This window comes from Hyalella azteca, unplaced genomic scaffold (assembly GCF_000764305.2).
Source record: "Hyalella azteca isolate HAZT.00-mixed unplaced genomic scaffold, Hazt_2.0.2 contig7948, whole genome shotgun sequence".
Lineage (NCBI taxonomy): Eukaryota > Metazoa > Arthropoda > Malacostraca > Amphipoda > Hyalellidae > Hyalella > Hyalella azteca.
Genome location: NW_025938055.1, coordinates 63 through 72151, shown reverse-complemented (window position 1 = coordinate 72151; position 72089 = coordinate 63). Strand labels below are relative to the sequence as shown.

At 37.8% G+C, this 72089-nt stretch overlaps 3 protein-coding genes across 3 annotated transcripts; 1 reads left to right on the top strand and 2 right to left on the bottom strand.

The window, feature by feature from the left end:
• The first annotated feature begins 32581 nt into the window (after positions 1–32581).
• Positions 32582–43782, top strand: LOC108683410 (early growth response protein 1-B). The gene is made up of 2 exons (XM_018172722.2): positions 32582–33295; positions 41075–43782. The coding sequence occupies exon 2, from the start codon at positions 41081–41083 to the stop codon at positions 42866–42868; it is 1788 nt and encodes a 595-aa protein (XP_018028211.1). The 5' UTR covers positions 32582–33295; positions 41075–41080; the 3' UTR covers positions 42869–43782.
• A 6429-nt stretch (positions 43783–50211) lies between these two features.
• Positions 50212–65263, bottom strand: LOC108683405 (chromosome transmission fidelity protein 18 homolog). The gene is made up of 17 exons (XM_018172716.2): positions 65137–65263; positions 62297–62535; positions 61249–61365; positions 60753–60875; positions 59321–59519; positions 58745–58970; positions 58326–58484; positions 57739–57856; positions 57250–57448; positions 56705–56819; positions 56044–56243; positions 55566–55694; positions 55214–55333; positions 54759–55014; positions 53331–54263; positions 52842–52899; positions 50212–51216 (listed from the first exon to the last, which is right to left on the bottom strand). The coding sequence occupies exons 2-17, from the start codon at positions 62406–62408 to the stop codon at positions 51119–51121; spliced, it is 3162 nt and encodes a 1053-aa protein (XP_018028205.1). The 5' UTR covers positions 62409–62535; positions 65137–65263; the 3' UTR covers positions 50212–51118.
• Positions 65264–66853: 1590 nt separating this feature from the next.
• On the bottom strand, positions 66854–69727 carry LOC108683408 (probable DNA-directed RNA polymerase I subunit RPA43). Its single transcript, XM_018172720.2, has 6 exons — positions 69636–69727; positions 69170–69312; positions 68713–68980; positions 68273–68368; positions 67452–67915; positions 66854–67121 (listed from the first exon to the last, which is right to left on the bottom strand). The coding sequence occupies exons 1-5, from the start codon at positions 69710–69712 to the stop codon at positions 67474–67476; spliced, it is 1026 nt and encodes a 341-aa protein (XP_018028209.2). The 5' UTR covers positions 69713–69727; the 3' UTR covers positions 66854–67121; positions 67452–67473.
• Between the last annotated feature and the right edge of the window lie 2362 nt (positions 69728–72089).

Genomic DNA, 72089 nt, shown 5'->3' with positions numbered 1-72089 from the left:
AATTAATTTGAAAAAAGGCTGAAGGATCATTTTAGAGACTTCGAAATCGTAAAAATGAGCTACTTTAAGAAATTTAGTCAAGTGAACCACGACTTAAATAAAGAGATCGTTTCTACACCAGGTTTGTAGTCATGTCATTTAAGTGTGATGGTATAAATATAATAAAAATATAATGGGCATCTGCACACTCTCAGTAAAATAAATGTGCCGTATTATAAAAACAATTGTTACATACTTCTATTGTTGTTACATAAAAGTTGTTACGGCAGAGAGCGGATGTATCAGTGATACACATACTTTTGCAGGTTCAAAGTTACTTAAGATGACCCACACATCGACCAAAAGAGCACTACTTCATGGAAAATATCCCCCATCATTTCTCTGACTGCATCTGATATCAGATGAGACGGGTTGAGGCATAAAAGTCATACCTTGAATTTTTTCTTCCAATTAAAAAAGACGAAGCAGTGAGAATCTGCATTAATAGTTTACGATGCACCAGGCAAAATCAAATGCTCCAAATGATTTGCGGTTTATACATCGCAGTCTCGACTGTATATTGCAGCGGAAAATGATAGCAGCCATTCAAGAATTAACATTAATTTCGATTATTTATCCCATTCAAGAAAACATTATGAACATCTTACGACCAACCTGAAAAATAAAATTATTTAGCTCAATATAAGCAGCCATTTCGAGTTATCTGGTCGAACACAGTGACATAATCTCAAGAAATAAATTAGAAAGCAACATAACATAACATAACATATAACATAACATAGTGATGTCGGCTCTGAAGTGTAGGCCTGATGTGGCCTGTCGCCGATTCTTTTCCATTTCGTGCCTTGTTCATAGATCTAAACTCGTGTCATTTGACCGGATCTTTTCATGACTGGCGATAGTTTGAAGAAGCTACTAGACTTCTACCGGGTTCGATAAGGAGCTAGGCATTTCAAATCTGAACATATATTTTTCCATAGCTTTATCTAGTCTGTTCTTGAACGCGTTCATACTTGGAGCGCCAACGATGTCATCGGGAAGGCTGTTCCACATGTCGGTGATTCGAAGCAATTGTGATCATGGAAGAATTGTGTTGGAAGTTTCATGGAATTGTGTTTGGATTTCCCATTGTGATGCTTGAGGTTGAAGTGCAGCGGATCAGCTGACAATGTGAAGAAAGCCTCCCGGGAAGCATGTCTGATCAAGTTTATGTAGCCATGACAGCGAGAATGAGACATGCGTGCATATAGAGAGCATGAGGCATGCGCGAGACATGCGTGCATAGAAGTCATGAGACATGCGCGAGACATGCGTGCATATAGAGAGCATGAGGCATGCGCGAGACGTGTGTGCATAGAGAGCATGAGGCATGCGCGAGACATGCGTGCATAGAAGTCATGAGACATGCGCGAGACATGCGTGCATATAGAGAGCATGAGGCATGTGCGAGACGTGTGTGCATAGAGAGCATGAGGCATGCGCGAGACATGCGTGCATAGAAGTCATGAGACATGCGCGAGACATGCGNATCTAGATGTGTATAAGAGACAGCAAGACATGCGTGCATAGAGAGCATGAGACATGCGCGCATATAGAGAGCATGAGGCATGCGCGAGACATGCGTGCATATAGAGAGCATGAGACATGCGCGAGACTGGACAGCTGGAAGAGCGTGAAGAAAGCGTGCGCAGTTGTTCACTCGTGTGTAAAATGCTGTGAATATTCAGAGAACGCGTTAGGAAAAACGTTGGGTACGAACATTGTCACTTGGCACTGCAACTCTGAGCTGAAGAAGTAAAAGTAACGTGAAATGAGGGAAGCAATGTGTTATTTTACTGTCATTGTAACGTGAAATGAGGGAAGTAATGTGTTATTGTACTGTCATTGTGACGTGACATGAGGGAAGTAATGTGTTATTGTACTGTCATTGTAACGTGAAATGAGGGAAGTAGTGTGTTAATGTAACGTCACTGTAACGCGAAAAGAAAGTAATTGAGTGAAATTAATTTGATATTGTAATGTCATTGTAATGTCATTGACCTTTTCCATGGATACTGAAAGGGTCCGATGCAACTTGACTGTGCTGTGAACCCTTTAAATGCTACTGGGGGGGTTTGGTCCATAATAAATGTTTATCGGGCGCATCATGGCAGAGGAAACGAGAACATCTCTTTAGCAGGATAATGAACGAGCTCAGCCAAGCTCTCCCAGCGGGCTCAACAGGCTTCTAAGATGATGCAAGTTCCAGCTTTCTCCGGAGCAGACCCATAAAAATGCACCATGCAGTCTTTGGCGAATACAATACTAATGCAACTTAGTGTTGGTCTGGCATTTAGGCATAATTCAAGATTAGGCCTAAGGGAATTAGGCTTGTACATGCAGAGGCTCTTGGGGCGGCGCAGCGAACTAAACGGTGGGGTACGTTTAAGGCAATAGCGCCCGAAATGAATTGAATCAATTCGCGGGAGCATCATGTTGTTCAAACTCTTTTTCTCAGGCACCAACTGGTGCATGAATTCCAAATTTTCAATCCCATATGGATTCAGTCTAATATCAAACTTTTGAAAGTGACACTAGTTTCTACTTTTCCAATTGTTCATAACTTTGTAGAAAAAAATTAAGCATGTGAATTTAAATATATCAACTAAAGCGATCAAGTCTCTCGTGAACAATGTGGTCCAATCGCGGAGCAAATCAAATCAACCTACGGTACAATCGGTCGAAATTCTTGCAACGAAAATTACCTAGATGTCACTATTATTTTGAATTTCTCTTAATTCGATAATCGCAAGAGATATCCCCTTTAAACGAACTGCTCACATTATGATAATTTCTTTTCATGATGCTTACATCTAAATTATTACTAAACAAATATAATGATCAATAGCTCACCAGTAACGATAGTTTGCATAAACCATTGACTTCTACTGAAAGGAAATATTAAGAAAATTACTAATTTATTAAAAAAAATTACACCAATAACAGCATTTCATTGCATGAAATCTGAAAATTGTATTACCGAAGTTGGCATTTTTTCCGAGCCATCTTTGTAGCCCATGTGTCAATTTTCAAACTCATAACGGGGCCGACGTCCAAACTGGCCAATACCAGGTTCCAAGAGGATGGTCTTATTTTAATACAAATTTCTATCGTTACGGTGCTATATTTACTTCCAATCATGTGGCACAGTCTCAAGCTACTTATTCAGCTCCATCTAAAACGTTGTTAAGTCTTTAAGTATGTCTAAAATGACAGCCAAAATGTTTTTGTCAAGTCAATATACGAAGTGCCAACCTAGCGCCTTTCATTTAAAGCCAAAATGGAACTCCTAGTGGTGGAATTGGTAGGTATTAGGGGCGTTAAACACCTTTTATGTCCATTCACTCAACCATGTTCTGTCAGAGCATAACTTGCACTATACGGCGGACTTAGTCGAACAACCAAACTCGGGTCAATAGTTAACTGTATTGCAACTTCTTGCCGAATTTCAACATAGAATATGAGGCCTTAGATTATTTTAGCATTATAATCTCTTTTTATAATCTCAATCTCTCCCTGTATTCTCTCATGGCAGATATAGTTTCTTTTATCCTCGATTTTTAGCCTGGAAATAGAAAAAAAATTATTATGCGAGAGAAACAACAGATGAATTATTCATTAGTATTTTGGCCATCAGTTAATTTCACATTTAACTCAATCCCTTAACCCGAGTGAAACATCAAGTAAAAGATTCGAGACTCAAAAGGGAATTTAACGCTAAGATCATTCTTTCAAAACTACCAAATATCGTCACTGTATAGAATTTGTGACAGTATTTAAATTGTGTGGATCGTTGAAAAACTTTGCCCTATACAGGCACAAAATTTTAAATATTAAATAATTACAGCGGATTGAATTATTTGCGTTCCTGGCGTGTACAGTATCCAGGTCACATAATTAATCTATATTAATTTAAAAACATGTATAGTTTTTTAAAAAACTAACGCCCTGAAGAAAAGCCACTAAACCAATCAAAGTAATGTAAATGTTTTCTGTAAAATTTTTACTTCCATGGAAGCCCTTCTATCCGTTATATCAGAAAAAATTCTCAAGTCTCAAAAATGAATTACAAAACGTAATTTAAATCAAGAAAGCAGAAAAATAGAACAAAATGTTTCGAACTCAACCACGAATTGCTACAACTTTTAGCTTGCAATGAATGGAAGAGCTTTCGTTGAAAGCCTTCACTCGTATTTGTTATGTATCTGATCTGAACTTCATTAGTGCATTCGCTCTCTGCCGAAGACTTGACTCCTTATCTGGCTCTCTAAAAATTCTCCACAGGAAAAACTTCGAAAAAATAAATAAATGTCCACTCCCCTTTCCCTTTCCAGCTTTTTCCATTGAATGAAAATGACAAATTTTCGCAATTCTTGTGTTACTCATCTCTCTGTTATTACTAGTGTTTTTTTTAAACGATCGAACTGAGAAGAAAATTTTGAAAAAAAAATCCGAAAAGGAATCGTTGTGGCTTTTTTTGAGCTGCTTAAAAAAATAAAGGGACTATAAAAATCTAAGAGAAGAATCCTCTAACTCCGCAGGTGCTAGCGTAATGAACTGAGAAAGGAAAAAGTTTTCAGACCGCGCGGCGTAATATCCAGAGTGTCGGTCCGACGTCGTGAGTGAAGTGGCGCCCTCCTGTGGTGGTATTGCGGGGCTCCGGGCAACCTGACTACACGAGCCCCGCACGAGCCAGAGTGGACTGAAGGGCAGACGCTTCGCTGTAGCAAATGGGGCCTTGCCTGTATGTGGGGCCATCTCTGGAAGTAGGGCCCTGTCTGAAGTGAGGCCTTCTCTGAAAGTGGGGCCCTGCCCAAAGTGGGGCATTTCGATGGAGATGAGGTCATCCCTTGCAGTGAGGTCCTCTCTGGAAGAGAGGCCTTCTCTGGAAGAGGGACCTTGCCTGAAAGTAGAGCCCCGCCTAAAGTGGAGCTGTCCCTCGGAAAGAGAGGAGCCTCCACTGCCATGGAAGGCCCCTTCTAATTAAGGGACTGGAGCCTTCCCTCGAAGAAGGGCCTTCTATAGGAGTGGGACTTTAACTGGAAGTGGGGCCTTCTCTGGAAGTGGGGGCTTCATTGTAAGTTGGGCCTTCTCTGGGAGTTGGGCCTTTCCTGTAAGTGGGGCTCTGCCCGAAAGGGGACCTTTCCTGGAAGCGAGGCCTTCCCTAAAAGTGGACCGTCCGTGGAGGTGAAGCCCTGCCCGAAGTGGGGCCTCCCCTTGAAATGGGGCCCTGTGAAAATAGGGCCTCCTGCTTTTGAATTCCTGCCGATCTAGGTAACTCGGCTACACGTGCCCAGCCCGAGCCAGCGCCCGCCGGGGAGGGGACGCTTTCAGGGCTGAGATGGCGCAGAACAACAGGAGTTACCGTGACGAATGTAGGTAGCGTGAGGCTGTCAGGTGAAATTGTAGAGATCCTTAAAATTTGTAATCATACAATGTTTGAATTATATATCTATATTCTTAAAGCTTTCATTCACAGGAAAATATTATATTGGTCCTGAAATAGTTATGTATAGATAAGGCTTACATTTCATCAAGATTGTATAATGAACCAGTCTTATCATCACAGTAACGTCGCTTTTGGGAACTGTGTGGTCAACGTGGATGAAATCAATTGGACAATTTTAGTTTTCGAACCAACAAGTCCACATTTGCTGATACTTATATACATTTTTTGGGGTGTTGGCAAATAATCGATCTAGAGTAGGCAAAATTAGAGCACGGCATTCGTACGTATAACATTATACTTTGGTCCAAACTCCCATCTTTGTTCCAGCGCGCAGCCTTTTTTCTTAGCCACCCAAGCATCGCGCGTGCCCAAAGGGAAATAACGACGTCCTACCTTTCATTCGCTTCGAACATTTCATCGGGAATAGGATTTACCGCCCGGTCAGTTGGTACAAAGAGCAGCTTGTGCGCAACAATGCGTTATAAAATCGACTGACTGGTCAGAGGGCAGCTCGATACGTTCTTTTCCGCCTGCCTTCTTCTCCTAATTGTACTCGTCTCCGCCATCGACTTTCATAAGTCACGTGATTCTGATCACGAATCGCATTCAAAATTATGATGAAGGCACTGGGTATTACTCTCATAGAGATATGACCGTCGGGTAATGGCCGAGCTCGCCCCGACATTGCGCAAGATATTCCTCTAGATGGTCATGAAGGCAATGAGCTTTGACCAGAACACGACGCACCTCACGCGATGCATTGGGCGCGGTGGTGACACCAGACTATGTGCTATATTTCATCAGCCACCGTTGTGGCTAGTTAATAAATTTAAAAATAATATAATGAATATAAGATCTGAATTAGTATTTTACGAGGCTTAACAGGGCTTTTCATTCCTTCAAATCCCGGTGCAGCGTAAAATTTAGATTTAATAAAATAGCTTGTGAGGACATAGTCCGCATTTAACATAATTCTAGATCCGCGAAATATAGGGATTTAAACATAAATTTCCACTCTACATAATACAGAGGGTTTTAGGTTAATGGTGGAAAGAGATTATAGTGAGTTATTGTTATATTTCTCTCTTGAAGAGTTTCAGAAATAAATTAAATAACGCGATTTTCAAGCCTAAGCACCAAACTTTAGTAACAGAACTCGATTCACCTTCAGTAAATGTGAACCAATAACCCGCTCTGCATGAGCCAATCTTTGTGTTAGGTGGCAGAATGCATCCATTCCGAGTATACGAGTCTTGCTTCACTCAGTGAGTCCAAGCGAAAGTCAAATGAGTCTGGAGATGAAAGGAAAAGATAAACTCGATGTCATTAAAGATGACCAACATTGATCGCAGTTCTCGTGTATACCTGCAACCTCGTGCACAAACGAAATGGATTAATCGAGAGGAAGCCATAGCAGTGTATCTCTCTGATCTCATTACTGGGTCTCGCGTCTCATTACTCGATCCGTCACGCAGAACCCTGCGTGAAACTTTGTGGTCACGGGACTGGCCTGTGAAAGAATACACATACAGCAAGGTGATAATTACGCTGACTTGGATGCTACAATATTTTACGTATTGTAAAATTGCTACGATTCAGTTGACATCGTCGCTGGCATGGTTAGCCGAAGCAATCTAAAAAAAATCGTGAATGTCAAATGAATTTTTTTGTGTTCGCATCAGTCAACTTTAGAAGTAACGAAATTTAGCTCCGAGTTTTACAGAGATATGGTCTTCATGGCCATCACGATTGCATGAGTTCAGGAAAATATAGTCATATTTATTTGTAACATTTTTTGCCGATCTTTTCATCTGAGTATGAGTGGCGTGTAAAATATGGAAGTTTTTTACAATTTTTTTATTATTATTATTTAGTGCCGATTAGTTTATCACTGAAACAACGTATGTATTCTTTTATCAGAGGTAACAAGAGAGTGCAATTTAAAAGGCAATTATTTCCAACAGCAGATATATATAAAACACTATGTAGTTCATAAAATAATAAGGGGGTGGTAAATGATAGGTTGACATGCAAGCATTCTCGAATTTTACAAATATATTTATTATTCGCAGATTACTAGTTGCTTTTTCAGAAACTTCAGAGCTTACAAAAAAATTGGCAAAAAATGGCCAGATCGGACGCTGTTCAAGTGAACGATTCCATCAATTTTTTATATTTCAGCGCCAATCATAATGCCGTTCGAGCCCCTGAGCTGCGTTGATAACCATAACCGAAAATCCAACCTATAAATATTTTTATGCCCTATTTTTTTAGTTTAATTCGCGTAGAAATCGAGGCTTTGCTACAAAATGTGTAGACTTCAGTCAAAATTATGCCCTACGATTGCTTATCTACGCCGTCCACTTGTGGCCAGTCCAAGACTTAAAATCTCACTTATACAGTCGAGTTTTATCCTATGAACGCTGTATAGATGAGCCTGTAGGCGTCCTTTCGAAGCCATTATCTAAACTTCAGAGCTCACTATAAAGAGGCTCTTCTGAAAGAAATGCAGCCTAGAACCTTCGTTTCTTAAATGACCATAAAATATCAAACCTACGAGCCGCGCTATCGAATTCTCCCGTTCTGGAACAAACTTTATTGAAATGCAGTGGAGCATAGGACGATAATTTACTTTTTTTTAGATCGAAGTGTATCCGTCGCACCTTTAAAAGCAATCGCGGCTATCTTCATTCATCGGGAATTCGTAGGTTGGATCTTAATTTTAGGCCTACGAGGAGCCGTTCAATTCAATTCCGAATTCACAATTGTTTTTTAATGGCGCTGCACGGTGGTATATGGTATTATGGGGTGACCATAATGGGTTCTGCCTCACTTGAGGCCGTAAGTAAGGCTTCAAAAAATCGAACGACTGGTGGTGAATTAGTTGAAAATTGCCCTTAAAATATGTAATGGGGAAAACATCCTGTGGCAAAATCAAATATTCATCATCCAACATCATCATATATGGCTTTCAAACAAATCAACACAGAAATTGGTGGCTAAATACCAGTAATATGACTTCAATGCACTGATAATGAACCATTTGTAACCCCTACCACTACACTGATTATAACACTACATTAGGAAAAAGTAAAATCAAGCTTTTAATGAAGAATGGCTTGTAAAATGCTACTGTTAAACCAATCAGTTTTTCTTTCAGCATAAACTGCGATTTTTCGCTCAATTAGGTCGATCGCATTGGGCCAAAATAACTGTTAACACAGTTAATAATTTCAGGGAGCTCATTTTCGTTTGTCATTTAGCTGGGATTAAATCTTCTGAAAATCCAAGTGTACGCCTCCTTAATCAGTATGCAAAGCGAGCAGCTGCAATATGTCCTGCAGTCATGCGGCTGAAAGCGCTTTCATTAAGCTCTCCTAAGCCTCCATTCGTCTTTAAAATGCGCTTGTTTGCATGCTTGTCTATCGATCCAGTCATTATTTTCGACTAAGTTTCCATTTGCCTCGTGCTAAATTCAATGCAGGGTCCAGTCATTGAAAGAACAACGAAGACATCGTTATTCTCTGCACTAATAACTCGGTCCATTGTCCTGTCGATTTCCAGGCCCTAATAACACGCCCTGGTGATCAATGGACCTTCCTTGCGATCTGTGTTGCTTAAAACAATTCAGTTGAATAAGTCTTTTGATAAGGTTAAGGTCACCGTTAAAAAGCTTTCTAATTTTACACTTTATCATCTGTTTTACCAATAGAATGTACCGCTTTTAAAAAGAAACTACATAAACCTTATTTTAAATCTTCAACAATGATTGAACACTCTCGAACTAAACCTCCTGTAGTATATATTTTTCGATTTCAAAATTAGATGTAACGCAATAATAAAAAATGTAATATCATAAGACGCATTTCTTATTTCTCTGGAGGCAACTGTAATTTTTTTCCAACTCCATAAATTACAGTATAGCTTGAAAAATGTCATGTTCTTGCATTTTAGTTCGAATACCTCAGCCGTCCAACAGTCGTCAAATTATCGGGGCAAAATCCACACTGCATTCCGGTTGTCAAGGTTTAAAAAGTTGAGCAAGGTCCGCAAAACGCTAGCTTGCGCCCGAGGGCATAACTGAGGTTCCATTATATTTGTTCTTCATAGAGCAACACGCGTAAATCCTGCTTCTTGCCTCGAGGTCTACATCTGAGCCTTTGGTGTTGGCCACAACCAAGTATGGAAGCCGCAATTAGCCGCATGGTGCGGCCAAATCTATCGACTGATAATAGCCGTGTAATTTCATTTCAGCCTCAAACATTTCAGGACGAGTGCGACGTCGTAACATCTGTGCAAAACGACCAAACTTGACTATCAAAAGTTGCAAATAATTGCTCTGTCTTTACAGCCAAGGATTAAAACGGGCAGAGATATTTTTTAGAGTACAATTCTTCCATTCTTATTATTATTGGAAACCACTTCAATTTAAGCTCTATACAGCAAAATTTAACTCCCGTTTATAAGCCTTTTCCAAACAGAATATTATCTCAAAAAAATCTTATAGTTTTCCAAAGAAGTGCACTGCGGATAGTTATATCCAGTGGGAAATTTATTGATCATTATTGTATTTATCTTAGCGGGGTAATCTCCAGAACAATAATAATCCAAAAATATTCGACACTCCATAACTATTCTCGCAATTTTTGTGCCATTATTACTTCCGCCGCCAACTTTTTGCTGTAGTTAATAAACAATTTAAAGCTTATGCCGAATACGATTTTTACAACCACCTGTCCATGTCAAAACACAACCGATCGCTGCAACCATTACCTTGTGGTGTACGTCCATTAATATAAGGTTCAGTATTACTAACGGGCATCATGATTGATGAGTACGCAGTTTAATTGAGCTCCTGCGGCTTTTAAAATGTGGATAAGAGGGGGCTAGGAGGCTGTAGGGGTTCAATAAAGTGCCATGTAATGAAGACGCACCTGCTCCACATTTGGGTGTTCTCTCCGCCAAGTGTTTCCCTCGAGGCCAACAATGCGAGATCTTACCGAGGATCAGACCATGAGAATAGAGAGCTGCTTCCGTGGGAGTATATTCGGACAAGAAAATATCGAATTTTAATTTAAAAGTATGCTAGTTAGAGTCTGAGATCCGGAGTTACACTATTCGACAGCTCATATACCATCTTAGCCTGAGTATAGAGAGATGCTCCCGTGGGATTTTATTCATAAAATAAAAGATTTGTAATCTAAACTTTAAAAATGTAACTTTCGAAAATATGCTGAAAAATCCGGATGCTGTTTGATAAAATCGAACCTGCGAGTGGTTCTCGATGATGGAAATTGTCTGCAGCCTGAATTTACTGCAGGAAAATGTCTGAAGCAGAATCTGGGGAATTGTCTGCAGCAGAATCTGGGGAATTGTCTGCACCAGAATCTGGGGAATTGTTTGCACCAGAATCTGGGGAATTGTCTGCAGCAGAATCTGGGGAATTGTCTGCAGCAGAATCTGGATAATTGTCTGCAGCAGACTTTGCTGCAGCCTGACCGCATCATTTACAGTTCCTGATCGAAAAGAATGTTTAGAGGAGCACCCTGCAGTTATGATAATGTTCCCTGACCAGACTACCTAGGTAAGTCTTTCGGGAATTGGGAGCGCGTCGAAAGCCGCGTAGAAAAGAGATAACAAAAAATGGGGTCAAGAGAGTTCTGTGTAGGAGTAAGAGGATGTTTTTCGGAATATATAACCCAGCGGGAATAAAAACAAATACCATTTTAAAATAAAAATCAATAGAAAGGTGGGTACGATTTGGACTGTGTGTGATGAATTATGCCATCTATACTTCACGCGATAAACTAAAGTGAAATATGTTTATATAAACCTTTAATGAAAGAGGCTGCCTTACTATGGGGCTGGAATGAAAATTATTTTGATAGGAGAGCTACCTTAATTGCCATGTTCCAATGTGAGAACATCTTTCGATGCATGTTAGCTCATGCATGGCTAATGTGGTCCAGGTTCGTGTGTCGAATGAAATATAATGCAGAGTGGGGCAGCAATTGGGCAGCGCGGCTTATAAAGACAAAATGTGACAACAATTCATGGATGCTGAAAGTTCCATGCCACACCCGCAAGTCGCCGAAATATTTTGGGTCAAAAATTTTCTCAGTTCCATCGGAGCACCGCAACTTATGAAGCAAATTTCACCACTGCTGACTTATTAGAATATGAATACTTCGTTTGATATTTCATGAAACGGATACGTACGTAAATTTCTCGCTGGTATTGCTATGATTTCATCTCATAAGAAGTATATTAAACTCATAATATACATATATTTAATATCGTAAATTTTGGGTTATTCCAGCATATTCAAGTTAAAATGTTTCACATCCACTCCTTTAAAACAGAGTTTAAACTAATTCTAGTTCTCATTATCACGTACGCACATAGCGTCTTCCTGCAAGAAACTAAAAAATACGAGGTCATGATATGAATTTACGAGGTTGCAATCGCATTCTTAGTTCTGGTATTCCGTCACAAAAGGCAATGATCTCCATTAAAATTCATTTTTGATTTTTGTCAAAATTTTCCGAGCTAAAACAATAAATTCACTCACTAGGTGAATAAGCCTTAGCGTAGTTTTAAAATCTTCATTCATACTCATCGTCGCTGCTATGGTTATTGAGGTGAACTCGAAGACCCAATGAGAATCTTGTTGTACGGAGAGCTACTTTAATTTAGCCTGAGAGCGTAAGTCCGTGTTCAGCTGACACGTGGAGGTCGTAATTCTTAATTTCTGGCTATAACGTTGCCACCCTATCCTTAGAATAACATAATTTTCTCTCCACCTGCGCGCCATGAGGTTTGAGCAAACTGGTATCTGTTGCAGATCGGAACGCATGTTAAGCTCGAAGTTCTTTGGCATCTTGGACAAGCCCTTGAGCGAACGTCTTGAACACCCTTCGCTTTTTCGTCATCAGCCTAACAAGTTAAGACTGTGATGATACATAAGAAGTCTTACCTTCCGTAGGATGCCGCCACATCTGACTCAGCAGCCTAAAAAGTTACGACTGCTGCGTATGGCACAAATGGAGTCTTACCTTCCGTAGAATGCCAATATCATCGTAGAATCGTCAGCTATGGAAAGATCGGGATCCAAAGGCCGGATCCCTTGTGAATCAAGTCACGAAAAGTTCAAGAATCGGCAACAGGCCATGGGCCTATTTCTTCAACGCCGACACTTCTACTCTATTCTATTCTAATACATCATAGTTAGAAGCCCAAGAAGTTGGGACTGCTGCTTATGATAGAAGCGAAGTCTTAACTTCCGTAAGATACCACCACATCTTGGGCAGTAGTCTTAAGAAGTTTGGACTTCTGATCATGATAGGGACGGAGTCTCGCCTTCCGTGGGAATCTACCACATCTTAGCATTGCAAGAAGTGTGGACTGCTACTGATGATCGACGATAAGTTTCATCTTTCGTGCGCTGCGTCGCTTGAAGGCTTTATCATGGTAATAAATTTTGCTGCCTGTATTTCATTGATTTAGTAGAAAAATAATCGGATCGGTAACTCCGCGCATGCATGAGAAACGAGTTTCTTTGGGTAGCCAGAACCACTTTCCTGTTTATACAATCAGCCGAGTTTTCATCCCTTCCCATACTGAAATTCAGTTCGATTCAAACCATGGTTGAATTAATACAAATTAATTCAACCATGGATTCGAACCGTTTGAGTTTTCATGGCTTTAAAGTGTAAACATACTAGGCCAGGTCCAACATTAATTTTTCGATTATTTCCTGAACAATGTTCTGCGTTCAGAGTATTCGATAAAATATCAGATAGTCTCTGTGAATTTTATTGCCGGCGTAATCCTTTCGCAATTTAGTCTACAACCGCATCATTTTGAAAGATTAATTTCCTCACATGGCAAAAACATTCAGGAATCGAATAATTATCCTTCGGGTATGTGCTTTATATTTGGTGCATAACTTCATTTATTAAAAGGAATAAACATTGAACAAAATGTCAGTCAATTCGTTCAAAAAATATGCCTTTGATTTTGAGATTAAATCTATAAGCTTGGGATTATAAGCTTAAATGCATATATGAATCAACATGGTTAGGTACACGGATTTGTTGCACACTAATTAAAATTTCTCTAAAGTTTCTCAGGGCCTCAGAAAAGGTAACTGAGTTCGATTTAAAGTGCCGCAAGATAAAGTGTCATTATAAGAAGCCGTTTTGCGCCATCGCTTCGCCGTATTCAGGTTCCAGTATTTGCAGCAACTGTAGATGGCAACCGTTCTCCTGCAAACCTCTGATGTCTTCAGAAAAACTGGCATTCAATCTGACATACAAACCTCTACGTCGATGCTTCATTATCTGTAGAAATTGTTGCGGTTTGGGTAGAAACAAACTAGACGTAGTTTATGTGTCACACTTTTGGGCCAACGACCTTTTACTTATGAGCGACTTTTTGATTAGTTCCTCTAATTTATACTAAAATATCGTCAGTAAACTAGGAGTGCTGTAAAACTTCCAATTCGATCTTATTTCCTTGACAGATATTCTGATTATATTGCCATCTGATGATCTGTATTTCCTAAGATTCAATTCTCTTTATCCAGTTACTAGATTGGGTTATGACGAGCTCTGAAAATTTGGATGCCCTAAAATGGAGACATGCCTGCAGCTGTCGTTGTACGCATCTCCGGCCTGTCATTTTTGGCTACCACATCTTAATTTTGTTGCATGCTCGATGCTTTCTTGGTTGAGGCCTCTGAAAAATAATGTTAAGATGCTTATCTCAGAGTTTGTTCAGTAGGTCTAAGAGAAGTATGACCAAACTTTATTTTGTAAAAATTCTGAGTATTTAGCTCTCAAATAAAGGTTCCTATATTTTTTCATTTATCGTCATTGGCAACTTAATTATCAGCATTTTTGCCGCTTATAATAAATGTCAAGTCAACTTTCGGTACATGCAATAAGTATCGTTGCGAATTAAAGAACTCAAAATGCCAGTCGCTCTCTCACAAAAAATACGCTAGGGGACTACAAAAATGCTTGTAGTGTTCTGTTTACAGTTCATTTTAATTAAATGCAGCATCGAACCTTAACAAGTTACTGCAGACATGCGATAAAATGTGATCTCAGAACTGGCTGCATGGAACAGCGAACTCGGGACTGGTCGCTTCATCTTCAGCTGAAGGCGAGATACATAGTACGCAATTATCTAGGAAACATGCGTGCCTTCAACAGATGGTCCAGTCAGCCTCCAGCTATAATAAATTAGTTTGATTTGAGGTTATACAGTGAAACATATTATTATTGATACATATAAAGACAAATCATGAAAATTTGCTTATATGTATAGTTTGTGATTCTGGTATTTATTTATAGATACAGATAGATGTGTGATACAGGCCAAGAATTTCGTTATAAGCCTTCGAAGTTCATTTATTTTTTTAATGAAAGTAATAAGAACCTTGGACAATTCTCCCCTATAGGGACTGGTCGAAAATGCTTCCCATTAACATTCCCTTGGATGATAGCGTAATTTACAGAAATGTCTCACGTCAAAGTAATTCGTAAATGATATTATTATTAACAGACCTAATACGTAGTAGAGGTATAAGCTCAGAAGCGTAATAGTGAGATTTTCACGTAAAAATATTTATCCAGTTCCCAATGAGTAATAAAAATTTATTAAGAGAATACCTCTAAAATGTTGAGATTTGGGTAGAACTTAACATTTTTGAACTTGTGAGAATCATTGATAATTATACGAAAATTCTAATGATGTGAAGAATCACTTGAAAAATGACTTTTGCTTCTTAAAGCACTTCAGACTTCAGTTGAAATGGGACTAGATTACACTGTAACTTGGATGTATTGTAAATTGGGTGTCTTGTAACTCTATTGTTTTGCAACTTGATTGTTTTAATTGTAACTTGATTGTCTTGTAACCTGTTTGCATTATAACTTGATTGTTTTGTAAATTGATTGCTTTATAAATTGGTTGTTTTGTAAATTGATTGTTTTGTAAATTGGTTGTTATGTAACTCGATTGTTTTGTAACTTGATTGTTTGGTAACTTGATTGTTTTGTGTTTGTAACTTGATCGTTTTGTAACTTGATTGTTTTGTGTTTGTAACTTGATCGTTCTGTAACTTGACTGCTTTGTAACTTACTAATTTTTAACTTTTTTTGGTGATATTACTTTTAACTTTCAGCCGAACGGGCAGACATCGGTGAAAATAGTAGAAGTTCTAAGCATTTTTTGTTGTTCAATAATATTGCAGCAACGGTACGTAGACGAAAACCTATAATGAGGCTGAAATATCCCGTGTTCTGTACAAAAACTTTTGAAGTGCAGAGGCAAGTTTTTAGGGTAAATCATCATAGAAATTCTATGGCCCTAAGTTCACTAGCAAGTATTACCGGCAAGCACGTGTCTAGAACTAGTTCGTTTTTTCCAACACCTCAGTAGAGTAGCCAACTGTTGCTTAATAATTAACTCTGAATCACTTACAAGCTAATACAGTACCTAATAGTCGTAACCATATTTTCCGCCAAAATCAGTTATCTTGTTCATACGACCATCTTAATTTCAATAAAGAACAAGCATTTTCCCCATAAATAAAGTTTAATAAAGGTTTGCAGGGATGGACAGTGTAATTATCAAACGCATGAGGACCGAACACCTCGGGCTACGATTCCACGCTGCACTTGTCATGATATGCCAGGTTTTTTGGCTATAGCGATCTTGTCGAGATAAAACGTCGGGAGATTTCTTAAAAACATGCAACCAATCTACGCTCCGTAGTGGAATATTTAATAGAAAAACATTTTTAGATGAAATAAGAAATCTAAATGGTTAACTGCAATTAATTTCCTAAGAGAACCGTAGCCTAGTTTCAATTATAAATTGAGTGCTGTTTAAAGTTAAAATTTCGATGCTCATTATCAAGTTGGAGTAAGTATACTTCTAGCAGACTTAAGTTACATTTTTTAATCAATAAAATTATCAATTTTATTACGAATATTTTGTGTTATCTTTATTTATGAAATAAATAAAATCTCATTGTTGTTTTAAACACATGTGTATTATGTCCAACTACTGTCTTCATATATATAACGAATGTTGTGGGTCACAACCAATTTTTTGTATAAAGAAAAACTCTCCGTAACTCAATATAATCAATCGCTCCTTGAATCCTTAAAAAAACTTTTAATTTACCGTCTTATCATTCTTTGTTGTGCCTTTTGCTGTAGTTTAATCAAGTTTATTTTTGTCGGTTGTTATACCTTAGTGTTCGCTTTTTTTCCTCCTCAAAGTTTCGTTAGCGTTTGACCAGATCTTCGCTGCATTTAAAATGCAAAGAGTTTTTTCTACAGCGCATAAGCAGAATACTCCGAACGCCTCTCCGTGAACCTCATTGGAACATAAACTCGAAGCTACAAAAAAAAAACAATTTGCATAAAAATTATTTCCATCGTCCATTGCAATTCGTTTTTCGACAGCATTTATTCCGAAAGCAATGAAGATGAGAATGTGAAGCGCGTTCCTTCGCATGGCAAGTGTTCAGTTGGGCTGCAGGACGGTCCAAGAAATGACACGCATTCCAGTCCTACGTACGTTCCTTTCACTAATAGATTCTTGCGCTTTACCACTCGACTTTCTTAGCACCCTCAAGAGATTAAACCCTTAAGAGGTTTTAAACCTTAGGAGATTTTATCCCTTAAGTCGTTTTAACCCTTAAAAGGTTTAACCCATTAAGAGATTTGAACCCTTAAGTGGTTTGAACCCTTAAGAGGTTTTAACCCTTAGGAGATTTTAACCCTTAAGAGGTTTTAACCCTTGAGAGGTTTTAACCCTTAAGAGGTTTTTAACTCTTAAGTGGTTTTAACCCTTGAGGGGTTTTAACCCTTACGAGGTTTTTAACCCTTAAAAGGTTTTAACCCTTGAGCGGTTTTAACCCTTACGAGGTTTTTAACCCTTAAGTGGTTTTAACCCTTGAAGGTTTTAACCCTTACGAGGTTTTTAACCCTTAAGAGGTTTTAACCCTTGAGAGGTTTTAACCCTTACGAGGTTTGTAACCCTTAAGTGGTTTTATCCCTTAAGAGGTTTTTAACCCTTAAGTGGTTTTAACCCTTAAGAGGTTTTAACCCTTAAGTGGTTTTAACCCTTAAGAGGTTTTAACCCACAAGAGGTTTTAACCCTTAAGAGGTTTTAACCCCTAAGAGATTTTTACCCTTTAAGAGGTTCTTACTCATATGCATTTCTTGCCCTTAAGATTCTTCAAGATTATTCATCAACATAGTTCCTTATTGTACCTCTCTAAATGCCTTAAAGTTGCCCTAAGGCCAAACCTTCTAAATTGGCTCGGTCTTTGGACCATCACTAAACGAAACCTTAAGCAGTTGATAATTGCAGCCGCTTTCCTCATTTGAATTTCTATTAACAATCTGCAAAAAGCACTTGAGTAATATTTAAAAAAAACATAAGGTCTTCAGTTACACTTTAAGGAGACGCAAGTCCTCTCGTTCTAAAAATATTAATCCATTTGCATTCTTTCGGTTTTTACTTTTGATTAATAAAGATTATCAACAGTTTCAAAAAACCAATTCAGAATTCAAATTAAAATTTTTGCCGTTGTTCTTACATTCCAAATGATGACTCAATCTGAAGAAGAACAACCAGATAAAAACATAGCATTTATATGATCCATAAAGATAGAGATTTATTTAAATGATGATCCAATGATGATCTCTCTTTATGGATTATCAATACTATGTTTTTTTCTGGATATTCTTCTTCAGATTGAGTAATCTTTTTAAATGTAAGAACAGCGGCAAAAATTGAAATTGAAATGTAAGAACAGCGGCAAGCATTGATGATCCATAAAGATAGAGATTTATTTAAATGATGATCCATTGATGATCTATCTTTATGGATCATCAATGCTATGTTTTTTTCTGGATATTCTTCTTCAGATTGAGTCATCTTTTTATATGTCTTGTGATTTGCTAACCTAAATCCTGAGTTACAATTTAATGGTCGTAAAGAGTTGCAGTGAAGCCTGCCAGACGTCCTCGCTATCCGTTATGGCAGCTCTGCGGTGGCTCACTTACGTCATCTTAATTTGTGTCTCATGTCAAGCTTTGCAGTCGCTCAAATTACAAATTATTTATGAAAATTTATCTAAAAATGATCCTCGTCGAATTAATTACCAATTTTAGTCATTTTAATATCAATGTAGCCTTATGCTTAGAGGTTTTCTGCTTGTACTTTTTTTAATTGAAGACACTCAAAAAGGCTGTAATTGTCCCATTACGAATACTGCATTACCTAAGCACGTTCCTAGAAACTTGACTTAGTATCAACTATTCAGAGACATTCCTGAATAGCACTTCACTTTGGGTCATATGAAAATGAGGAAGATTTTCATCCTTCATTGTACTGAGTTCAATAAAAATTTATCTCAAGTATTACGTTTCAGAATCACTGGTTATCAAATCCGACGTCGCCCCTTTAAGGAAAGTTGCACAAAATCTCCCCTAGAAAGTCTGATCATGCAACAAGACATAATTTATAGGGCCGTTGCTGGCCGAGAAAATAGCATACAATTTATGTTTCTTTGATTCTCCTCAGAAAATTGAGCCCATCGGTTAAACCTCTTCTTTAATGCAAAAACTTGTTAAAAAACTGGACCAGAAACTGTGGTGCCATCAAAAACTGCTCATTCCAGTCAAGTTATATTTTATCGAGTTCAATAACATCTCAGTCAGGCCAGCTCCTTGAGCGCTTTTGTACACGCTACAAAATGGCTGCCTTGTTCAAATGCCATTTTTACTGTCACCTACAGTTCAGTACCTGCACAAATTTACAAATTTTTTTGCAGTGATGCGTTTCAGGTTGAAACAGCTATGCGTCCATCATTTGAGCGCGTGTTATTTCAGGTGCGTAATCAAATATTTCGGTTTTTCGTATGGGCAACAGTTCCGGAGATATTGTAATGGAGTTTAGTTGTGAATATATTCCCTTCAATCGCTATCTCAATTAAGGTTAATAATAATAATAGTGTTAATCGCTATCTCAACCTCTATTCACATCAATACGTTAGTCTTCTAATAAATTTTTCCATTATATTTTATTACAGTTGTTTTTATTAGCAAAAAATGAATCAGATCGTCCATCTATCTTTCATTGCAGCACTCGGCTTTTCGCAGGCATGTGCAAATACTAACAACAGGTAAACGAAAATAATTTATCAATCACTAACGATGATATTTAAACGCGCAATGATTGCTAGCAGTTCGATCAGATGTCCAAGCCAAACTACCGGGCGTTGTAAAGCCTTGGAGACATTCAACGAGATCTCCTGTAATATTTCATGGGCTAGAAAAATGGGACCACTTTTAGACTAGGTTCGTTTGTAGTATAAATGATACGTTAATCTTCCCTCAGAACAATAATAACAGGCTCCATGTGGATCAGTAGCTGATTAACACACGCACCACTCCTTAGTGCTGGGTGATGGAGCTGCCAAGATTGAAGGCTAGTTACGATTCACCGTTCAGTTAACTCGTACATCTGAGTGAACACTCACTGTAGCCGTTCAGTTAACTCGTACATCAGAGTGAACACTCACTGTAGCCGTTCAGTTAACTCGTCCACCAGAGTGAACACTCACAGTCAACGTTCAGTTAACTCGTTCACCAGAGTGGACACTCACAGTCACCGTTCAGTTAACTCGTTCACCAGAGTGAACACTCACAGTCAACGTTCAGTTAACCCGTTCACTGGAGTGGACACTCACAGTCAACGTTCAGTTAACCCTTTCAACAGAGTGGACACTTACAGTCACCGTTCAGTTAACTCGTCCATCTGAGTGAACACTCACTGTAGCCGTTCAGTTAACTCTTCCATCAGAGTGAACACTCACTGTAGCCGTTCAGTTAACTCGTTCACCAGAGTGAACACTCGCTGTAGCCGTTCAGTTAACTCGTCCACCTGAGTGGACACTCGCTGTAGCCGTTCAGTTAACTCGTCCACCTGAGTGGACACTCACTGTAGCCGTTCAGTTAACTCTTCCATCAGAGTGAACACTCACTGTAGCCGTTCAGTTAACTCGTTCACCAGAGTGAACACTCGCTGTAGCCGTTCAGTTAACTCGTCCACCTGAGTGGACACTCACTGTAGCCGTTCAGTTAACTCGTTCACCAGAGTGAACACTCACTGTAGCCGTTCAGTTAACTCGTCCACCTGAGTGGACACTCACTGTAGTCGTTCAGTTAACTCGTCCACCTGAGTGGACACTCACTGTAGTCGTTCAGTTAACTCGTCCACCAGAGTGAACACTCACAGTCAACGTTCAGTTAACCCGTTCAACAGAGTGGACACTCACAGTCAACGTTCAGTTAACCCGTTCAACAGAGTGGACACTCACAGTCAACGTTCAGTTAACCCTTTCAACAGAGTGGACACACACAGTCAATAAACTATTTTTGCAGGGTTTAAGAAAGTGTGAACCGAATAACTCTTAATAATAATAATTCACCGAATAACTCTTTAAACCTAATTAAAATTAACATTAAATTACCAATCACTAATGCTTTCAAAATTGTTAAAAACACATAAAAAAAACATTGAATTTATGAGGAATGATGTCGTAACAATTAACCTATTATGTGAACTTAAGCTCTAAACCCTCGCATAAATTATTCCCATACCCTATAATGCCTAATTCAATTATTATTAATAAAAACAATACTTGTTTGTTATTTCTAAATATTATTTTCAATCGTTTCTTCTGGTATCAGCCTTCTTGCAAACTAATGTTCAATCGTGGCAACCCTCTTACTCCGCAATGTATTCGCAAGGCGCCTCTTATGAGAAACTTTCTAGGCCCCTACATCTCGTTTCAGAAAGGCGTCAAGCAGAAAGTTACTAACATAAAGTTCCTTACTAGCAGATTTAATTTACTGTACTGGATTTCTGAGCGATGGTAAGAAATTTCTGGGCATATAAATAATAAAAATCAAGCTCCAACTCTCAAACATTCTTCTTCGTGCACCCATACATCACACAGCGTCTAAGAAATAATGCGCTTGTCAGGCAGCGGCAAATTAGAAAATTAATTGATGTGGTTCATTAGAAACAAAATGTGTTCGAAATTATCCTATTATCAATTCAAACTAAGTTTTGTGGTTAGTTGGTTGTTACACCCAGACCACCCACTAAACCGACGACTGCGCTACGCTGAAATTGCAGTGCCTTGTCCGCAGGACATTTGGGCTGCATTACGTTGATCGTCCACGTGTGCCGGTAAAAACTCAAGGGCCGTGGGGAGCGTGTGGAAGTAACTGTTTCCTTCTAATGTACTCATTTCGCAATCAACCATCTTTAATGAGTGGGAGTAAATCACGTAATTAGTCGATGGTGAGTGTGCATCTGTTGGTTCACAACACGCTATATAGCCTGAATTTAAGAAACAAAAGTATAAGTACGAAGCAATCAACGGTTTCTCGGGGCAATCAAGAAAAGATTTATTCAGAGAGAAGTTTAAAGAGAACTATCTACAATGTTGTTTAATTAAATACAACCACTATCTCGTGCATTATAAGTAGGGTACTGGTAATCGGCATGCATGTCTCGAAATGCAGAAGAATAAGTAGGGAGGTGTGCTGGGTGTTCGGGTAAATGCTGGAGAATAAGTAGGGAGGTGTGTTGGGTGTTCGGGTAGATGCTGGAGAATAAGTATAGGGAGGTGTGTTGGGTGTTCGGGTAAATGCTGGAGAATAAGTAGGGAGGTGTGCTGGGTGTTCGGGTAGATGCTGGAGAATAAGTAGGGAGGTGTGTTGGGTGTTCGTCGGGTAAATGCAGAAGAATAAGTAGGGAGGTGTGTTGGGTGTTCGGGTAGATGCTGGAGAATTAGTATAGGGAGGTGTGCTAGGTGTTCGGGTAGATGCTGGAGAATAAGTAGGGAGGTGTGTTGGGTGTTCGGGTAAATGCAGAAGAATAAGTAGGGAGGTGTGCTGGGTATTCGGGTAAAAATCCTCTCATAGGGAAAAACTGCGGGTAAACCAGGTACAAAAACTGACCATAAATCAAGAACAGGTCGATCATTAGGAGATAAAGCGAGGCACGTGCGATAAGCTGAATAAAATATGTTGGTGACGAGAAATGAATGCATTTTATAGCTGTGAATTCAATATTGAATAGTTTAATGTGATGAATTAATATGTTTTTAAAAAGAGACGCTGGATAATTTTGCTAATTTAGTTGGGATTGCGGGAATTTCGGCAAATATGACAATAATTTCAGGCTACAATGTAATATGACCAGGTTTATACCTAAAAAAGAAACAAAATAAAATAAAACTACGAATTACGATGTGTTTTCAATTGGCTTAAATGCCGACATACTTTCGATAAACTTCAGATAAACACTTTCGAAACTTCAACTTTCGTACTTTCGTTTACTTTCGATAAACTTCAGCGTAATTTTAAGATCATAAACCGCAGCGCTCAGCCAGTTTTAAAAAGATATTAATTAAGACTAGGTTCAATGAGAAACGAAAAGTTTCTTAAGGAGTATTAATTTTTCGAAAGGAATTTTAAGGAGTTACTGAATCATAAGTAGCTCGAAAACAAGTAACTCGAATTAATTTTAAATTAGAACGCTCTAAATTTACTTGCTATAAATCATATTATATCAATTCTTCAATAAATATTAATTGGGATGTTGAACAATTTCTATGAAGTTGCAACAAACTGATTAGGCTTTTCTATGTACGCCCGATAAAAAATTTCAAGTATTTTCTTTTGCACGCAATGTTGGTCCATGAAGCAATCTGTTATAGTCAAAAAATTTCCATCAATTAAATTGGTGCACTTAATACAGCTTTATTTGCAAGCATTTTAATATTTACTTCTCGCTGAATAATTACATAAACAATGATGATGTTCATTGCGCCTTCACATGCTATTTATAAATTGTTCCTAGACGCTTGCCGTTATTGCCTAGACTAGACTAACAATCAAGTGACACTGTATATGATTCTTAATAAATATTTGCTAGTTTTGAACATGCGACCAAACACGAGCTAAACTAAAAAATATTCAACAGATATTATTTGCCTTAATCCTAGCTTTCTTTCAAATAAATTACAATACAATTGATGCCCTTGCACTGAACGAAAACTATTTCCAATGCAAACTTATTCTCTTTAATAGCAAATTATCAAGCGATGAGAATGCAGCAAATGTCCGTTTAAAAAGCCGCGAATGCCATTCCGATCTGAATGAAGCTGACCTCACATCGGTTATTGCAATCCAGTAAGGCTATTTAGGCCTAAGCGCCCCTCGGCCCAGAATTTATGACATACGGCCTTCTGAGCTCGATTAGCAGAGCAAATTAAGCCAGGGTATGCACCAACCCGCTGCAGGCAAGCTCGGCATTCCCCCGACCGCGGATTGCGTCGTCGGATATGCGGCGACCAGAGTGTAACTTGAAAGACTCGTAGCATAATAACAATTATGCGTCATCTACTGTACGAACAATGAGTACTGATATCTGAATACTGATCAATTTAATACTTTAAATTGCTGATCTGCCAAAAAAGTTCTATACTATTTTATACATCTGCAGTACGAGCCATGAGTGCTACTTTTATTTAATTGCTGATCTACCGAATGAAAAAAAAAAACATTCCAAACTAGACTGCCAATTTTCGATGTTATCTTCTTTTGTTGGACCTCAATGCCCGCTTGTACTTTTCACGCCATAGGTTGACAAAATTTGTTTCGCGGTTTTGTTGTGTAAATTTAATCTATTCTAAATAATATTTAGTGCTCATGTTGTGCTTAATTATTCTAACAGCACTGAAAGTGTCGTTTATCGAGCATTATATTTGAAGTCTTCATATCTCTGACAAATATACTCGTAAGTCGTACATCAAAAGCCTCGAAGCTAAATTATTTGAATACTTTTCATCCTTAGCTACAAAAATTGAGCCTTTTTTTGGGCGAATTATTCTTGTAATACTTTTTTCCATTTTTTCTAAACATTAAGTTTCAGTTAAGGACAGTGAATAATCTTGGGTGAATAATGTTTTCGTTTTATTAAAAATGGTATAACTTGCACAAATAAATCGCCTAATTTCTGATACGCAGAAATCCACGCTTGAAGTGCAATAGCTTTTATATAGTATACTGCACATGGAGGAGGTTTCTGAACAACTAAAAGATAGACGCTCAATTTGACTGCTTATTTTGAGGTTTCTGTACAGCAACCTCTGTTCAGACAAGAGCAAACAGTTTATTTGCTATGCAGTTGGTCCCGAACAGACTACATGTTTCACAGCTAACTTATCAGCTAAGAACAAAGTACTTTCCATGGGTTTCGAAAATGAATTACTTCTCATCATCAAAGCCCATGGAATTTTCTTTAACGATGCAGAATGTTTGTTTTAGAACATACATCGCATGTTCAGGAAAGCAATACAGTCGCCGTAATGTTTAATTTCACCGTTTTTAGCGCATTTTCTCATTTATGGAAAAATGCACTATTGTGCTCGCCATGTCCGTATGTCTGTCTGTCCGTCCGTCTGTCTGTCTGTCCGTCTGTCCGTCCGTCCGTGACCTCAAGTTTTCGTCGACGAGAAAATGCGCTCTCTGTCACTCACTGCAGTGAGTACTGAGTTATATTTTTTTCCATTGCTCGGCTCCAGATCTGAGACGACTTCCTGCGACTATTGAATAATAGCTTGAATATGTATTATTCACCTCATTATATTCAATTAAATTCTCCGTTTTAATTTTGTAATGAAGCAGCTTTAAACTTTGCATTGCGCTTCATTAATTAAGCGCGAACCAGAGACCGAGGAGCATCTTGTTAGGAAAAGGATGTCACTTTTTCTTCGGTTAACATGCGCCTCAGGTGGCAGTATAAAACATTTCTGTGCAATGCTGACAGTGTCGCCTGTAATCACTTGGAATAAAAGGCTTAAGCATCCGGGTGTGCCAGCCGCGTTTGTATTTAACACAAAAAATACAAGGTTTTATTCATAGCGAAATGAGGCTTGAGCAACGCTCGCTTGTCCTCCTTAGCAGTACTGCAGTTGTCATATGAAACCCAGCCCTGCCTCTGAGCGGAGAAACTATGGACGCTGCATTTGTGTATTGCGATTAAGATCTGAAAATAAATTAATAAAAATGTAATATTATTAATCCACCAAGTTCTTTATCTCATTAAGTGCAAATCAACTTCTAGCATAAATCACAATTAATAACTAAGCCGTAGAGCGCAAGCAGCAACTGTGATGTACGTATAACTTCATTGGGAAGTTATCTTCATTAAGAGTGAACTAAGCGATTCTCCAATTTTGATTTATTTGCAAATCACCTCATTTACTGAAAACATAATTGTCTGTAAATTTCCTCGTTCGGCTGGACTGTAACATGACAGGTCATCGCATTTTTATCGACAAGTGCCGTTGCTGACTTAAATCGGGCCAAAAAACAAGAGAAGCTTCTTGGTTTTCGTGTTTTTTCAGCATAAGATGGACCGCTAATGACTGGCTTGCTTGGCTGAAGATTAACTTTTTATGAACTGCTGTAGGAAAATGTTCCGAAATCTACAAAAGTTATCCCCGACAATTTCTTGAACTCCGCCCGCCCCTGCCCCTGGGAGCGGGAGCCTCATCTGCAGGAATAAAAAGCATTGAGGTCACAATATTGCTTACATAACAAATTTATTTATCATCAAATGTGAAATAAATTCATCTTATTTGCGATGGAACCTAAGCGAAAACCAGCTTTGCAATCAATTCAAAAGAAGAAGCCAAATCAAGATGGAAATAAAGCAGTTGAAACTATGAATTATCATGAACCATTTATGCTTCGAAGCATTCTCATTTAAAATATGGTGAATTTTAGAGTCATTTTATTTCTTATTCAGTATTATGAGTAATGAATATTTAATATCTAGTACGAAGGACAAATTTACATTATCCTTGGGAAGTTGAGGGGTAAGGCCCGGGCGAGAGGCCGTATGAACAAAAATAGTTACGAGTTCAATACTACGGCAGCCAATAACTGATGGCTTCTCAAGCTGAACCCACCAATCATAAACAAGAAATTGGCTGCTACGTGTACTTAAGCAAGTACCGATAGAACGGCCACAGCTCTAGAGGACGTATTGGTTGAACGCCTCCGAAGCCACGGGGGAAGTCTTGGATTGGTGGAATATTATAAGAGTTCTGATCTGGTTCACATTTCATTTCATTAAAAAGTATTTCCCTAAATATGACTATTAATAGAAGCCTTAACATTTACATAAACTGAATTTATAAATTTATAATATGCATTTAGCATGCATTTAAAGCAAGACGCGATACTTTAATTAGAACACTAAAGTTGATCTCGCCAAAATGTTCTTTTTAATTTTCGATGTCATCTAAGCAGTAACAATCGTTAAGATATCACTGAATTACATACGTACTTAAAAACACATTTCCTGCCAACTTAAGATAAATGCAAGTAAATATTTGACATATTTCCGCACCGTTGGACGTAATTTTGTGCGATCACGCACTCGCACGGATGACTTGCCAGGATCTTGGAGGACCGCGAAGAGCACTTATAGTCGACAAAAACTTCGCAGTCCATTTATGCGACGTATGTACCGTAGAAACCTTGTTGGCTGAAACTTTGCAATATCATTGATACAAAAAACAGGACTCAACCAGAACGAACGATTACAGGGCGAGCAGACCGATCCGTTATTTTTAAGCAGAAGTCGAGAGCAAAAACGAAAATTCAGCGGTTGAGGCCATCTTTTTCCAAATCTGTAATAATTGCTGTGGTGAATTGTCCAACTCTTGTTGCATCACAGAAGCCTGTGATTACGGTGGATCAGTCGAATTATTTAGGTCCAGTTCCGTTATTTCCGTTTTTCTTTCATACTTCGACCCACTTTTTCGAAATGTTCTAAATTGCGAACTGGAAATTCAAGTTTTCCTTAATTGCTGTTGGAATTTTTAAAGGAGCCCAAAAAATGAGCAAACCTACAAATTTTTGTTCAACTATATTTAAGTTTATATGAGTGGCTAAATAAGTCAATGACAGATCCATTAAAAGTTTTTAATTCCACAAAATATGCATAAATAAATTGACGGTGACTGATTCGTCGAGATAAATTGCAAAGCCCAAGGAAATACATGTCTGATAATGAATTTGGTGGGATAATATTTTAAAATTCTCCACTATAAATTAAAATTTCAAATGTTCAACGACTTATCGCGGCTTTATTTAGCGGTCGGCAAAAATCATACACAGAATAATTTCGAGTGACGTCTTATGGAATAATTGCTGTACATCTTGCACAAAAAATCAACATACCGCAAGAAGAAAATGTTTTCTAAAACATTATAGATATAAATTGTTCATGTTCTTATTTTCGGCTTTCGAAGGAGCGTTTTGGCTTCTTGGTGCTCCTGACGACGTGGATTGTTGTAGGCTTCCAATTAATCCATTGTTAGTGTCACAACGACGTCTTTCCTATGAAGATTAATGGCCAATTATTTCTTCATTCAGCGAACGAGTTTGACGAGCTCTATGCAAACGATATTCTTATTAAATGCCGTTACTCAGTCATAAGGAAAAATCCGAGCATAGGAACGCTTTCTTCTCAAGCCATCACGAACACATACTTGGACCGGCATTTTAATGAACAGGTTATAACAGCTAAAAGTTATTGTTTAGTTCTGTAGGAACTTGTCAGGCAAACAACATGCATACTTTATTTTTGTCTGAAGAAAAAAATTTTTTATGAAATTTTAAACTATTTTACTCAAAAAAATTTGGTAGAACTAATGCCAAAAAGTTGAGTTTTAGCATTATTGGAATTATTTACGAAATTCTCACGAAGTACAAAAAATGTTAATCTGATTCCGTTGATCGGCCCACATGCACTACAGGGCACTTCGGCTCAATCAACCCGTTACAGGAAAACAGGTCTAAATCGTCCAAAAATGCACTGCTATTCTTACCTGAATTAGAACTAATCACTCATTAAAAACTTAATGGAGCCTCATCCTAATTTATCAACAGTCTGATATGAGAATAAGTCTATAGTGAAAGCCGGAGCTTAAAAACAAATGTGAGTGAGAGGCGCATTAGCGCATGTTGCAGCGAGTAGACCTGCATGTAGTGCTGAATGTGGCGGATGGTATAGTAATATGGCTTGCTATTTAATGGAATAAATCCAGCTTCTATAAGTCGGCGATAGTTTCGAATGGTTTATTTACACATGACGGACATTGAAGTATTAACAGGCATATGAATGACTGCACACAGATTGAATTGTTGACATGTGATATGGACACTTGCTTGTGGTGGACACTTGCTGGTAATTGACTGAACACTTGCTGGTGATTGGACACTTGCTGGTGATTGACTGACACAAATGAGAATGGACTAACGTTACTTACTAACTACAAGTTACGGGACGATCCCGTATGTTACGGTCGGGCTTACGTTAGTTTCCCCGACAGTGGACGGCCTAAACTAAAACTGTTATACCTTTGTAGCAGTGATAAGATGGAGCCTTCTAGCTCAAATTAAACCATGCAATGTAGTAGGTTTATATGACTGAAATAGGCTTATGTGACTTACACAGGTTTATATGAATGCTATAGTCTTATATGACTTATGTAGGTTTATACAGCTTATTTAGGCTGGAAAGATTTTTATGACCTCTATTTCTAATGTTCACTAAATCAGGCCCAGGTTTCAATTAAGATATCATATCTAAACTTCATGTTCACTTCAAAACCAATTTGCAAAAATTCGTTCACTTCAGATATCGAAGATGAGTCAAAATTCTGAGGAAAAAGTCTACGCAATTCAGCCAAGTGACCCAAAATTCCACGTGACATAAATTGGAAAACGAAGGAAGAACCAAAATATGCAAGTGGAATCTAGCATCATTCAGACAACTTTGCTGGAATATTACTGGTTTTTACCTCAAATAATTAGCTCAGTAATAAATCAGCGTCTGGTATGTCGAATATTCGAACTTGTAGATAAAGCTAACTTCTACTCATTAGTGATGAGCTTCAGAGGTGCAGTTAACCATTGATTGCGTTATTTTATATGCACAACGTGGCTACATTGCAACACACAGAATAGAGACTTGCTGGTGTTCTAGGCGGCTTTCGAATTTCAAATGAGGATTCAAAACCTTTTTAAGGAAATATGTACATTAATTAATACGCATGTCCTTTACGAAACAACAATGCCAGTGTTATTCAAATTGAAGAACCGTTCTTAGTTATTCCTAAGAAATTCATAGTTATTTGTATTTAACGTGCTCATTCACCCAGAAAGTGCGTTATAATGTTACCTTATTTGGAACTTCTTCACCGATTTTTAGCGCATTTTCTCATTTATGGAAAAAATGCACTATTGTGCTCGCCATGTCCGTCTGTCTGTCTGTCTGTCTGTCCGTTCGTCTGTCCGTCCGTCCGTGACCTCAAGTTTTCGTCGACGAGACAATGCGCTCTCTGTCATTCACTGCAGTGAGTACTGAGTTATATTTTTTATTACTTTCATTATAAGTCGGAAACTACCATAGAACTAGAATGAAGATTGTGTCATCGCTTCTCCGATTAAAATTTAAATCCGCTGATTCCTCAATGAACTTTCCAATGAAGAAATATTCATGTAATTATTGCTTATTTATCAAATCATCCTGTTTATCAACGCATTCTATTCAAACTTCTACGAACATTCGTGAAATGAATGTACCTAATGTGCCTGATTATTCGTCTGTTTGGAAGACCGAGGAAGAAGCAAATTCTTCTGAAGTAAACTCCGGAAAGCTCCTATCAGCGGAACGACTGAAATAGCGTACCCGAGAAGTTCATCTTGTATTAACAAACAATAAATATCACATTATCTGCAGTCGTCAAATTTTTTTCCAGAAGAAATAGAAGACCAAAAATTTCTAAGAAAAATAGTGAATTTTCTTTAGTTGGTTAATCCTTGGAATACGCTTTATTCAAACAAAACAATAATACTTATTATAGAGAAGCAAGTACAAAATTAATGAAAAATCCTTTTTGAATCTTTATTACCCGTTATTTTCTAAGTTGGTTGTAACTCATCGCTAGTGCAGGAAAAAAGTCGGTGATAATAGGGTGCGTATCAACCGAAGAAAGTTCGGTGGCAGCCCTGTACAATGGCGTACATGTCAGCCACACCAATTTAGGTGACAGCCGAGCGCGTGTCAGTCAACCAAATTTTACTGGTGACAGGTGCGTGTCAGTCAAATAAATTTCGCTGGCAACAAGTGTGTGTCAGTTAAATGAAATTCGGTGGTGACAACTTGTTCATTATTATTCAATTCAAAGAATTTTTCCACGTAGCGCAAATCAGGGACGAGACTTGGAAGCGCTCTGTGTTCGTCGACCCCCTACAGATAGCTTAGCTTCGACAGCCTCGAGAGCCAGAACCACACCCTGAAGATAGGGAATTACTGGTGAGCTCTCTAGGGCATTGAGGAAATACCGAGACCCACCCAAATACAGCGTAATCATTGCCTGCTCATCGGACGCGGATGGTGCTGAGCCGAAGAGAGCAGTCCGCCTCATATTCGATGGAGGAAGACCTCCGCTCTCTGACGCATGCGCGGTGCGACTGTGCGCCGCATGGATGCAGCAGGGCTACGTGCCGCGTCAATGTTAGTTGCCCATGCTGCTGAATGATGCGTTGGCAGCGGAGGCGTGCGAGGGTATCTGCAGCCCACGAAGCCCTGCCCACAAGGTGGAGTTGTTCGCTCACACCAAAACAAGCTGTAGCGTTAGTAATCAACATTGAACCCATTGCTATAGAAGATCCTTACACTGCTGGATTACTTAATGCTCTTCATTTAGATGTTTGATTTTATGAAACTGAACCATGATGGTCGAAAATAGTCACTGGTAGAGACGTCGGACACAAAATTTTCGAGGTGAGCGAAAAGTTCGGTCGTTATAGAGTTTTCTAAATTTAGCGACCGGTCGCGCCAGTTCATAAGGCCTGAAAAGCATGCACTTCTGATGGAATCTGAGCCTTAGCAGGAAGCGAGAACAGCGTTCTGGTTCTCTCCGCAGTCATTGGCCCGGGCCTGATCTCAAAATTACACTCCTGGAGCGGCTTCACATTCAGGAACCTGGCGTTATGAAAAGCCTCCCTCCCAAAATTATTAAATCTAGCGCAAAATTTTTAAAGCATTCATTGTAAACGAGCTTTATACAGCTACATGTTTACTCAAAGCATGTCGGTTGACCTCGTGACCAAGCTATCTGTGAACCGGAAGTTTGTGAAGATTCATCGAAGAGATGACCACTGAACATCCTGGAGGTGGTGGTGGTGGGGGTGGTGTTGGTGGACGTGGTAATGGTGGTGAAAAAAAAGATTCATGAAGGCGAGCCAGCGCCTTGTTGACCATTAGTCGATGCAGCAAAATTTTGGTCGGTCTAAACACTTGTTCCTGTGCTCTATTTCCTGCTCTTGTTCTTGTACAAAAATTAATTTTCAAACTACATTAGTGAAAAATATGAATTTACAAGGAAACTTGATATTCGCTTCTTCATTTACATAGTTAATCAGACCATAAGATGAGAAATTACAGGCCATTATTGCAGCAGTTGGGACGTGGAACTATGTCCCTGAAATTTGTTAAACCAATACGAACACGCATTATTATATCTTAAAGCCGAAATTTACACACTGTTTATCTTCAGCGCAACTGGGTTAGCAAAAAAATAAAATATTTCTTAGTGCTATCCAGCGTTACAACTACAAAGAACATTTTCCAATCAAGAATATCTAGAATTACACTACATTATTACATTATATTGTTAAACTACAAAATTGCATCCTGAATACAGTACAACCTTAGCCCAGCCAGGATCGCTGAGGCACCAGACGAAGAAGACGTTCAGCTTTGGGCGAGGCAGCGGCGGCAGAGAGGGGTGAGGCTCGCCGCTGGAGTCCATGCCTTCACCTGGACTGCCGTTGCCGCCGCTGCTGCGGATGCCAGTGATGGTCCGCTCTTCAGTGCAGGGCAAAGGTAGTGTGGTTGAGGGCGTCATGCAGAGCAGCAATCGTTGTCGGACGCTGTGACTGGCTGCTGCTGCTGCTGCTCTCCTTTCCTAACTAGAGAGCCTTGGTCGACACGCCTAGCGAGGGTTACTCTACTACAGTCCTAGATGCTCTCAACGTTATTGATAACCAACGTGGAATGAAACATTGAATAAAAATACGTCCAGTAAAGTGATTTTGTGGTGGAATAAATAACTGGTCCCGTAATGTTGAACATCTGAGCCTGACAATTCTTATCAGGACCGTGAGTGTAAGTGATTCGGACCTCTGGATGCAAATAAATAAACGGAATGTCGAAATTCAGTGGCCCAATCACGGAAGAAATACAGTGAACATTTCAAAAATTCATACATCATATCATGAGTCCTACCTCTCTTTAAAATATTTGAACTTTTTTAAAGGTACGTTGAAGTGTCAACAAGTACAATAATTTTATTTTTTTAATTTTAAACTCGTAATTACTGATCAGTGATGAAAACTCATGATGAACCGGTGTAATTTATCCTGGTGCGACATCAAAAATACTTTATTCCTGGTGTAACGAAAGAATGGAATCCAAGTGAAGTCATACATCTTTTCAAAATTAATTTCCGCAGTGACATCTGCCACCCAAATACTGAAGTATGATCAAGGTTTCCTCGTAAGCAGAGCATCAACAGCTAACTGGAATGCATTCCATGTCAATAAAAAGGTGCGTACAAAACATTTTTGTGAGAACATTCATGTATCAAGTGTATTATTTTCAGTTTAGATATATTGTATCGCTTATGCCTAATGTATATCGTAAACCAGTGTTTGTTTCATAAATATCTATATTGATGCTTAGTAGATAAAAAAGTTCGACGTACAGTGCGTTAGCACGAACGTTGTTATTCTGAATACATTGTAATTAAAAAACAATTGTTATAACGTTTACCCAAATGGAAATTTTATGAATGCTCTCCTAATAAGGTTAGCCAAAGAAAACATTCCCTTGAGATACGAAACTCTCATGTTGGTAAACATGTGCAAATTTCGAGCATGTAGTCCATTCAAACTCGGCTAAGTAAGCAAAATAATATCATCTTAAAAAAAGTGCTTATAAGTAGAATAATTTTGTGAAACCATTTAAATATTTTCAAATACGCCGCTATCATAAAATCATTTCGGGAAATTCTGCTGAAATTCTGCGACTGATATTTATTTCATTTGCGTTTATTTAATAACTTTTCTATTTACCTTTATTTATCTTTGATAGTCACTGTCTGATGAAGAGACTCAACTAAATCATTTTGTATATTCACTTATTCAGGATGGATGCATGTGAATTGTGTATAGGTAATCTAAACGCTCAGTAGAAACCGATCCACTAGATGTTAAAATGTTAAGTAATTCTTCGTAGAACTAAATTTTCCGCACATGCATGTTGACAACAGAGTAGAATCCCAAGGAAATTTAATCATGTTTCTCAAATATTTGTATGTTACTAGATATACGCATCTTATTATTTTCACGGAATAAATGATCTGACAACAATTATCTTGAGAAGGTAGAACATCAGATCAAACGGTTGAAGATGTCAACCATCTAATACAAATGTATTTTTATCAAAGAAAAATGTGGTTCTTCCTTTAATATCCCGTATTATTTCTTTTATATTGACTATGATATGTGTCTATAATCTGAAATAAAAATTAAAGAGTATTAATAATCTATTAATTGATTTATAAATGTAATTGAGAAACATACAGTGCAAATTCTCACACACAGCTCATTCACCGCGGATTTAGTGATCCTTGATTTAATTATAATTGTCAAACATAATCACACAAAAGATGTTATGCAGCCAGTACGTACAATTGCCTATTTCAATAATATAAAGCGTCTCAGTTTTTTCTCCCTCTTGGTCAAAACATTTTTCACTTTCTACCCATACTGTTTACTTCAACTGCTTAAAAAACTGTTCTGAAGTCTTAATTTCAATACGAGTTTGCCGTCCATCAAGCCTTGTGTGCCTTGCTTCCCGGTCCTGCAACTCGAGCTTTGCGGTTCCCCGAGACTCTCTTTTTGGGCCCAAATGCAATGAGTTGTAGCAAGACAAGCGATGATACAAAGTCTATTTGAGGAGAAGTTGGCCATCAGTTAGCGTAAAGGATCCTAACGAGGTTTACAAGGCATCCAAGAAGAACTTTATTTTCTTAAACGTGTTGCATTTTAGAGCCGAAATGACGCTCAAACTCCTCTATATTGCACTAATTTACAATGCTTTTTAATTATTTTGGATAATAGTCTGCTATTGTTTAGATTCAATGAAGATTTCAGTAATTTAAATCAATTAACGAATCATGCAGTGGCAATATTGGAGACCTTTATATTATAAATTTATATTATTTTATTTTTTTTACCATTTACGGTTAAAATTTAGCTCAAAAAACTCATAACTTAATAATCCTGAAAGAAAACACACAATTCTGACTCAACGCTTGGCATTTCTTTATGATCATGGGATTCCTACGCATTAATGATTCATAAAACCATAAAAAAATGCAGAATGATTATTTAATACAATAATTTACCGACACCAAAATCCAACGTTTCCGACACATTGCCTAATTAAATAGTTGAAGGTATCAATGCAGTACAAATCGTTTAAGCTCTTTATTCTGATTAAAAGACTTGAAGTTGCATAGTCTTGGACAGATTGGTTTCTTCCATAAATGTTCTTTCTATGAGAATTGATGAAGTTGCATATTCTTGGATAGATAGTTTCCGCTTCCTTAAATGCTCGTTCTATGAGCTTTCAGCTTTGATGAACTAGTGTTGTCTTGGATAATTTTTTTTATTAATGTTGATTCTATGAACTTTGATGCAGTAGTGTTGTCTTAGATAGATAGTTCTAGCTTCTCTAAGTGTTCGTTCCATGAGATTTGAAGAAGTTGTGTTGTCTTGGATCGATAGTTTTCGCTTCCATAGATGTTCGTTCTATAAGAATTGATGCAGTAGTGTTGTCTTAGATAGATAGTTCTATCTTCTCTAAGTGTTCGTTCCATGAGATTTGAAGAAGTTGTGTTGTCTTGGATCGATAGTTTTCGCTTCCATAAATGTTCGTTCTATAAGAATTGATGCAGTAGTGTTGTCTTGGATAGATAGTTCTAGCTTCTCTAAGTGTTTGTTGATGAAGTTGTGTTGTCCTGGATCGATAGTTTTCGCTTCCATAAATGTTCGTTCTATAAGAATTGATGCAGTAGTGTTGTCTTGGATAGATATTTCTAGCTTCTATAAGTGTTCGTTCCATGAACGTTGATGAAGTTGTCTTGTCTTGGATAGATAGTTTTCGCTTCCATAAATGTTCTTTCTATAAGAATTGATGAAGTTGTGGCTTGGATAGATAGTTCTAGCTTCTCTAAGTGTTCGTTCCATGAACGTTGATGAAGCAAGCGAGCGGTCATCCTTCCTTTGTGTCCCGGGAGCGCCCCGCCCTTTGGAAGCGAGCCCTGGAAGGAATTTGCGTAACCTTGATGTCAGAACGCTTACTGGCTGCCTCATCTTAAATGCTGTAACATCCTGTGTTTTTACAAATCTTGCATAATTACGCGCAGCCTTGATGTCAAATTAATCAACGTATATTTGGCAAGCTGCATGTAACAGTCAGTTTAGTACGACGATTATGAGACACTTTGCTAGCCTAAGCGGCATATGAACAGTACGTTGTGTCCAATAGCAGCAGCATTTAGCTGTATGCTGTAGTATATAACAGTAGCATGCAAAAGTATGCTGTATCCAATTAATAGCAGCAGCTGTATGCTGTATCCAATAGCAGCAAAATGAAGTTGTATACTGATGCATATAACATAACATAACATAGTGATGTCGGCGCTGAAGAGTAGGCCTGATGTGGCCTGTCGCTGATTCTTGAGCTAAAACAGTAGCATGCAACAGTATGTTGTATCCAATAGCAGTATAATGTGGCTGTATACTGTAACATATAACAGTAGCATGCAACAGTATGCTATATTCGATAATAGTAGCATGTACTAGTATACTGTAACATATAGCAGTGACATGTACTAGTATATGTAACATATAGCAGTATCATGTAGCAGCATTAGCACTGTAATGAGCAGAGTAGCTGGCGCGCAAGCAAGTCTGTTGAGCGGCAGGCGGTAGCCAGCGGGCAGCAGCAGCCTGATGCGTGCCTGGGCGAGGTCAGGCTGCCGAAAGCAGAGCGAATAAGACCACGGGTCGCGCACGCCCCTTTTCGCATAAGCATTTTTAGCGCATTTTCTCATTTATGGAAAAAATGCACTATTGTGCTCGCCATGTCCGTCTGTCCGTCCGTCCGTCCGTCTGTCTGTCCGTCCGTCCGTGACCTCAAGTCTTCGTCGACGAGAAAATGCGCTCTCTGTCACTCACTGCAGTGAGTACTGAGTTATATTTTTTTGCATCTTTTGCATTCAAATTTCTTTCTTCGCCTGCTATAGACAGACGAATTGAGTATTTAAAATGAAATGAAAAGGAGGAAATATTTCTTAGACTGCTTAAATTATCTGTTCAAGTTAGAATAGAAATGATAAAATAAAATTCTTTGGCACAATATTGCCCTTCATCTCTTTCTCACACGAACAACAATCGCGTTCGCTCAATTATCTGTATTACTAACAAGGGTACAATTAAATTCCATAATTTCTCCAGATGTACGATTTGAAATCTAAATTTTAATTCTACTTGAAAATTTAAAGTAAGTGAAACAATTCACACTTACTTAAAGGAAGTAAGTGTGAAATTACGTTTTTTTAGATTGAAATTTATTTTCATTTAAAACTATATTTTTAGATATAAAATAGTGCACGATTATCCTGAAATATTTTTCCTGCAACAAAAAGCTTCTATCATTAACAGCTTTTCTCGCTGAATTGAACTATGCAAAACTCTTATGGCTAACGGAAAGCAAATTTTCTCGGAGCAAAGCCCAAGAAATTCCCGATCGATCTTATTTACGCGAAAATCTTGCAACTTGCCAACGCAAAGCTATCAGAATCACCCGAACATGGCGAGGTATCGTCTTTTATTTTGTACGGCAGATCTTTGCCATCACTTTCTCTGCGCTCTGCAAGAATCACCAAAGTAAACTCAAAAGCAGATCTCACTAATTTGTGCCGACGTCACTACCTCTACAGACAAACGTACAACGCAAATACCAGTGGCTAAAAAATTAACTTCGCCGCACCGAACATGCGCAAATTCACAGCTTGCTCGAGATGTGTTAAAAGTCTTTTAAAATAGAGCAAGGGGATTTTTTCGTCAGTTGCCTAGCGATAGATTAAAATTAATTTCTTGCCATAACTTTATGGAGTATTAATTTTAATCTTCATATTTGTGTGAAATTTAGTTTTTAAGCTCTAGGTTCATATTAATTTGAATTAACACGAATACGTCGATGAAACGAAACTAATATTTAATTAAGTCGGCACCTGTAACGGGTTTGGATATTTTGCTTATCATCACAAGGGCGCCATAGTTCTCAAGGATTCAAGTAAATTTACCCAAACAAAAACGAGTTAATCGCTTCTTTTATTGTTTTTAAATGAGGTGGCTGATTGAAGCTCTTTTACCGAAGCTAATCGGGTAATGCGTTAGGCACCTAAACTCGACGCACACTCTTGATCATCGAGCACAGATCAGTCCAGCTTAGGAGTTGCGTCAGACCTGACGATGATCAGTGAGTCCGGTCTAATGGAAGTGAAGTCAAGGCATCATTCAATAAAACATTAAAGCCTAGGAGTGCACAGTCAAACAGTCGTGCTATGAGCTGAACAAGGTCAGCTGATGAGCTCACTAAATGGTATGGAGGTATCAAGGATACAAGTCATGTCCATAATAGGGCAGCTGTTCGGTAATAGAAGCGTAACGTTGACGTTCTCCTCCACTTTCGCTGGCTTAGGAACATCACCTATGTTGTCTGTGCCAAGGTTGTGCCCCGCCCTTGCTGTCGTGAGCGCACAAACAAGGAACAATAATGGACACTGGACAGTGGAATCCACCAACACCCAGTTTTACTTTCTTCGTCTTCGTATTGTTGATTGGCTTTGAGTCTGCAAAAGTGTGTAATTTTCTGCTCATGGCTGCAACTTTGTCATGAAAAATTATTTGCTAGAGCGCCAGTTTAGCATATATTCAAGAAAACAATAACTGTGCTAAACCTTCACGCCTTAGTTTTCCGAACAGAAAACCTTATGGTAATTGTTTCGACAGATTTTATTTTGAATCGATTTCGGGATTAAGCACAACTTCTGTAAACCCTTCAAGGAAATTGTATTATAGATATAATGTAATGAATTATATTTTCTTATTGTAAAAAAAAGCCTGTCCGGTAGTGGGAAATCGCTTTGGCCTGCAAGCAGGCCATGAAGTTATAGAATTCGAAGGCGTGATCTTGGTAAGGCAAAAAAGTAGGATCGTCTGACGCTTGAGTGGCGGCGCTGAAGCTTGACCTCATCGTTGCGGCCCATCTCTTGGCCAACTGAACGTCTTGAGGGAGTCACGATCAACTCAAACGTTCAGTTGCGATTTATTGGAGCATCCTCAAACTTCTCCTAACCAGAATGATATTTCTTAATTTAATACTGTAGTTGGTCACGCAAAAATTTCGTTTTATTTTTCAAGTGCGCTCGGCAGTCACGAGTCCAGGCCTTATATGAAGTGCATTTCCTTCTATCCGGATGAGGAGGGAGAGACTGGAATACCTTCGTTCCATGGGATCAAATTCATTAATATGAACTTTAAACTTGCACGAGAGTATTTTTTAGAATTAATTCTTGATGTTTTCATGTTATGTAAAGTTTGTAAAACGATACACATGTTCTTCCTAGCGACATTGATTGAATGACACAAAACACGCTGGACCTCCAGTCTAGCGTGTCGTTCTATGGAGAATAAATACATTGCGATTAGTATTCAAGTACACCAAGTAAAATGAATACATTTTTCGTGCGAATGCGTTGTACAACGACCAATGAAACTCTCAATGATAGTGAGAACTTTTCCACATCATTTACGATATCATTCATGCAACATTCAGAAGAAGAGCAACAAATAATTCCGTTTTTGTATGATGAATCTCCCTATTATATAAGGTTCTCGATCTCACATGATTAACGTGTGAGTTCAATTGAGTCAAATGAAGAAATTTAGTAGAAGAAATAAAAAAATTTCAAATAACAAATCTTAAATTAAAGAAAGAAGTACAAGCGCTTTTACTCGTTTAAAGGCCAGCAATAGAACAGTAGTCCTTGAAGAGTCTAATCGACTCCTTGGAGCTCAGGCCTGAGGGCATACTGGGAACTGTCACGTCTTGGCGGGCTGAATATCAGCCTCGATGTCCACGCTAATGCGATGAGCATTTTTGTTTGGTTCAGTCACCGATCGAAAATGGAATCTTGATCATCAGAGAAAAAGGATAGGGGCCTCGGTAATTTACGAGATTACCGTCAAGATAGAAGGGATGACTAGTATAAACACGACTTCGTCTTTGAACGTATTTGACCCTTCATTAATTATGCAATGAGATGTATGGATTTTTTGTGTTAAGCTTAAATTTTCTCCTGTTACTATTCACACTCAATACATTAAAACACTGCTAGAACTCTACTTTATTTTGGGCCAATGGCATACAGTCATGATACAGATATAGAGTTTTCTTCTGTTACTGACGCAAACGTCTGCTAATAGACCAACTTGTAAACGCAACCCTGTTCATAGAAATTGGATCACATGTCGTATTAATTATATTTTTGAGGTACTAGAATCACGTATTACTAAATCTCGTTCACAAATAACGATAATATTCAATGTTTTCTTATACGTGCTACTTATTGGTCGGACTATTAATAGAAATTCCGTGGGGCCATCATGCACAAGATATGAGTCCGCCTGAAGTTCTAGGGTGCTCACGGCTATGTCGGGAATTCGTGGCTCGGTCGCTACTAGGATCCGAGGGCTGGAAGGGAGCTCACGTTGTACGAGGTGTGGCGAGACATAGTCGTAAAGCGAATGGCGTTCACGATTGCCGACCAACTTAATGACGCTATCGGTCCTGTGAGAGGTCACGCGCTGACCTCATCTGATCCTCGGCACGCCCTGCGCCGACTTCACGCTCAGCACAAATGTCAAAGTCACCAATGCAGAACACTTCTTGCCGAAAGCGGAGATTGCCTTCGGTAAAATATACTGCTTGATTCAAAACTTGGCTATTTTACGGATACAGTGCTTGATATGAGCCGATTTTATCTGAAAGCAGTTCGTTCTCGTCATTGCAAAACATAAATTCCATCAGCCTTCTAAGTAAACATTTGTCTTGAACTTGAACGCAGCAAGTCCTTGAGAGAGCTTTTTCAAATCACACGCGATATATAAATTTTATCTGACAACATTATGCATTGTTTATAATATTAGCTAAGTCGTTTATCTAACCGTTTTTATTTCCTCGTTCCAGACCCTGATGTTGCTGTCCGACACAACTCGTAGTAGCTCCACCATGCCCACCGCTTCACCGCCCTGCCCAGGGCCAGCAATTGCTTATCTGCACACCGACCATAGGAGGACATTCCCAACGGCAGTTTACCCAAGATATTCTCCCCAGCCCCCAGTAAAATTACCCTACACACACCTTGCTGCGGCACTAACGAGACCGGCCGGCCCATCTCAGCCAAGACCCATCACCCAAGTTGTTTGGAAACCAATTGAAATAGGAGAAAACGCGATGGTAGTTGCCCAAGCACATCCACTCTTGAACTCCCCAAAGCCAGCATCAGCGTGTCCTGATTTTAGAAGTACGTATTATTCTATTCAGTCGAAGCAACATGACGCAGGTGAGATCGAGATGCGATCCAATAATGCAGATATTCCTTTCGATTTGTCTACCCATAATAGAGAAGCCACAATGTCTCCCGCCGCCTTACCGCTGGACCTTTCAGACGCTCAGCAACCACTGGATTTGAGAATGGATCATAAAAAACGTCCTTTTATCGAGGATGAGAATAGAAACGTCATCGATAGTTGCGCTTCGCCAGAAGCCAAAAATGCAAGACCGAACTCCAGTGGACCGTGCGAATCAAGCAAGAAAATTCTTTTATGTGCACAAGCGAGTCTTGTTGCAGTACAGCAACCATCGCCGCATTCAGTTACAGTTCATGCAGCAAATGAAACCAAAGTATCAATCTCTGCCGCAGCCAATCTCTCCAACGACCAGAAACAGACTAATGATCAGTTTGACTCCTCGCTAACCATTAATCCTCCTCAAAATAACTTTTCCCACACACCCCATATCAGTAAAGGTCAGGAAAATAATATATCTTCCATGCCCGCCTCATCAGTGGCAAACAGAAGCCACGTTCCTGTAACGGCATTGAGTCCCGTCATATGCCCAACTCCACTTCGACCGTCGTTAAGCCAAGCGACATCGCATCCAAGCCATTACCTACACGCAAGTCATTCGAAGCCACCGTCAACGACGTTGCATTCAGCACCTCTTGCTCTGGGCAATAGGCCAAGTGTTTATCAGTTTTCCCAACCACCTGCCTCTATGTGCCAGAGAAGTCCGCGGCCCATGAATACGAATCACATTCATCCTGTAATGTATCAGTCCATTGCAGATAAACCGCCTAGAATGTTGTCGTCAGGCGACGTTTCCTCTCAAATCCCTCCAGCCCGCTCTAGAGAAAGATATTCATGCAAGTTTTGTGGGAAAGTTTTTCCTAGATCGGCTAACTTGACGCGACATTTGAGGACACACACGGGTGAGCAACCTTATAAATGTAAATTTTGTGAAAGATCGTTCAGTATATCATCGAATCTTCAAAGGCACGTGCGTAACATTCACAATAAAGAGAAACCGTACAAGTGTCCTTTATGTGAGCGGGCTTTTGGTCAGCAAACTAACCTCGATCGTCACATGAAAAAACACGAGTCCGATGGTCCCACAATTTTAGACGGAAGCCCTCGTCGCTACCGAGTACGGGCGTCGTCTCCAAAGCCTGCAAATTCTATCGGAACTCCTTCGTCGCCAAGCACTCCGGTGGAATGCGTGGACTCCTCTCCATTGGATGACGAAGACGAAGAAGATGAATTTATCGATGTTGAGGAGGACGAAGAAGAACCTTCAGAGAAAATTGAAGAACAGATCTCGATGGCTGTAACGATTCAGTCTGCGACTGACTCCGTGTCAGCCAGCGCGGACGCTAATGACAACGGATCTCTGTCACCTCGTATATCAGTTGTAGCAACTTAATGAAAATCATTTCATTTCATGCAAACATAAAGCATAATTTAGCACCCCGAAATGTATGTGTCAATAATATAATTGAATTGTTAAAAACGAAACATTTTATTTTTTTAAATATTTTAACGGTTGAGCAACGATTGCTATGAAGTTAAATAGTTGGAAATTATTTTAATATTATGTTCAAATACAGTTTTAGTGTTAATGTAAGTATAGTTGTGAGTGCTTATCCTGCCATAGTATAATCTAGTTGAATATTTACTTTGATAGAATCAATGCTTGTGCAATGCCTATAGAATCGATGCTGGTGCAATGTAACTGAGTTGCAATGACTAACAGCTACCAGCTCTACTTGTAAGGGCGGGTAAAACAAATGCCTCCTAAAGGAGGCATCCTGGGCATTCACGACCCTAAAAACGATCGCACAATCGTCGTAAAATATTCGCGTTATTTAAGCCTCTAGACTTGTTATATTCATGAAAAAATTGAACGTCCATTAAATTTAGCCTCTTTTCAGCTGGTCTCGCATGCACGATTGAAACTTCTACCGAAGAATGTACTATTTTCTTTCCTCATGTTCACCTCGGTGTCTTGGACTGTTTAAAATGTAACGCAAATACGTATCGTGTGAAATATTCAATTCTGGACATTCATAACTGAATTGTTATTCAAAAATGTTCATTAAATTTACTCTGATTGGGGTGCATTTTGTCCATTAGCCCTGCTATGACTTCAAACCGCAATTTTTACGCCCATAGGTAACTCTAAGATTCCATTCTAGTCATGTTTGAAGTTGTGTTATTGGTCAATGTGAATGTTGATTTATAAGCAAAATGGTTCATATTCATATTATACTGTTGAGAAAGATTTAGAGATTATACAATTATAGATGAGAATACAAATATAAATAAAATCTCCAATTATGCTTTGTATGCTATCTAACCCTATGATGAGATTCTAAATTCCTTTTTTGACAAAAAAGATTATTTGCAGCAGCACTGATACCAGCATCATCCAGTTGAAAAAAAATCATGTGCTTTTCTAGCAGAACTTGCTGCAAAAATTTTTTATTTGAAGGGAACATGTTCTTTATTAGCGACACTGGCTAGAGCATCTTTAATTTGAAGGGAACATTTTTTTTATTAACGACACTAGCTAGAGCATCTTCTATTTGAAGGGAACAAATACTTTATTAAACAAATACTTATTTTTGAAGGGAACGTGTTCTATATTAGCGGCACTGGCTATAGAGCATCTTATTTTTGAAGGGAACATTATTTTCACTGTCAACACTTGCTTGTAATTTTGTAAGCTCTTCGGATGATGACATTCGAATAAAATCCAAATTCAAGATTATATTTTTCCCGCACTTCATTTATAAATTAAAAAAATAAGATCGCGTTCTCTGGCCAATGAGCCATAAAAATCGACACTTTAAATTGGATTCATGATAAGCCAGCTAACTTAACTTTTCAGTACCCTCAAAAACGAAAAATCAAAAAAAAGGGCAGACGGCAAGAGTTGAATCTGACGAAAATAGCTATTACGGTCAAGCTGAATAAGAAGCTTTTAGTAACAGAGCGTCTTCGGAAATTAAAACCGGCATCATGGATCACATTCATAGAGAATTTTAAGAACATCAAGATACATGTGCATGGCTGTGCATATATTTTGCTAGAAATTATTCGAGATATTTCCATCTCATCAAGATAATATATACCAACTCAACTCCGGTTTTACTTAAGCAAATTTTCATGTGTTTGAGACAGAATTCTCAACAGGTCATTGATAAAGAAGATTTAGTTGTTGAAGATTTAAATGCCATAATGTCTTGAATTAGCTTAATACTCGAAAAGACTCAAAATGTACGCATAAAATTACTAAGCAAAAATTTTTTTCTCTCATATCTCTGCGTACGACATTATGTGCTCAAAGACGTTCCTAGGGTTGACCGAGAGTCCGAGAGTCCAGCCCAGCCGTGATCTTTGAACTAGGAAGATGAGTCCTTGATATTTTGAACTTCTCCGCGCGTGCGGAAGATCGCGAGATTCCAGGGTGTTGTCCCAAGCACAAAACTCGCCCCGACCTTAATTAAGAAACTTTTTTCTTTTTTTTCTCGTGCACATCTAAACGCTGCAAAATTGTTGCGATGATGAAATACTTAATATTCAAACTATATTTTACAATAATTATGCAACTGACGGATTTTTGCAAAATGTCGCAGTTTTTGCATAACGCTAATAGCGCTCCTAAAAAATTGTCTTTGTCTTTCAAATACCATAAAACGTTCCAGACTACAGAAACCATCCAGAACAATATAAGCGCAGAAAATTTCTTCCTTCTCTGAAATCTGCAAGTTCTGGAATCGTTTAAAGCGCTCCAGAATCAGTATATTAACTCGCTCGTTCCCATGAGGAAAATAAACTCGAATATTATAATAGACTCGCATGCCACAAATGCCAATCATAGTGAAGTGAAGCATGACCACGAAGAACAAGAAGCTGTCTGTCACAAATAGCGCCGGCAGCAGAATACATTGCTCGCCTCAGTGTCGTACATGCGATAGATTGGGCTCAAAAGTTCGGAGAAACTTTTACCGGTTTTTAGGCTTGATTTTTTACATCATCATTTGTAACGTTCGACGAACGCACACAAAACCTTGTTAGTTTCATAAATGGCAGACATGATAGCGGCTACAATAGCCCAGAAAATCTCTCGGTCATAAAAATGTGGTCTTCGTTGGCCATCATGAATATAATAGCACATCAAGTTCCTTATGATTATCGAATTAATTTTTATGCCATTACAACAGACGCAACATCGATCACAGCTGCAGGACGGAATCGAAAGCTACTCGACATGCGTATAATCAACCACAAAAACAGCTTTCTTTCATTCATTGGGCTAAGATGCAAAAATTCATACACAATTTCATTCATTCAATTTTCCACAAGCGCACTAATTTCCGACAGCTAAACTTACCATCCAACTCAAGATGATCGGGAAGAAATTTAGCATATTTTTTAAAATAAACGCCGTTGAATTCAAATTCATGCGTACTAAGCGATCTAAAATATTACTCTCCGTGATTCCTGTCTTTTGAATAGTGAACGAATTTTTTACTGAGGCATCGCCTCAGTGAATTTTACATTGCCAGTCGCTGGCTAAATATTGTTCACTGACGGCTTACGATCGTCAGCAAGACTCCTTATCGTCAACTAAAATATAAGGTAATTTCATGTAGATTGTAGAGTTTTAGTTAATTGTGATTTAAATATATCATCTTAGTTTTCAGAAGAATTTTTAGGCACTTCCCTATCGTTCATTCATTTAGCTTCAGCTCTCTGCATTCATTGCTAAAAATGAAATAATATAAGGACCCTTCATTTTAAAAGTTCCCAAGGCGAGTCTGACACGATGGCATGAACGCATACAACTCACTTAACGATTACCGAAGACAATGCAGAACGGACATGCTGATCTGCTGTCAGCCTCACTGTCAAGAGCTGACAGTGAGGCTCATTTTATCAGTCAGGCAACAGGGCATCGGCGTCTAAAATCAAGAATATTAAAGACACAGTTACGACCACACTGAAGAGTTGGAAATATTTTTGATATTCTTTGAGTTTAGCACTAATAAATCTTCAAATTTGGAAACACGACATGTAGAAATTGTCATAAACTCTAGATTTCCAGCATAATTTTTCTATTCTTTGAATTAATCTTAAATTTTCAAAACAAATTTACGATTTTAATCTCCATAAACAGGATTTTAGTTCAATATATGAGCCGTTAAAGACCCAGAATACCAACTAATTAAAGCTAAAGCTAACTTTTGAGGACCCGGCGTCATGAGCAACTCATTAGCGAAAGTTTATTTAAGAAACTCTTTTATGTTGTGTTTGTGTGACTTTTTTTATAGTCATTACATCACTTTAATATCTATAGATAACCTAAAAGATACTTTTCTAAAGGATTCATCTTCTCCAATAAATGCTCTAATAGCCTGATAGCTATAAACAACAATTTTTCTTGTGGTTGATAACTATAATATTAATATATCTGTACACCAGATGCACAAAATAATTGATAATTGGTAAAATAAGTGCGTTAAACGTTCGTGGCTAACAAATACTTAACAAAAGATAACAGAACTCATACGACACTAATATAACATAACTCATCCAGTCAAATTACGGACCAGGCAATAAGTCCAGCGGCTATCGCAATCAATCGTCAGTTATGGAAAGATCGGGTTCCAAAGGCCGGATCCCTTGTGAATCAAGCCACGAAAAGTATAAGAATCGGCAACAGGCCATGGGCCTATTTCTTCAACGCCGACACTTCTATTCTATTCTATTCTAAGATCAACTCGTGCGTCTGTGTCAGAAGTCAGTCTGGCCACTGTCTCTCTTTCACTTCATCCTAAGAAACGAATCATTCATCACGCGCTGTTCATATAATCACATGCTTCGTTGCCGGTAACATGGAGTTTATTCGACCCTCGTTTTCAGATCGGGCGAAAAAATGGGACACCGTCATGCAATGCCAATGAATAATTGTTAATTTGTAAAATTTATGGCCTAACTGTTAGCTAAATCTGACAGCTAGCGAATATTTCGTCCATCATATTTATGAAGTCCCATAAAACATCACATGCTCTGCCAGGTAATAGAATCGATAGTGCCCTAATTTGTTGCCTTTCTAAGTTTCCATGCCAGCAACAGGTTTCAAGAAACCGCGTAAGTTGTTAACGACTTTAGAGCGCAATTCTTAGCTGTTCACCTAAACAGGATCTCTAATTTATGGCATCTTCCAAAAATTCCTCAGTCGACTCCAAAGCCAACAGAGGTATTATACGCCACTCAGGTAGCCGGTGGAAGTTACGCAAAAAATGACGTTGTGGACACGTTTGCTTCTACAGTGAAGTCTCAACTTATAGTGGGGATGAGCTGACAGTTTTCTGATTTTATAATTTTTTACCATATTTAAGGAGATTTTTATAATACGGTTTTAGAGAACGTCAATTAATATAGAAACTTTTTACGATATCTTCCACACATTTTTAGCGCATTTTCTCATTTATGGAAAAAATGCACTATTGTGCGCGCCATGTCCGTCTGTCTGTCTGTCTGTCCGTCCGTCTGTCCGTGACCTCAAGTTTTCGTCGACGGGAAAATGCGCTCTCTGTCACTCACTGCTGTGAGAACTGAATTATATTTTTTTATTATTTAACAATGGCAGATACAAGTTTCAGACGAAACATGAATTTTCAAATAGATTTCTAAACTTTTGTCATTCGAAAGAAGTATGCAATCATTTCGCTCGGGCCAAACATTAAACATCACCAGCGAGGTTATAACTAAATATTAAAATGAAAACAAATGTACAATAGGACCTAAAGAGTATTAGAGTATTTAGAGCTAAAGGGTATTGAACATCCTCGTACTTCAAACAACTTAAAATTCAAAAGCATATGAAACGAAAAGTATATTAAGCATATTTTCATCATATCATTCATATGCTATTCAATTCTTATTGGAATTTCGACTAAAGAAGGCCTATGACATGTTTCAAATGACATTGTGTGGCAAAAACTAATGGCCACTACGACGTACCAACAAAAACTTTGAATAGTTAGAAAAGTCTCAACACCACCAAAAGTACACGTATATTTTTACATTTACACAATGAACAAAAATGAAAGGGCAATGTTTATTTTATGGCGCTCGACAGTGGCTCCAAGTTATTAACCTGCTAAGTCCTTGCATAGTTGGGAAGATGCGCAAACGGCTCCCGGTTAGCACAATCCTACCTCATCTGTACCACCACGTTCCTCCCTGTGGATCGTACAAAGTGGGAGAAACTGAACGGCTGACAAGCGGCTTCCGTAGGCAAAAAATAAGTGGATCTCATCAGCAGATGGGGGTCCTATTTACGATCTCTGCAGGTAGGTTGGGCAGGAGTGCTTCGAGGTCCCATGGTTGAACTAGTATAAGATTGACCCATCAGAAGCCCATTTTTGCGGTTTAGCTCGTTGTTCGCCTGTGACATCACTGATCTCAGTGACGTCACGGGCATTAACCAATCACCGAAATGCCATCAAACCAGTCGACCAATCAGGCATGGGAATGATGGGTTTGTTTACGTTTCTCGATCTACGTGACGTAACAAGAAAGCTGAACTGGAAGACGGAACTTCTCGTGGGTCAACCTTATATGATTCAACCATGCTAGGTCCTACCTTAGCAAACTCCCTGAACTTAGGCCGTAAACTGATCCATGTACTCACAGGAATGAGTTAAAGTCAGTTATATTTTGTCAAAATATCGATGAGCTTTTTGTACTTGAGCCTCATATTGACCCAGTTTGGCCCGTATCACTGCTACATCGGCTCTCTGCTCTTGCTATGGGTAAGAAAGTGTCACTCTTTGAACAATCTGATTCATTCATTTTTCCGAGTGGAGTGACGAACATCAACGGTATGCTTTACTATATTCGATTTTTTTTTTCAAGCGTTTATTTTCTACTGAAGAAGGACTTTCTTGCTAGTCTAACAACTCGAATGTTTGTGGTCTGAATTTTGTGCGCTCAAAATCAAAGCTTTATGTACTGGTAATTTGTTAAATCAACAATGGAAGTGAAAATTAAACATCTATTGCGAGTAGTTTGCAAAAAATCAAATGCGATAATTTTAATGCAACTTACTGAATTGAATAAAATTTCTCAGCCTTTGCATCCTAGACAAAGATGAGACCAAAAAATGTCCGCGTATAAATAAAATTTTATTAGGGAACTGACGAGCTCAAGAACTTGTGCCTCATTATAGAACTCGAGCTTAGCAGTTTCATCGAACCGTAATGTGCTCGTGTAGTCGGTAAGACGATATGAACAAGACAATTACGAACATTTACGCCAAAATAGCTGAAGAAAAGATCAAGTTTTTGTTAGGAAATTTGTGGAAGTGGCAATCAAGTTAACGGGTAAACATTTTCCGAAAAGAGATAAATTGGCATCTGCCTGGCTCTGTGGGCCAGGTAGACATTCACTGTGACCAGAGTGAATGTTGGAGATATGATAAAACACTTGTACCGTTTCATAAAAGTACACTTCGGAATAATTTTATGATCGTGATCTTCCACGAAAAACTGGCCAGGTTAGAATCGCAAGGAGAGGTTAATGGCTATCATAAACTCGGCTATGATATATTGACCTATCGTCATCTGAATTGGCTTTATAAGACGAATTATGCATAAACCCGATTGTCACTAACATTAACAACCATTGCATGTTCATAAGAAAATTGAAATTATTTTGATAAAGACAAATTTTTTGAATTTCACACCAACGCCCAAGGAAATATTCAAACAATTTACCAAGCCAGAAGTTTAACATCATGTGAACAAATTAGACCTTTATAAATGCTTGTTCTCACTCAAGTCAGCTCGGCTCCAAGTTTATGCTGTAGCGCTGATTTATGCAAATATATCCTGATGAAAATCGCGGTTCGGGATCCAGCGGACGATCAAGACAGTGCGTGCAGTAATGAGAAGCCAGCCATATATAATTTCATAAATGTGTTTTATTCTGAAAACTATGAAAATATTAACACTTCCAAATCTTACCGAGTATTTCGACGTATTAACATTAGGAATCAAATCGCAAAAAAAATTAATTGTTCGTAAATTCGGAGCGAGGAAAAAAAATGTTCACATGTGGTTCGCAGCTAAGTTGGTCGCAATTTTTTCTGCCAGAAGCTTGCAGTCTTTGGACTGGGCGATGTCCGTTAAATTTGCTACGGTAATTCTAGAATTTTGGAGGAGCGTTTTGGATCAAAACCAGAGTGGAGCAACTTTTTCTTCCTGCCTCCCGAGTCGTTAACTAGAGCTCTTTTACCAGTTCTTTTGATCGTTAATGCCCAAATTCGACGACAAAACGGTCAATTAAAAATTTATAGAGAATCTTGCGTTTGCGAATGTTTATTTTAATTTTAGAGTATTGATTCACGAGACATCATTTTATGTTAAAATTATAATCCTAAAGCAGAAATTACTTGCAAGCATGTATACGTATATAGAGAAAAGATACTAGAATTAGTACTTCATGTTTCTTTGTTTACAGAGAAGAAGAGTAGAACCGAGTCCAAGAAGAGAACAACAATGTGATAGACACACCAGCACTAATAACATAGATATAAACTAGCATAATTGCAAGAAAACGAATCATATCAATAATAAGTGCCGACAGAGAGAACCAAATTTCAGACGAGATCCTTCATCTTGACTGAACGCCTGACAGCATTGCTGTATCCTTCTTTGAAACGGAACCACACTGTACTCTTCACGATGTCGTTCGTAGCTGAAACGCAGATAAGAAAAAATGAAAATTAATGCAAATTAGAATGCTATTTGTAGATGTAACCGTTATGAAAATTTATGCAAATTTTAATGATTAACAGAAATGTGTGACCATACGATGAGCAATGAAGAGTAGTAGATGAACAAAAAAAATTAGAAATATAAAAAGGTATTTAGTTAGTGAAATGAAATCATTTTTAAATAAATGAATTGGATTTGATAGCACATACATCATATACAGTGTCCGCCATATTAATGGCAACGGATGTTTGCCATATAAAATAAATTGGTTTCTAGGAGACTTTTCTTTTATAATGAAGCTTAATATCTATTAATTCATCTATTTTATATTGCAGAATTCTAAGGTGTCTGCATTTACTATTACTTATGGGCTATGGCAGTAGATAAAAATGTAATTGCAACCTTCCATGAAAAGGACGAGAGTAATTCAGTCATTGCAAAAAAGCTCCAAATTCGTCGTGAAACTGTGTGGAAGGTGGTAAAAAAATTCAAGGAATCTGGTGAATCATGCAATCGACCTGCCGATCAGGTCAAGGAAGGAAACGAAGTGTCCGAACTTAACAATTGGTCAAAAACACGAGGGAGAAGTTGAGGAGAAACCCTCGTCGCTCATCTGCAAAATTGGCTGCAGAAGCAGGAGTCAGTCAGACATTAATGCGTGGAGTCCTCAAAGATGACCTCATAACCTCCCCTTACAAGATGCAAACAAGGCATGAACTAACAGGCCGTCATGAACGAATGAGGCTCGAAGGATGCCAGCACATTCTGGATCTCATTGAAGATGCACGCTGCCCAACTTGGTGTTCAGTGACGAGAAAACATTTGACGTTGAACAAAGCGTATACCATCAAAATGACAGAGTTTGGAGTCGAGATGGATCTGTGGCAACCAGAACAGCAACACGACGTCAAAATCCCATGTCCGTGATGGTTTGGGCCGCGGTAACCGCCACTGGGAGGTCCCCACTCGTTTTTCGTCCCCTCAGGATTGAAATTGAACAGTCAGCGATATATTTCGGACATTATGGAAGCTGTGTTACCTTGGGCCCGTAAACACTTCAACGGCTCACCATGGAGTTTTCAACAAGACTCTGCCCCATCACATGGCTCAAACATGACCCAAAACTAGATTCAGGGTCACATCGCAACGTTCATTAGCAAAAATGAACGGCCCTCAAGAAGCCCTGATTTGAATCCTCTCGACTTCACTGTATGGGCTCTTTTAGAGAGTAGGGTCTGCAGAACACCTCATGATTCTTTGGATAGTTTGAAGTCTAAATTGACACGGGAATGGGACTTGATCCCTCAAGAAATGCTGCGTGTCTCCTGTGAAGCTTTCCCGCGTAGATTGGAGGCCGTCATTAAAAATAAGGGTGGTCATATTGAATAAATATGTCTGAGAATTGTTTAGGTAATTCTTGGCTACTAGCTCATCCAATAAAAAAAAACAATGCACCTGTTTGTTTTATTGAGAAATAACAAAAAACAATCGTTGCCATAAATATGGCGGATACCCTACTGTACATTCATCACACTCACCATCTGATATAGTCAGTTGGCACCAAATAAACTTAATGTGTACGTCAAAGTCGGACCAGCAGCTTACCTTTATTTTGTTGCGACAAAGATGACTGCATGACACGACCGAAAAAATCCCGAGGCATCTGCAGAATGAAAGTAATTTACCGACCGGCATATAATACAACGATTTTATTTCAAGAAGATTACGAGATAAAATAATTTTTTTATATTTTAGAAGTAACTTACGAATACGTTTCTAAGACTATAAAATCGATGGGGTAAGATAGGTTTTCCATTAAGAGAGTTCATTTTTTTCATACAGAGCAAAGAGGCTGTTTCAGCATGGCAGGCTCATTCAGGTGGAGAACGGATATAATACTAGAAAAATACGCGACGTAAAAGTTCTTCCAGTAGCAATAACAAAAAGCTCCGAAATAATGTTGAGATCCTGCTCTCTAACATCGAATGATTAAAAGCAAATCTATGTGATATTTGGAGGAGAAAGGTTCAAGCGCAGGATGCTAGTAGTAATTAACCTTTCACTTTCAACAGTTGCGAAGATCATATTGCTTACTTTGGTTTCAGGAAGTTTTAGGAGTGGCTTGGCAACCAGTTTGCGGAGATGATTAGGAACACTTTCGTCGTCATTGCTGCCTTGACTACTGATTATTTCAGAAGCATCATCCTTTGCAACATCATCTCCGGGAGTAGATTTTGAAGGAATGTTAGCACAAAGTGATTTATTCTTTTGAAACAATGATTTCTTATCGGACCGCGCAGATGATTCCTCGCTGCAAACCATTGAATTATCACCAGGCAGAGCATCACAAGGATTTTTTACAAGGGGAGATGGTTTATCAACAGACTTATCAATGGCTGTTTGAATAGAATTTCGTTCACTGAAAAGTTTTTTCTCCTGTTGTTGTTGTGAGAAATATAATTCAGATCTTCTAACTTTCTCCATTTCAACTTCTCGTGCTACGAGTTGACGAGCAATGTAGCTAAGCTGACGATGGTTGACGTTACTGTTCAGCCGTACAACCTCTTCAATATTTGGTTCCATCACGAAGGAATATTGACCTTCCTTCGATCGCTCTTGTGTGTAGGTTAAATTATAAGCTATCATTGTGTCAATGACGCTGAGAAGCTCGGCTTTTTCCTTGGAGCTGTAGAGCTGCGTGTTGATGGGTCTGAAATTGGGTTGCAATATCGTACTTAAATACGGCAACACGTCCATCAGTAAAAGAGGTGCTGCTGCAAACACTCGGCTCGATGGGTTCATATGGTTCAGCAGTGACGTGATGAGAGTCTCGGTGCGCTGCTGCACAGCTGTCTGCTCTGTGTGCTGTACAGGGAATGTAATTTTTGGGCGCTGGTGGGAGGCAAAGTTTAGATGGAGAGACACAAAGACGTGAGGTAGGAAGCCTTGCAACATCCAGCTCTGGCTTTTCTGGATCTCTGTGCGCAGCATATCGAGGAAACAAGCCCAGTCCAGGCCAGCAGTAACCTGTAAACAATTTTATAAATCTATCATTAGACAAGAAATTAATTTTGCAAGCAAATGATAAACTTAATTCCATTGATATATAGTATGTGCAGTAAATTTTATTCATTTTTATGTCACGAGTGAATCACTTTTCCTTATTTATATAGAATTTACAAATTACAAATAATAATACAAAATAATAACAATGCTTCTTGTAACTTGTAAATGAATGCTTGTTGCATTCGAAACATCGCTAATAAATCAAAACAACTTCCTCAAACATGCCTTTCGATCTACCAACGTCATCTGAAGAATTGTTGTACTCTGATAATTTAAATCAACGAATTCTCTGGTCATTAATCGTACGTGTATAAACAAGCAAATTCTGCCATCCAATACTAATTTACAAATATTAGCTAATTTTGTAGCAAAAAGAAAAATACCAACTAGAAAACTTTCTCGACTTTCTAAAATAACTACGATAGTAACTCTGGCGTAATCTAGAACATCACTCACAGGTTCTAAATGCGTATGCTTGAATTTACAAGTAGGATAGTTCTCAAACCACCCTTGAAGTATCTTCTCATATTCTGAACAAGACATGGCAGACTGCAAGACTTCTCGGTACCGGTCAGAAAGTGTCACGATGGTGCTTGTTGTACTTGTTGTTGCGGTGCTGCACAATGTTGTGCTAGAGTCCGCTAGGGTAGAGTTAGAAACTCTACGGTCGGTGGTAGGGCTTGGTAGATTGTGAGGATTTACATGTCTAGCTCTGAAACAGTTATATACTCATATTAAAGAATGGAAGCTTCACTAAAATACCTACATGAACTTCAAACAAAATGTTAAGTCATAAAAATATACTTCAGTATATGCTTGCTCAAGAATACACAGCTTTCAGCAATTTGAATCTCAAAACATTATAAGTACAATGCCCATCATTTTACGCGGATTAAATGGAAGCAACTGACTTGGCAGGACGAGGTATGGAGAAGATGTTATTCCAGACGCTGAAGAGCGATTGCTGGTAATCCTTCTGCCCAACGGCAGCACCTTCAATGTCGGACAACTTCAGAGCACCGCGTTTGCTCCTAAGGATATAATAATCAGAGGATTAGTGTAATCAAATTCTACAAGAACAAAATGAAATAATCAATAGTATACGAGACCACTATGTGAACATAGTTAAAGTTATGACAAGCTCTATGCACACAGATACCATAAACTCGATGTAGAAATGAGGTGGAAAATTTTTAAAATTCTAAAAATAAGGCAAAAAACGAAAAATTTCTCAGTGCATAAGCTGCAATGACCATCACTTACTTGACAAACTGCAGTAGTGCCAGGCAAGACCTGATGTCGTTGCGAGTCTTATGCGCGAGAGTTAAAAGCGCTGTAAGATCCGTGCTGAGACCGCGCTCGTTGCAAATCTCTTGCAGGCGTTGAGCGAGCCTGGACACATATAATAAATACTACGTCAGACGTATACCTTAATTTTTGTTTACATCAACAGGCTCCTGACAGGCTGTCACGGACATCAAGGTCTTTGAACCAGAGGCAATCGATGGTTTAAATCTGGCAATGTGGTAAGATCATATGGTTAACATTTAACCAAAATTTAAATATTAAACGGAGTGTAAAATATCATTTTAAATAGAAACCAAGTTCCAATTGCCAAAAGAATACGAAAATAAACGTCAGTAAAAGCTCCGTGTCTTAATGTTATTCAGTCCAGGATTATGACAAGCCACACATGGCACAATTTCACAGACCATACAACGAGCTCTAGATGATAACCTACTTGGTTGAGAGGGTCGGAGGGAACGTAACCACAAGAGCCAGGGGCTTGAGAGGCCGCAGGGCTGTCACGAAGGGGTCGTTGCAGATGGCGATTACTGGCCGCTGTAGGATGAAAATTTTCTGTTTGGTTCCTTTCTTGCTTGGGGCGTTGCCGCCCAAACCCTTGCCGGAGATGAGGTTCACCAAGAGTTTGATGGAAGGCTGCAACAGAAATCATGGCAAATTTGGGATGAATTATTTGGGATGAATTATTTAAGTACAAAAAGCAGCCTGGCACTGGAGGTTCTGGCAGATATCAAAATTATCGAGTTTAATGGGTTTATATTCATATTGATATAATGTGTATTGAAAATAATAGAAATACTAATATGTTATTGTAGTAATATTATGATCATATTACAATTTTACATTTTAATTTAGTCATATTAATATTTCTCTTAACACATTAATAGTAACGTGTTTTAACAAGTTGTGAAAACACATCAATAAATCAATATATCGTAATCCAGGAGTAAATCAAACATTTGATACTATATTACTAATTCTTAAGCTTGTGCAGTAGAAATCTCACAATTGAAAAGTCTTAGAGGGTTAGTTAATAGGTCCAAATTACCATTGAATGTAAATTTGAAAAATAATAATTCTATTGTGAAAATTCTCACCGCAGGCGCGCCATCAATTTCATCAATAATGAGACAGTTTGGTCGCTTGTCCACATCCAAGACGGACCGCATGCTTGTTGCGTTCTCAATACTTGAACGAAAAGCATCGACTGATCTGAAAGCATAAGATAAATATCAACTAACAATATATATACATGAATGTTCAAAGCTTATAACCATAGACAAATCGAAACTACCCCTGAAGCATGACAGAGAACACCAAAATTTACGTTTCTTTCTCTTGTTACAATTCCTTACTATTTTATCACTAAGAATAAATTTTCTGATCCAGGTAATATACACACACGTAAAGTATTGTGGATACTCGCTCAAAAAAACCCAATATTTTTTGCTGGGCCAGGCTTCAAACACGAACAAAAACTTCAACATAATTATATAAAATACAGATCTTTTGGGGAGCGAGTTTACTGAGATTCCAAACCTCATAAGAGTTCTGTCCATCAACACACAGACGGAATATCATTGAGCCAACTATGACAGAAGTGACCAATCTATGACAGAAGTGGCCCATCTATAACGCTAACCTATCGTCGCTGGCATTGAGCTCGACAGGCCTGTATCCCGCATGTCTGGCAATGATGTGAGCAAGTGTGGTCTTGCCGAGACCAGGAGCACCGCAGAGCAGCAGCAGCTTCTGCACTGGTCGGCCGTCTGCTTCGAGTTCCTCGTTGAGATTGGGCAAGAGAATTGGCTGGCGGTACTGGGACTTGCCGAACTTGTTTTCTGTTTAGGATACTGAGTGTTTATGGTTTATACTCCCTTCACACCTTCCAAATTAGGGCAGTTAAATTTGTTTAAACGGAGTCTATTTTACATTTTAAAGCAAAAAAATATAAATAGCAGAAATGAATCACTGCGGCTAATAAATGTTAAGGGTTATGATTTTCAGTTCACTACAGCATTTAAATAGGAGAATGACAAATTATTAAATAAATCCCATTTCAATGATGACTAGAGGAGTGAAAGAATTAAACTTAGGGACATTTATAGTCTAATGAAATATTCAATTTTACCTCTCCAATTTTCTCTCTTGACTGCGGCCTGCTCATTGGGTTTGCGAGGCTTCTTCTCTTTGCCAAAGACGAATTTATCCCAGAGTTTGATCCAGTGCAACACTGATCGATTAGTCATCTGCACCACAATAACATTTGAGATAAGAATAAATTTATTTTTAATTTCATTATTATTAAACAAATTTTTCCCTTCATGAAAATTGTGCGCACCTAGAAGACAATCTGAAAATTTCTTGTGCAACTGCAGTAGTCGTCCTCGATTTAACTTTCATAAAACAAATATTCTTCGAGTTGTAAAATCATTTTATGGAAATAGTTATTCATTTTTGGGTAAATTTATCAAGATGGAAAATATAGCAACTCTAGCCTTAAAGGTTTAGTTGGTGGCGATCAGAATCCTGGAACATAATAATAGGTGCTAATAATTCCAAATAAAATTGCCCAATGTAACAAAGTATGCAATGAATATTTAATGAGTTTAAATACATTCGCATTAGGTATTCAAGATCAGGGTAATGATGGAGAATCAAGTGCTTATGATTTCGGTCAAAAATCCTCTTAATGAATTTTCTGAGAGGAATTCGAACCTCATCACTCAGGAGATGCAGATAATGTGTAGGCTTGTAGACTTCGGTCCAGAGGGAAGACTCATCATCAACATCCTCTTCTTGTTCCTGAGCATCCAACTCGCTTGTTGTTTGGTTAAGTTCAGTTGAACGCACTACACGTTCAGCTTGCCGATGTAGCTGCAAAAATAAATTTCAATTAGATGCGAATTAATAATATCTTAAAGGAAGGATGGGAAAAATGTTTCATCTCATTAAACTTTGGAGGAATCAAAACAATAATCATTAATCAAAACTCATGACTCACAGGGTGTTCTTTGATAAGAATATAAATAACTTCCGAAAGCATTAACTTTAAATTAGAATAAATTAAAACCGTTTTCACCATTTTATTTACCGTTTGATTGTAAAACAAATTTCAATGGCTATAGAACTTATACCTCAGCTTGTGCAGCCTCTTTTAGCTGTGAGAACGGAACTTGAAGCAATTGTTTGATGTGAGAAGAACTGTTTTCTGGACACCGAGCAAGAGTGAGCCTCTGTCCTGCCTTAAGAAAGTCTTCATCTTCATCTAATGAGAGATAAATTCGGTCGCCGTCATTGCTGGTGACGGCCTGAAAACCACCCTCAGGGAGACGAAAGTGGATGGTACACGAACGTATGTCACTGCAAATTAAAATATCATTATGAATATGCAAAATTTCAAAATTAATACAAACATTGTGATGCATACTTTATTTTAAAAATAAGGCACAAAATAATTTTCCATTTCCAAATGCATATAAACATGAATCTTTGCACAAAAATAAACTAAACTAAGATGGGAGGAAGAAGCAAAGCATTAAAATGTGAATGTTTAAAAAAGTATGTAAATAAATTTACAAAAAATAATATGTAAATAAAATAAAATATGTTGTGAATGTTATAAGACCAGCATCAAATTTGGAGGCAGAGTTTATGCATGATATTGAGAAAGTACTTCACTAGCTCAAGTGAGACAGAGAGGCACAGCTCACCGCGGCTTGTTAATGATGGCATTGGAGCCTACAGCCCCCTTGTCTATCAATGCCTGCTGCAGCAGACGTTCTCTGTGACGCACAATGCGTTTTATAATAGCTATGTCAGGGTCTGCAGATGATGAATGACTGTTGGTGTGAGTCTGATCCACTAAACCCCGAACAATGGGTAGGAGTGGCTTTCTTCGCTTGTTATTTCCTGTTGAAAAAATATCACCTTACTTTGCAACAATTTAACCAATGGTAATTATTTGCAATTCATTGTGTTAAATTAAATACTTCTAACAAATTTTGAGAATATTTTCAATTTTGTTCACTGTCTAAGCCAAATGTGAAGGAAAAATTACAAATGTTTGGCTACTTCACTCATGTTCTTATTTTTGTCACTCATAATTTGGTTGAGTAATAATTTTCAACAAAATTTCTATGACCACTGCATATGTTAAACATCTAATGGTGATAGCTCTAGTTAATGAGGCTCAAGATAGAAACAGCATTGAGAATGAACGGTTCATGCATCCATAGGCAATGCAATGCAATGTCCGTTTCTACTGGGTATTTACTACAAGTTCTTCAGACTAACAAAGATTCAAATTTGCCAACCCACTATGACATACGAAGACCAACGCAATGGCAACATCATGTTGCTTGCTCAAACACTGTACTCAATAACAGGTAACAACCCAGCTCACCCACTGCTTAAATCTGACTTGAGTCTCTCTTCAGTCAGCCTGGCTTTTCCTCCTGCTGCACAAGAAGACTAGGAAGAGCTCACCAGAAACTTTTTCTTAGCTACAGCTGCTACACTGACACTTGAAATTCCTTAGTAAACTATCTGCACCCCCTTAGGCCATCCACCCAAATAAATTATAAATGTAAGGCTCTGTCTCCTCTGCCAGCCACACTCATCAAACATTTAACCTCTTCTCCTTACGCTGTTCTTTCCCTCGTTCTGCTCTTGCCCAGAGACAAGTTTCAGTCTTGGTCTCTTGGAGCAAAACTTCTAAGCAAAGAACTCCATCATACAACTCTTCATCACACAGTCCTTTCAGTAGAGTCATGGAACCAACACACCCCAGCTTCTGGCTTACACTGAGGGTGCTTTTGTCCCTGTTTAATGCAAGAGTTGAAAGATTTTCCCACCAAACACATGACAAACTAATCAACACAGTCAAACTAATTATTTACAGCATTCCATCACCCCAGCCCAACATCTTTACCGCTGATTTATCATGACACATTTTCACAGACAAGAAGCACAAAAGGCTATCACACTTATTGACTAGTTTTTAAAACACTAACAGTTTATATTAATGCTTAGTTTTTACTAGCCAAATATTTAACTGAAACTGAACTGAACTGAAGCTTAGCCATTAAAATTCCTAACATTAAAAATTACTGAAAAATTAGACACTAAAACAATGGACTTTACTTGAATTATAAGTTGACTTTTCTGCCCAATCAGTGATACTGTCAGAACCAGATGTGTCTTCATCATCTAAAATCAAACGCCGTTTGGCACTCCGGTTCTCCAGCAAGCTGCCATTAGGGAGAACTGAAAGCAAACCAAACTGATCAGTCATAGAGTTAAAACATGCTTCAGTGCCACACACAGGTTGAGTTAGTGGCATCAGTTTGAGAAAAATTTTTATTATACAAAAATATTTGACCTAAATAGTTATTCCAGACTAAGATATCCATAGAAAATAAATTTTACTAGCAAATATCAGAAGAAATTAGCAGTAAATATTAGATAAAGACTTAAAGAGAAACAGAATTGAATGGAAAAATAAAAAATTATACAATCAAAAAATTTGATTGTCAGGCATTAAATGATAATAGGAAGACTAAACTCTTCTTAACATCAAAATATTTTGAAGTGAGCAGAAATTTTGTAATAACAGTTCATTATGTAGGTATATGTTAACCTGATGCATTTGGCTGAGAAAGTACAGCAAATGGGTCAATTGGGACAGGTGAAACTCTGCCAGATGCTGAAGATTGGACAGTTGACTGTGAGGAACCATTGAATACACAAGGCCCATCTGAAACACAAACATATAAAGAGAGATTTGAAATGAAATATATAAAAATTTCTATATGCATGAAAATAGGAATTTTATTTAGGTTTTTACATCACTGAAAGGCATTAACTAAATATTCACTTCTGTACTGCTGAAGAGGATTATAGATTTATGGTGAAGAGGATAGATACATTATTAATATTATTATTCAGATTGCTTTCAGAAATCTATGCTACCTTTAACTGGAGCCAAGAACAATTCAAATGGATTCAAAACATTGTGTGACATGTGGTAACAGTATTTCTAATCAATGCTGCTCGGTCTGGCATATCAGACAGAAATTTTAAAAATCACAAGTAAGAAAGATCATTTCACAAACAATTTTCAAAAATAGCTGGTAAAAATGAGCCCTTTCTATAAATTTCTAATGAAGAAATTAGTCAAGGGCTACAGGAACAGGTAAATTGACCATGTGCACAGGCGTTTTTGTGTCATTCGCAATAACTTCTGCTCAATTTTTCTCTTTCAAATACTGTTTTCACAAAAAATTGTTCATACAATATATAAATATATATTATAAGTATTTGCAACAACATTAATTAAAAAAAATAATTTTACATTTGATTAAACTACAGAACCTGACAAATTTACCGAGTTGGTCCTCTCTTTATAGCATTTGATATCACAAAAATCTTGCAGCCCTAAAGTGATAGATTTTCACCAACTTTTGAAGCTCACAGCCTAATCCTGCACTTTTATTAACAATTATGTAGGAAGGATCTAGCAAGAATGTTGCAGTTACAAAAATAGCAACAAAGCTCTAGTTATTGCTCAAAAGGTAGACATATTCCACATCTGTCTTTTGTGTTAATGCCCATAGGCCATGAGCTATCATCATTTCCTCAATCATTAGTTTTACAAACACATTTCACTTAACACTGGATGCCTTTACCTTGCATTTGTGATGAGGCTGCTTCATTCTCCATTTCCTTCATCATCTCCATTTCTGCTGCATGAAGCATCTCAAATTCATCTTCAGCATCAGCAGGAAAAAAATTGTCCATGACTGGTGAACCTTGTGGCCTTTTGGCTCACTTTACTAAAGCCTTTTGAGAATTGTCTCAATCTGCTTAACTGTTGATGGATTTAGAGTATTGTTTCTTTGAATTTGATCCACTTAAAATTTCAATCCTGCCAGCAGTACAGTTAATATTTAGTTAAAAATTAACTATTTAATTAGTTAGGTTAATATTTAGTTAATGCCTTTTGAAGTTCAATCAGATAACCTAGCTACCGGTACCCAGTTTACACTAAGCTACAGTTGATGAGAGGTAGTGAAATGACAAACATTGACAAAGTTATAAACATATATTACTGTTATTTACACAATATTTATTACTTCAATACCCTAAGATAATCAAGACAAATTTCTTCCATCTATTTGTCTTAGTTCATGTGGCAGACAAAAATTTTCCAGTTATCCATGTAATAAATTTAGTTAAGTAATAAATTTAGTTAAGTAATAAATTTAGTTAAGTAATAAATGAAGTCCTTATCAATTATTTTAATAACCAATGTCTATGATGCAAGAGTATTTTTATAGTTGGGGTTGTCATTGTTGTTGTCCTATAAGTAGATCAGTAAAGTATATATCATTGATATCAGAATTATCATACATATGATATTGGTTTTAGGCTGGTGGTCACAGTGCGGTGAAGTCTGAGAGCAAGGTATTCGCAACCAGAGTGTGAAACCCTTGATCTGCCCTAAGCTTGGTCTGTCACTACCCTCGAGCTAGTAGTCTTTGTAATAGGATATCCCAGCCGGCTTCTTTCTTGCAGTAACTGGCGGCTTTCAGGTGGTCAAAGAATGGCCAGCGGTCAGCTATCACTAATTGGACAAGGCAAACCACTGGCCACATATTATTCATCACCCCTCGTTGAGTTTGCCTTCACCATGCCACCTGTTTGTGGACTAACAGCTCAGTAATTCACAACATCTCTTTCCCCTTGTACCTTCCACAAAGCCTCCATCAAAACAGTTAATAGATGAGTTTTTTTCCTCCACATATCATGAATATCAGCATGCTTGTTCATAACTATTTTTTGGTAGATAATATCTACAACAAGGAGGCTGATCAAGAAATGCCAAGTATACCATCAAACGGGGTAAACAGGGACAGTTTTGAGTATTTTTGTTAATAATTTCTTACCACAAAACATTTTACAAACAAGTTTAGGCTCATTTTATAGCTCTTTGTGAGGGCTATTGAAGGGCATCTCCAAAAAAGTTCCATATGCTATTTGTAAGGTGCTAGACGCAATATAAAGGGCTTATGAATTTATCTGGAAACGGGTAAAAAGGGACACTTAAAATAAAAATCAATTTTAAATGTTTGAAGTGTGCAGAGCTAGTATGGAATATATCTACTTGGCGAGCCGTGACTGAATTTTTTGACATTCGAGCCGCGAGATTTCATACCTACTGAAATTATATGATATTAGAGCCGCAATATTTCAGACAAAAATAGGACTTTTCCAGACTAGGTGCAGAGTGTACCATCAACCGGGGCTACTCGGGACAGGCGGGGTAACTCAGGAGTCAGGACAGTCCTCCAACATGGCGTAAAACTGTTTTAGTAGCAAAACTAATTGGAATATTGCAATACTAAATATAGTGGCGTAAACATCAACATTTTTCCTATCTATATAGTATAAAGGAAGTTCAAAAATATTACATTTGATAGCTTTGAAAAATTCCTGAAAAAATGGTGAAAAACGATATTTTGAAAAGCTACTTCTGCTAAAGTCTGTAGGGTAAACGCGGTATATTCCGACACTTTAGGGACGCATCGAGAAATGAAAAACTATAAAAAGAAAACCGTATGCATTACGTAAGTTCTGTTGCTTTCACATGACTCTCAAAACACTTCACTACGCGTCAGCAACGATGAAACGTCACAAAATGTTGCCATATTTATTAAAAAGCCTTTAGAATGGAAACCTACCAAATCCCTATATTCCTGTCTCTTATACACATCTAGATGTGTATAAGAGACAGGGCCAAGACCTAGTGTTTTTGCAGTATTTCGACACGCAAATGTATGACGTCACCATTTCAACCATCAATGAACGCATGGAACTAAAACAAAGCTTAATATAAAGGAAAAACTAGAGAAGTGATGGAATTACCTACGATGTCGGAATATACCGCGTTTACCCTAGTAAAAAAATATTTGCTATATTAAAAAATTTTGCTTGGAAAAAAGTGGCAGACAAGTGTCAGCATGACAACTTTATCTGCGGAATTTACATACCTCAATCCAAAAAAAATGCCGGCCATTTCTGCATGGCATGATCAAGATGGCGGGGCAACTCGGGACACCCCCCGCCCCCAGCCCCCGGGGCTTTCAGGACACCCCCAAAAACACATTTACAGTAGAACCTCAGCAAAGGCTCCAGTTAAGAAAAAAATTGATTAAAAACAAAGAATATTGATTACATTTATCTTGCTCAGCGAAAAAATTTTCACTTATCGAAAAATTAGTGCCTCGGTTATCAGTCATCACAAAATTGTGCATAGAATGTCATATATAGAATTGTGCACCAGGCATCATAGAATGAAAAGTAATTGACCTAAACTATGATGCATTTCTCCAAAACAAAACCAAACAAAACGGAAAGGATGAAAAATATGCTGGTCTTGGGCAATGCTGGCCTCTGACATGCATGATCCCGGTCCAATGCCGTGTCGACTGTCGGGTGGCGGCAAACTCTAGTCTGTGGGACTTACGGCAAAGCCACGGTCGCAGTATGGGTTCTTCCATGATATTTACTGCACAAAAAAGTTCCCTTCAGGAGGCAACTGATACATTAATTCCTCAAAGCACAGGGTTGGACGGCAATCCAATTATTTGGAATTCGCGGGAAACCCGTATGAACGTGGATCACCGATCACAATGAATTTGTCGCCCTGATACGTCGCTACTACGCCTAGGTAGACTGCAGAGACAGAAATGTACAGTTAGAAATGATCCCATGGTTTGATCGTCACATGAACGAATTTAGAGGATCGCCTATAAGAAGAGGATGAAAAGAAACCTGAAAATTTGAATATCATGGCTAAGAAACACATAAGGTTTTGATTGAATGTACAAACTTCTTTGTATGTAAAAGTTAACTTAGGAAAGTTTCAAGCAAGGACTTAGTTATTAGGCTAGAGTGCCGCTAGTCCAACGCTAGCCTGAGCTTGTGCGCACAACGCTAATTGTAACACATGCATAATCAGCCTGACAAAGGCAAACAAACTGTTAATTGCGCTGTTACTGTTGACTTTTACAATACTTTGCATTCCCTTATCAATTTTGTCAACTTATCCTCTTTCGAGCATATAAAATTATAACTTATCCTTCTTATGTGGCAGGGAGCCCAGTTGTTAAGTTCAGAGTATCAAGATTGGAGCAGAGCGATGAGGGTTCGATCCCAGCTCTGCGCGACACTTTCTGGTCAGAATCGGCAAGGAGGCCGAGCGGTTAAGCACAGCAGAATTGAAGCAGTAAGTTGTGTGTTCGAGACCACATAAAGCTGTGAATGTTCTGCGATGTTTAAGAATCGGTGACAGACCTACGGCATAATAAACGCTGAAACCGCTACTGTTATTATTTTTCTTTCTGTCATATATTACTAAGGAGAGCATTTTAGTAACGTTGTGTCATGCTAACTACTGTGACCCCGAATTACTGTCATGCTTAATGCACTTATTGTAAATCTTGAAAATCGCTTCCGTTACATGGCAATACATTATCTATATTTTTCCCAAGTGAAATTATTCCCAGTTCTCTGTTTATAAACTACACGTTACATTATATACAATATACACATTAAATGGGCAAGCATTGTGGCAGTACTGCGGCAACTGGCAACTTGTGCGCTTTCAAAAGACGAGAGTATCAAGTTTTGAGGCGATGCTTAAAGAGGGCCTCAAGTTTTACATTGAAGTTCCAATTAATTTTTCGAGCCACCTACCAGACTGATTGTCCGTATAACATTAGTCTTATAAGAAGATCACATAACATAGCGAAGTCAGCGCTGAAGAGTAGGCCTGATGTGGCCTGTCGCCGATTCTAGTACTTTTCGTGACTTGTTCCCAGAATATCTAAAATCGTGTCATTTGACCAGATCTTTTCAGAACTGACGATAATTTGGAATTGCTACTAGACTTCAACCAGGTTCGATATGGTACTAGGCACTTCGAGTCTGACATATATATTTTTCCATAGCTTTATCTAGTCTGTTCTTGAACGCGTTCATACTCGGAGCGCCAACGATGTAATCGGGGAGGCTGTTCCACATGTAGGTGATTCGAAGCGAGAAGAAATTGGTAGTTTTAAAAAAGTTGTTCAATTAATTTTGAATAAATTTCCCAAATGCATATCAATTTGCTTCAATGATCATGCGCATGAAAGAAATTTTAAAATAAAAAAAATCGAATAAAATAAATACAAATTTCGGCCCAGCAAGAGGTATCAATCTTGGCACATAAAATACATTCAACACATCATTCAATAGTTAGTCCTCTAAATTCCAATATGCTATGTAAAATGAGAGGATATTTAACCTATTTTCATAATATGTAGCGTTATAATTAAGTATTCAGTCAATTCGTTGAGTTGAATAAACTTTAACATTTAGTGACAAATTTCGGTTTAAAAAACAGTTGTTCTGCTCGTGTATTTGTTGGATCTTGAGAGCTGTACGGCAAACTACGGGATCCGCCACCTGCTCAGAGGTAATTACAAATAACTGAAACGACAGTTAACGGTAGGAAACTGATAAATACGGTAGGAAATAAGATAAATAATTAATTCGAGACCTTAAGAACTGGTCCACTGCGGGCAAAACTTATGCAAATAAATCAAGAAAATATGAATTTCAACCACAAATCAAAATTCTGTAATTCTCAAAAAAAATCGTAGTCTTAGAAACAATTTAGCATTAATATAGCTACAACGTTCTGACAAACAGGGCACTCCTAATGTAATAGAACAGTAGTTCAAGCACCAGCAAATATAGACCTAACAAATCAAAAAACATTTTGAAGCTCAATACCTTAATTATATCCCAACAAATGTCAGTCTCTCCTCTTCCTTTTCTTGGATTTCTTGCCGTTGGAATCCATGAGGTCACTTTCATTTATCAAACTCTTCTGATCTTTGTCATCATCGCTTCTCTCTATCTTTGTCTCTGTGAGCTCCTTGAAATCAACTGCATCACCATTTGCTTCATGTCCTCGCTTTCTCTTCTTTTTGGTGCGAGTTTCACTTGGTGTCATCGAGTCTTGAGATGCATTCAACTCACACGAGATATCAGGTGAAGGATTTTCTTGTTTCATGTTTTTGAGAAACGGGACTGGAGTAGAGACATCTTTATTGGGGGAATCTTGCTTCTGCCTCTCCTTCTTATGACTCTTAGAGAAGCTGCGTGATACACTAGAATCGGACAGCTGACTACACAGGTCGCCTGATGAATAACCTTCCTCATGGGACGTCAGACAGTCTGAATCGGTTGCGCCACTGAAATAATTTTGGTCGTGAAATTAGGAAGGTGTTATTAAATTGATACCAGAATTCAAAATCTCATGAGTGACACTGAGGCCTGAACTGATTTACATATTGCTGATTTACAGCAATACCTATGCTTCAAAACATCATCTTTTATTTTTTTAGAGCAGTAATGTTTTAGAGCTTTAATATTTTTAGAGCATTAATATTTTAAAATTGCAACAAGATTTAAATGAAATTAAATAAACATCTCATTTTATAGGTGCTACAATAATATACAGCCAGGCTGAAATATACCTGCGTGGATGCAGTGCATTTTTTAATTCATTTAAAAAATATGAACGGAATTTGAATAAGAAAAATGCCCACCTGCTGAAGTCCCCATCTTCATGGAAACGAACTCGTTTTTTGTTGGCATCAGATAAAGGCTGCAAGTTACTAGCATCCAGTATGGAAACATCAAACCTGCACATTACAGAAATAAATTTTTATAGCCTAGTCAATACACAACAAAACTACATCAAACACAAAATGACATAAAACAGCATACAAACAAGTATATCTTCTAAAACTTCATGACAGTGATGAAGGCAGTGATTCAACAGCTAGCTTGTTTTTCCTTCAAACAATTTTAAGAGAAAAATAATTGGAAATTAACCTCAACTTATCACTTTCAATACATACCATAAAAATTTGTACAGTATAAAATGGAAAATCTGAACTCACTGCATTAAATCTAATGTAAAGTGTCCATAAAAAAAAAACAACAAAAAAGTAACACAATAATTTTTATCAACTTTATCTCTCACCCATCAGGCACTGGATGCCCCAGTAATTGGGGAAGGAAGTCTCTGAGACCAACTTCTTGTAAGAGTAGAGTACAACGAGTGCCTTCAATCAAACTGAGATCCTGCAGGTGCTTCAAGACTGACTTGAGGCTCTGATAGGCTTCTGATTTCTTCATACATGACCTCTGGAGTTGAAGTTCTTGCTTCACTTGATGAATGCGATAGATGATGTTGTACTTGTTGTAGGCCAAGAAACTCACCATGTGTGGAGTGACTTTGTTTACAACACCTGTAAATATTACTTGCTTGAAGTTCACTTTTCATATTTTATCAGTTAATTTATCAAAAGTATTTTCAGGCAAAAGTGAAATAATAAAAACAACAAGAAGATAAATCAATATGATTGCACCATGAGAAAACAATATTCAATTTGATAGCCTTTATATAGCCATAACATAAAAAAAACAGTAATATTTACCTTCAATTAGCAGTCCTTTGGTTGGAGCAAATACATAAAATACAGCACTAATAGACAGATGTACATAAGGATTTGTTGAGTAAAGCTGTCCAGATCCAGAGAAGACTTTAACATCTTCATACCCTAGGATGAGCCCTCCTAACCTAGTGAGAGAAAAAAAAATAATTTATGTTATTCCATTGAGTTAAAATTATATAAAAGCTGTCACAGAAAAATTAAATCTACATTTACATTTGTAGCGCATTCTCTCATTTATGGAAAAAGGCCATATTGTGCTCATCATGTCCGTTGGTCTATCCGTCTATCTGTGACTTCACATTTTTGTTGAATTTGAGAAAATGTGCTCTCTGTCACTCACTGCAGTGAGTACTGAATTATATTTTTTTAAATATCCAAAATCCCAAATGAACTTAGCTACAAAATGAACTTAGCTGAATGAATGAACTTAGCTACAAAATGTAAATACCTGAAGGTGGAGTAGTGATATTCCAGTGAAATTTTAAACTCTCTTAGTTCTGGATCCAGCAATTGATGATAAAGCATTTTGTTCAATATAGAACCCAATGTGAGTTAAATTATTATTAAAATATGGTGCAAAAAAATGACTGATTATATATTACCAAGTTAATGATGATTCTTTAGGAAAAACTACATCAAGTTGTTGGTAAGAACAATTTGTTCACTTAATACCTTTTTTGAATAGGTACCACCCATTGATAGGATTATAAATGAACAGGAACAAATCTAATTTTCATATTGAAAAGCAAGAACAAAAAAATCAAAAACGGAACTTAATAGCTTGGACAAAATTAATTTGATGTTGCAAATAACACCTAAGCATCCAAGTAGCCAGCCTTCAATAGAAAAACTCTACTTTGTAAACAAAACTAAAGCACAACTTCCCTGCAAGACCAAATAGCTTTATAATTATAATGTAGTAATCTAACTCAATAATTTGTAGTTCTGAGAGCATTATACAATTTTCACTGACAAGTTGCAAAGTAAGGTTAGTACCTGCTAAGTTTGCTTAGCAATTGAAAAACATGCTACAGTTTTCAAATGTGTAAAATATTTTAACAAGTTGCCAGGCAATTTTAGAAAATATTATTCCAAATTATATTTTTTTTAATTCCATGATTTTATACTTACCCACACCTAGTATTAATTTGATGTTGGTTAGTACCTATATAGGTTTTATTAGTGCTACATGTTTTAAGTTTACTTTTTTAGCAACCTAGTGTCTGAAGTTGTTTGGGTAGCTAGTATAATAGTATGAATTTATTGATATTATGTTTTCTTTTCATTATCTCATTATCATTTAATAGAATATTGGACTGCCTTTTTTCCTGTCCAATTGTTGCCTGTAAAGTGGTTTGGCTTGTATGGGCATTCAGTAGGAAATATTTTTTTGTCACTTCTCTGATCCTTCTGTTCATTTGTTATATGTTGTGTTCCAGTGTAAATGAAGAATAAGACAAGGTAGCATCTTATGAGTAATAATAATTGACATTAGAAGAATTATTTTTAAAATTCTAGCTCAATTTTTTAATAGCCTAAGTGGTATAGTAGTTGCATACCTTTATATTGAGTTTACATGCACCAAACCAGTATTAGAATTTTCCCATCTGTTACTGAAATCTCCCAGCTCAAAGGAGAAGTCTGATCATGCACTTTTCTCCCAGCTCAAAGGTACAGCCTGATCATGCACTTTTATTAAAAATTAGACAGGAGGTAATTCATTCAGCAGAAATCTTGAGGTTCCAAAAATAGCACAAATTCTTGCAGCTCATGTGGTAGATATATCCAGTTTCCCTCAAAATATTAAAAGAATTAATGACATAACTGTATAGGAGAATATTTTTCAAAGCCCTATTTTCCTCTAATTTATTTTTGTGTCCTATAAACAGACAAGGATGTATTTCAAATAGCAGCATTATCATACAGGGTGACACAAAAAAAACAGAGCTCATAAAAAGTTGAATAATTTCCACAATACTCAAGTAATCCTGTTATTTGTTTCAGATTCATTAAGAAGACGGATTGATCTAAGAGTCTACCACGTGTGAGCTTCGAGATGCCTTGGACTACAGAGCAAAATATAATTCCATAGAATTTTTGTTTCAAACTGAATAAAATTTCAGGAGTTATAAGACTTTTAGTGAGCTCTGTTTTTTTTGTGTCACCCTGTAAATAAAAAATTGATTAACACGTTGACTCTGATTGCTTCACCTTGTACTATTATTTCATTTTTTATACTGTTTTTAAACAGGGTTGCCAGATGGTAATTTTTCCGGACAAATTCCGCAATTTAGTTTTCCTCAATTTTTGTTGGCCGTCTAAAATTTATGATAGTAGTAGTTCCTAATTAAATTTTAAATACTGCAAAAAGAAAATAAATGCAATTTTATAGCAAAAACTACAAATAAACTAGTATATATTGAGTTATCGGCCTTTTTTGGCATTTTTTGTTCTCAGATTTGGCCATAGATTTTAGGTAATCCGAATTCTGTACGCTGTACCACTACGTCCTGGAGAAATACATTTTGTAGTATGCATAGGCTATGTACCACTTCGGAATCAATGTGTTAAAATATTAAGTAGACGAGAAAATTAGAAATGAACTGATTCTAAACATTTCTGCTTTGCCACTATAACTGCTGGGAGCGAGAATTAACAATCATTCATTATCATTGTAAAGTTTGGACTGTATTATTTTTAATTAACAATATATAGCATGAAATCACAGATTTTTTTTAAATCAGTTCATTTTTAATCTCCTCATATTCCAGATTTAAATCAATATTTTCAAGTTGAAAAAATTCTGGTATCCAACATTCATACTTTTCTTTTTTCTACCGGTCTACTGTCTACATATAGCCTACTGATTATCCAGGCTGTAGAGTAGGGCCTTTTAGCTCGA

Coding starts and splice junctions, on each gene's coding strand:
- LOC108683408 (XM_018172720.2), bottom strand. CDS start 69,712: ATGCTTTATCATCAATTGCTGGATCCAGAACTAAGAGAGTTTAAAATT. Junction 69,313..69,635: donor TATCACTACTCCACCTTCAG/GTATTTACATTT, acceptor TTCTCTCACTAG/GTTAGGAGGGCTCATCCTAG. Junction 67,916..68,272: donor GAAGATGGGGACTTCAGCAG/GTGGGCATTTTT, acceptor AAATTATTTCAG/TGGCGCAACCGATTCAGACT.
- LOC108683410 (XM_018172722.2), top strand. CDS start 41,081: ATGTTGCTGTCCGACACAACTCGTAGTAGCTCCACCATGCCCACCGCT.
- LOC108683405 (XM_018172716.2), bottom strand. CDS start 62,408: ATGGACAATTTTTTTCCTGCTGATGCTGAAGATGAATTTGAGATGCTT. Junction 57,449..57,738: donor CAAGAGAGAAAATTGGAGAG/GTAAAATTGAAT, acceptor TATCCTAAACAG/AAAACAAGTTCGGCAAGTCC. Junction 56,244..56,704: donor AAATTGATGGCGCGCCTGCG/GTGAGAATTTTC, acceptor TTTCTGTTGCAG/CCTTCCATCAAACTCTTGGT.